Here is a 71,633-nt window from a genome sequence, read left to right as displayed (position 1 = left end):
CCTTCCCTAGTGCCTAGTGTGTTGTTAATTTCCTCCAATATTTTAAGCAGTTCATTGTAAATGGACAGGTTTGACACTCCATGAATAAATATTCTTGAACCTCACTGAGATAGTTAAGAACTTTTTTTTAATCCTTTCGCGCCTCTGGGCCTCACAGAGGAGGAGCAGCGCAATCTCTCAGAGCTGACTTTGTCTGATTTCTAAATCAACATCCTTCTGACTGCTCTACAGTCTGCACTGTCAGGAGGGTTTCCTCTCTGGCAAGGAGATGCTTCAACCATTTCCAGCTCTGTGGGACTCAGGATCTGTTTCCTCTGCCTTTTTGTTAAATTTGCGCAATTCTTTCCCCATCTGCCAGCATTTTCCCCCAAATGCATGCACAGACCAACCGTAAAGAGCTAGGCTGCAGAACTCTGCAGCTTCCTGGAGTAAGTGGTTTCTCTCCCTTCTGCCTCATTTCCATCCTGTCTCTCTCCCCCGTCCCTCCCATTTCCCTGCTCCTTTATTTTGTCTTATGCGAATTCTAGCTATCTTGGTTTTGCCAAGGAGCTCTAAGTACTACAGCTCAACCACTTGGCTCTGCCTGGGAATTCTGTCTGTGCGATAGACAGCGAATGCTCACAAGACGTATGTATCCCTTGTGGATTTCTTCTTTTCGGGGAACACTGCCCCATGTCCCCAGACTCCAAGATGTAAAAGACATTATAATTCTGCATTCCTTTTTTAAAAGTCTTTGCCTGTTTGTTTGTGGTAGAGCGGGAAGTCTTATTCCTGTTCCTGCCATCTTGGGCAGGGGTAAAGATCTAGATATTTCTACAGCGCCTCCTTCACTTTTAAAATTGGCGAGGGTGTGATTCATCTCATCCTTTCTTCACTGGTACATTTGTCTCACAAATCTTGCGTAATTCGAGTTCCGAACAGGAAGGAAACAAGCTGCACCTGCATGACTCTCTTCCCTGGGGAATGAAAGGAAACATACCTGACATTTCTAGAATCCCCTATCATTGAATTCTATCTGTGTGACTGATATTATTTCTTTCAAGGCGATACAGAGCTCCACATCTCCTTTTGCTTTTTGAATGCCTCTTGCAACTACTCCCAATATTATCTGATTGAAACGAAGACTTTACCTGGACGAATATTCCAGATCAGCAGCCAAGACACAGACATTCATATTAGTCAGAGTTGGAACTGAGTCTTGGCTCAACTGCTAAGTAAACATAATATTCCTGGAGCTCTTACTACCTGAGCAATGCATTGTGGGATTTTACCTGGGTGGTTTCATTTGATTCTCATAATTGTATTATTTAATGTGAAATTAGTGTCATTAAGGCTTTAATAGAGAAAGCTACTTCAGGAGCCTAGTTTTAACCATGACATTGCCTCTTTCTAGGTTTTTATTAATAGGACATTTTTCAATTTCTCTGAATCTTGAAATCCACTCCCCTCCCTCCTGGACTGGTAATGGTAATATCTTCCCTCTGGGCATGTGAGGACTGTAAAAGAAAAAAATTACACCAAGCACTCAGCATGAGTGTTGATACAGAGAAGGCCTTAATAAAAGCTAGCCAATGGGCCAGGGTGGTAGCCCAGGTCTTCAGGTGTCTGCACTGTGTGTGCGAAGCTCTGGGTTTGATTCTCAGTCCTGCATAAATCCTCATGGCACATATCCGCTATCCTAGCACTTGATGGGAGGCAGAGGTGGGAGAACCCAGTGTACAAGATCAGACCTGCTATAGAGTCATTCGAGGCAAGCCTGGGATGTAGGAGACCCTGTCTCAAAAGAAAAAAGAAGTGACTGCTCGATTTATTTATTTTTATTTCTGCAAAACGTTCAGAATGAAGAGGATATCCCAATAGAGACATTTTGGGATGTGTTAAAGGGGGTTTGAGGATGCACCCTGATCCCCATCCCCCATTAATGTAGCTCAGCAGTATAATTACAAATCTTAGGAATGGATGAGTAACTTTGCTTGAGGCCACGGCCCCGCATGGGCCGCTCCTGACCAGTGATGGAATGTAGGGGGCTCTCTAGCAACCTCGTTCATGGAGCCGTGGGCGTTCTCTTGGTTCTGTCTTAGGCTCGTGGATTTTCTGCTGGTGTTTGTGAAGCTTCATTAGACTGCCCAGTTCTCGTCTCCTGGACTGAAGTCAGACCTGGCACAAAAGTCCTACTTCATTTCATACAGACATTCTCTCTGACCGTCCTGGAATGGGCAATCTCATCTTGGTGTTTGCCTTTCGAAGAACCTGAGTTAGTCATACCACATGCTCCTGTTCAGTCCACCCTGGTGATTACCGATCACAAGTGCAAAAGACTAGGACTTTTCCTGGTCCTAATTGTAGAGAAATGATGATCACCTCTGCTCCCCTTGGATGCTGCTCTGAACTCCATAAGCTCGTTTGGGCTTTGTCCGATGTCCCCTTTTACTTTCCCGTCTTTGGGATTGTGAATGAATACCAACCAGGAAGTTGCCTCATGTACGTTTGCACTCTCTGGTGTGTTGATGACCATGCAAAAGCTCCTTCATGCTATTAGTATGTATAATGAAGTTTTTCCTTTCTTGATTTTTTTCTTACCATTTCATATTGAACACATCCTTCCCCGCATGTGGATAGTCATTCCAAGTGATCTTGGACAAATCGTCTCATGTCTCGGCCACTCAAACTTCTCATTATGAAGCAGGGCTAGACACACACATTGTTTTGATGATGGTGAAGTATTGCATGGAGACCGCCTACCTCTGTACTGAGTATTCAGCAAATGCTTATTTAGACAGCTCAAAATGTACGGCAATTCCTGACTAATGAGTTACTTAGATTGAAATGTTCACAGGTAGGATGCAGCCTCACACACGTTGGTGTTAATAAATGGTGAGGTAAGATTTGGACTCAGGTCTTCTGGCCCAAGAGTACACCTTCACATTATAAAGTGAGGCATTTTGGGGCCTTAATCTGCTCAGGCTGCTTTTTAAAAGTACCATAAACATAAGCAGGGTGGTTTATAAATATCAGAATTTCTGGAGGCTTGGACATCAAGGCTATGACAGATATGGGTCTGATCAAGACCTAGTTTTTAGTCACAGAATAACGGACTGGGTACATTTGTAAATAAATGAAATTGATTTGGCTCAATGTTGTAGAGGCTTGGAAGTCCAAGACCCAGGGGGCCTGGGTCTGCCTCAGGATCCGTACCACAGGACGATGAATCCCAGTCGAAAGCTCCAGCCACTCCTAACAGAACCTGGACCATCATGGCTTCCGTGTCATGATGGGTTATCTGCCCTAAATAAACCTTCCTCTCTTAAGTTATTTCTTATTAGGTTGGCCACAGCTATAAGAAAAGTAGCTAGTGCCCAGACCAAAGGGCAGGAGTCCCACGGGAGGCAGGCTTTCAATGGGAACTTGGAGACTATGTCTTGTGGTGTAGTCCCCAACCGTGGCCAAGGGAGCATGATGTTTACGTTCTGGCCTAAGTGCCTCCCAGGGAGAAATAACATCTTGGACATTTCTAATTTGGCATACGCAGGGAAGGGGAGGGCAGGCAACTTCCATAGATGATCAGTCTTTAAAAGGAATGCAGGAAATGCTGAAGCCATGCGTTTTACTCTCTATCCCGAAAGTCTCATTCAATAAGATCTCCCAGGGAGTTTTCCATTAGTGCTCACCACCCCACTACTTAATTCTTCATGCTTTGATTCTATCTCAGAGCCAGAAAAGTGGGGTCTGGTCTCTGATAATACCTTTACTTGTAATTTGTCAAAAGTAAAATCCTCTTTTCCACTATTATAAAGCTAACACTTGGTGCTGTTCCGAATGCTCTCTGATCTATCTCCTTCAGTATTTGTGGTGACTCTGTTGTAATAAGAACCAGGTTGGCTCTTATTAGTGGCCAACAAAACAAGCCCAAGTGGCAGGAAGTGGAGCCAGCACTCAAACTGCTGGGTTCTAAAGTCCATGCGTGCTGTGACTATCTTGAGATGGCTCTCTGTAGGGACAAAAGTCCCTCTAAAAGCAGCCTGCAGTGAGCTGTGTGCCCTTCCCATCATTGGACTACTAAGTACCCAAGGCTACTGAACACTTGCTCTCTGAACTTGCTGACTTAGGAGTAGGAAGTCCAACTTCACACCCTCCTGTTTCCCCTTCTGTGACATCCCTGGATTGCTCGAGGTGACTCCCAGCTGGACTCCACCTGGATCAGGGGATGTCACTGTTGACATTGCGGTATTAGAATGCCCTCTTTGTTAAGGAATTGGTCCAGCTTTAGAAGGGAACACAGGGCACACACAGTAATAGCCATGAGTGTCAATCAGTGTGACAGGACAACGAACAAACGTTGAAACCGGAATGAAACTGGTGGCATCGAGTTCAGTTATCCATATTTATTTACAGGATCCTTATACAGGGTGCCCAGGGCAGGAGCAGGCTACTGGCCAATGAGTTTGAAGAACGGCACAGCACCTGCCGTGATCCTTTTGATTGACAAGTCCACCTTTCCATTTGGGATGATTCCTTTTAAATCTGCTTTAGAAGGTGGTGTAGCAATGGACACAAAACCTATGAAAATGGTTTGTTAATTAGTAAGTGGGGAAGCGATGTATTCAGAGGGTTGAATAGGATAAAGCTCCTTCTGACTGTTTGCACTTTTCAACAACATCTCCCTGTACCCTTACTAATGACAATGAATTATATATTCTTATTCTCAGCAGCATACTTAAAAATAGAAATTTAATAAGAATTTTACCCGTGAGTGACATTTCTTCTAAAAGCTATGCTAGTTCAGCAACAACTATGAATTTTTTTTTTCTGTCATCTCTCTTCTACTTACCAATGCTGGCCCATAATTCATCCCTAAGGTCTTAGCCAATAGGACATTTTCTGAAGTTCTAATAATAAATTTAACTCGATGCTTTTAGAATTAATTTAAAGATATTCCTTTGACTTATGTAAAATTTTCAGATTTTTTTTTTGGTATATAAAGATATCTCCTTTAACTAAATGGGATTTAATGTCTCATCTTTCTGTTGGCTCGTTTTATCTACAAGGATTTAACATGTATCTCATTTTAAAATGTTACCCACAGAGCAGTTGGCGTGACCTGTCAATTATGATGTGGGTCTTCATTAGTTATTCTGTCCTCCGATTCGTCAAAAAGGGATGAGAGTTTGAAGTGTCAGGATAAAACAAGCCATACGATTTCTCACGCTCTCCCAGGGTTTGCATGGAGCTAGAATCCATGAGTTTGTTTTGAAGGACTGCAACTTCCCCTTTCCCCTCTCTGGCAGCTGTCCCATATCTCAAAAGAGTCACTTCCTGAAACTTAGTCAGAGTATTTTTACTGACATCTCTACATTCCTCTCCGTGATCTACTTATCCTGAAGAGGAAGTAGCAACCTGGAAGTCAATAATAACAGTCTCCATAGCTCCACAGTCAGGTCCATGTATCCGGCCCTCTCTTTCTGTCATTACCATTACACGGTTGTTCCCTGCTGCTCGCTGATTGACTTCTACTTCACAATCGCAGGCTGAGTGTCTCCAGCATTTGCACCGCAACACACGATGCCACACTGCCACACACTGCAGTGACTTAAACGTTTGTCCCTCCCAGTCACAGAGGATGGAATTCTAAGGGAAGGGTTAAGCACGGCTGGTTCTAGTGGGAGCTCTTCCTTCTCTGACTTCCTGCAGTAGGGTGAGGGAGTTCCCCAGGGATGTGTTACAAAGGCATTGACCCTAGTCACAAGGGTTATCCTTATTGCCTACTAACCTCCTGAAGATTCCTCGTGCCTCTGTGGTCATCAGATGGGGGTTAGAAATCAAAAAAATTATCTTGCTGTGCTAAAAACTCCATCCGGTCCATTATTTTCCTAATAGTCCTTGCGCTCCTGTTCATCCCGGAATGTATCAGAAAAATATGGGAGGCTTGAGATTAAGCCGTGAGTTTATAGGACCTATAGGTCAACACACTAGCCTATTGTAACAGAAAGTCCCTTGTAGAAGTTCAGAAGAATGGGGATTTCTTTCCTTGACTAGAGAGGAAACTCTGAAATCACAATGGGACATCTGTTCATGGCAGCCTCTGAGGACCTGAGCTGCATCTATCTGTCCTGTCCTGCTGACCTAAGGCTCTGTGATTTTTAAACTTTTGACTGAAAGGACTCCTCCTTCTGTCTGTCTTTCAGGGGAAGGAAAGTCAGTGGTAAAATTGCATGCCAGCTGCTTTGGTCTTTTGGTTTTAGCAAAGTAAGAAGTTTTCCTGGAAATCCCATGAGGTTCCTGATGAACGGAGCATGGTACGTGATGAAGGCGTCTGGGAAGGTGATAGGTGGGTATATGGCACGCTTAGCTAGAATGCTGTCAGAGAGAATGCTGGAGAAACTGATGCTGAACAGGTGCCTAGCGGGAAGGAAGTTAGAGAAAAGTACCGTGACTGGAGAATAAAGATGAGTCACGAACCCACCAGAGAGAATGCGAAAGGTGGTTCTGTGCAGTAGGGACTCCACTGAGCAGGCCTGGCCAGGGTTTCCCTCAGCCCTCTCACAGCGACTCTGAACTTGCTGCCTCTGAAGCCCGACATAGAGACATCAGTGGTGATTCAGCTTTCAGAGGCACCTACATACAAAGTTGCAGAAGCATTGAGAACACTGGGAGATGGATAATTTACAACAAGACCATTGCCAACAAGCCTCATTGTATCAATAACCCTGTAGTGTATCAAACAGCACTGTCTACCCACCAAGACCATGGCAACTCTTATAAAGAAAAAAACAACATTTAACTAGGCCTGGTGCACACTTTCAGAGGTTTAGTCCATTATCACCATGCCCGGACACATGGCAGTGTGCAGGCAGACACACTGGATGTGTTGGAGAAGGAGGGAGAGCTCTAGATCCTGGCATTGTACTGAGTATTTGAAACCTCAAATAAACCCCCATGACACATTTTCTCCAATGAGTCTATACCAACAAGGTTACAACTCCTAATGCCACTTCTTAAGTATTCAAGAATATGAGCCTACTGGGTTCATTCTTATTTAAACCAATGACTAAGGTCTAGATGCTGCAAACCGTGGCAATCCGTATTCCTGTCATCCTAGGTAGGAGTGCCAGGATCAAATATTATGTCTATGGCTACACATCTTCAACATTAGGCAGTGCACAGGATTGTTGCTTCTACCTTTGGCTTTTATTTCTTGTCTTCACGTGTTAACTTCTCTTCCCCACAGCTACCTTTCTTGTTTAGGTATGTTAACATATCCACTGCACTTTCTTTTCTTTTTTTTTTTAAAGATTTATTTATTATATATGAGTACACTGTAGATGTCTTCAGACACACCAGAAAAGGGCATCAGATCTCATTACAGATGGTTGTGAGCCACCATGTAGTTGCTGGGATTTGAACTCAGGACCTCTGGAAGAGCAGTCGGAGCTCTTAACCACTGAGCCATCTCTCCAGCCCTCCACTGCACTTTCATTCGACTGTTGGCCATCAGTCGGTCAGGGAACTAGGAAGAACCAGATGAGACCACTCCCAGAGATGAGGACAGAGCACACTGAGGAAGGGGTGTGCATCCTAATGTGAGAGATATGCAAAACAGGACATTTTGTATCAGCACCCCTAAAATGATGTTGCTTTGACTACAACTTTAGGTGAAGGTGACCTGGAAGGAATTGAGGGTTTTAAGAAAGGAATGTAGCCATACCCATGGCACGGTGGGGAAGCAGCTCAGCTGATAATGTCACATGCTATGGTACACAGACAACTGATGGGGAGCCCATGCATCCTTAGGTGTGCCACTGGGAACACAGGGCAGGACGGAGGTCGGAGGAACAGAAGTGGAGTGGCCAGCAGTGCAAACTAGCCACTTGCAATTAATCCAACTCTCTGTGTCTCTGTGACAAACACATCTCTCCTCTGTCATCACAGATCTTACCTATAGATTTTTAAATCTCCGAGGGTAATCGTTTCTTTACTGAAAGTATTTCTTACCTGTCGAATTCCATTCCAGGAAACAGGCTGTTGTGATGGGGTCTGTGCTCACGACTCTTTTCTTCTCTAGGATTCCAGCACGTCTCACTCACTGTCGCCTTTCCAAAGTACAAGTACTCTTTGACCTGGAACACAGGCTGTCAAGGATGTATATTTTCAGTTTCCTTCCAGGTTGGGTGCTAATGATAGATCAGTGAAATGATCCTACCCACCTATCTTGGGGGTTATGTACTAGAGAATGGGAAACCCCAGATCAGCTGTACAGCCGAAAAGCATGACTGCTTCTCTACAGCTGCACAGACGGAGTCCTAGCCTTCGGTGAACGTTCTACGCTTCAGCATCTCTCAAGACTACAGACGACTAGGGCAGAATCACAGACGGCTGGCAGACAGGTGCAAAAAGTGAGTCGTTGACATCTCAGAGGAGGAACTAACGAAGCCCTGGCCTTTCTTCTCTGAGAGAACATCATTAGGTCTTATCACGAGGGTCGCTGATGGGTAATCACAGCTGTTCTGATAAAGACAAGCACTGTCCCGTTATGTCCACGCTGAGGAGGTACCCCACATAGCAGGGGCTCATGCAAGAGACCAGGATTTGATGCTAGAGACTTTGCTGGGTTAGAATGGAGAGGCATGTCCTGTGCTGACCTTCTAATAGCAAGGTGGCTTGGTTTTCCGCATGACCTTCTAAAGGAGGTCATTTCAGGAGAAGAAATAGTGGCCACTCCACTGTTAGATTAGATCCAGTCATGTTTTCCTCAGGGCAGGACCAGGTTTGAGACAATGGGGAGAATGACAAATTCTGCCGACGTCTCTATCCCACTACAGCCTTCTGCTGGATTTTGGAAGTGCAGATGTTTCCTGTCTTTGAGCCACTTTGGATGTAGTTAAATCTCAGTATCACCAGGTTCACACCTTCAGTCCTTGTCACACGGAGTTTTTTCCTGCTCTAATACCCCGCCCCCCCTTCCCTTTGTCTGCTATCTATGCTTCTGGGGGAAAATGAGCAAGGGTATTACTTTGTAGCCCAGACTGAATTCAAATTCATGACTCTCTATGCTCTGTGCTTACAGGGGTGTGCTACCAGTCCTGGCCTCTGCCTTCTCTCTTCACTGGAGGCTACCTTATCCTCACCTTCTTTCTCTTTTCTGTTCTCCAGTAAACACTGCTCCTTAGGAAATAAAATCTGCATTTCACACACACACACACACACACACACACACACACACACACACACACACACACACACGTAGTTTCAAATGAAGAGTAGGGGCCATGGTTTCAGTTCTTCATCACTTTTGAGAGGTGTATTACATGGCAACGTTCCTGGAGGTAGGAGTCTGTTTTATCTCAGCATCCCCTACTTGTAGTTCAAAGCCTAGATTTGACATCCGTCCAGAGTTTTTGCTGCTGGAATTAGTGGACGGTTTTTTACAGAAGCACAGCAGCAGAGCATGACAGAGGATGCCCTGGGCCAGCGTTAGAGGGACTGTAATGTGTCCTAGGAAGTAAGACACGGAGCTGAGCGTGAGAGAAGTAACTGTGACTCTGTAGCTCTCCCCAGAAGGAAGAAGAAGAAAACGGAGGACCCACCTATCATCTGACGAATGCTATGTTTTGTCCAGATATGGTGCCACGTTGTCACTCACAGTCACCACGTGCTGCTTCCTGGAAGGATTTGGGTTTTTCATCTTGACAGCCATGCCAGGTACTCTGTCCCCAGAAGAGAGAACGATGGCGAATATTTCTAGATTTCTTCGAAAAATCTCTTCTCGGCAGCGGCTCGGAGTTATTTAAAATGCGTTTCAGCGTAAACGACACAATCTCGTTTTTGCGATAAAGCCGCTATAATGTCTCAAAAGAGAATGGAGACGAGAAACGCTTGAAAACAAGAGTATTGTTTTTTGGAATAATGCGCATGCGCAGCGCTGCGCAAGCTTGGTGATGCATGGACCCGAGGTGTGCGCATAAAAAGTTTTGCCACCGCTTTGCTTAAGTCAAGAAGCGTAAGTGATCAACAGGCTGGGATGTCCCTGCTTCATGGGTACATCTTCCTGGGGACTGCAAACCACAGCTATGAGACAAAGATGCACCAAGTGTAAGTCACTGTGGGACAGTAGCATAGAATCTTTATGTTCTGCACCAGGCTGATTTTCTCAATTGATTGTCAACATCAGTTGATAATAATCACATTTCCTTCCTACAGTCTCAGTCTCTCTCTCTCTCTCTCTCTCTCTCTCTCTCTCTCTCTCTCTCTCTGTGTGTGTGTGTGTGTGTGTGTGTGTGTGTGTGTGTGGCAAGACGCGGCCATCATGCGCGTTTGTAGGGGATTGTCTTAGGGTTTTACTGCTATGAACAGACACCATGATCAAGGCAACCCATATAAGGACAACGTTTAATTGGGGACGGCTTACAGTTTCAAAGGTTCACTCCATTATCATCAAGGCAGGCACATGCCAGTGCCCAGGCAGGCATGGTGCAGGCAGAGCCGAGACTTTTACATCTTCATCTGAAGGGTGCTAGTGGAAAACTAACTTCCAGGTAGCTAGGAAGATGGTTTTAAAGCCCATACTCACAGTGACACACTTACTTCAACAAGGTCACACCTCCTAATAGTGCTACTCCCTAGGCCAAGCATGTAGAAACCATCACAGGGATGTATGTGTGTGAATGTATTCACGTGTCTATGCACATGTACCCCATGCATGTGCATGTGGGGGCCCAGGTCAACCCTGGTGTCTTATATAATTCTCAACCTTATTTTGTTTTTGAGACAGGGTTTCATTGAACCTAAAGTTTACTGGTTTGGCTCAGCTGGCTAGCTATAGAGATCCCCCCTCCCCACACCTCTGAGCTCCAGGGATAACCCCCCACCCCCGTCCCCCATCTCTGTTTTTCCAGTGCTGGGATTACAGGGTGTGGACTGGCTTTGAAATCAAGTCTTCACACCTGCATTTTCCCAGTAGCCTCCCCATCATCTTGAAGATTCTTTTCCCTTTAAAAATCTCGTGAGGGAAAAAAAAAAACAATTTGAGCAATCTTTTTTTATTAATATTTTAAGGAACAAATAATTCGAAAGGTCCCAAGGAGATCCTTAAAAGCCGACAGATGAAACCCCCTCAGAAGAGCATAGGAAACTGCACACTTCAATTTGTAAACATGTTCAGTGCGGGGGGCGGGGAGAAAAACTGGAGTACAGTGAATAATCGGCAACTGGGGGCAATGCCCATGTTTTCTTGACTTAGTAGCTAATATGCTATGCTAATTCAGGACGTCCAGAAGGCGGAGTCAGTCCACATAGCCCTTTGTGAATATGCCGATGGTCAGACTGTAGAGAAAGATGCCCTCCTCCTCCTCCTCCTCCTCTCCTCCTCCTCCTCCTCCTTCTCCCCTTCTCCTCCTCCTCCTCCTCCTCCTCCTCCTCCTCCTCCTCCTCCTCCTCCTTCTTCAAGTGGTTTTGGTTCAAAGCAAGGAACACTGAAAATTATTATCTTTTCCCTTCATCCAGCCGACACACATTCTCTTTCTATCCTCTCAACTTTAGAGTAATTTAAACAATACACATCTGAACGATCTCTCATCAGCCAAGGGAAGAAATCCAGCTCCAGGTACAGCGCGTTATCCTTCCCATTGGCTTGGTTTTGTTTTATTATTAATCATGTTTTTTTCCCCCTGCTAGGTGGCAAACTTCAAGTTCGAACTTAAGAGTTTCTCAACCGTGACCCGAAGGCCACCCACATCAATGTTAAAAGTGCTGATCCCTGTGCCGCACTCAGTCCTGTGGAATTAGAATCTCAGTCCAGAGTCTGCATTTTCAAGTTCTGTAGATGATCTCAGTCGCTGTCATTTGAGTTGCTCCTCACAGTCCTGGCAATCTCAAATCTCGGGATGCCTTGGTAGGAAAGTTCTGTCTGACTGATCAGAATAGAGGCCATTGTGATCCTGTGAGAAAACGTTGAAATCTTGGTCTGGAGGGGAGAAGAATGCTCCAGAGAAAGACTGCATAGGTGTTGTTCTGAGTGAGCCAGAGAATCGTCTACGGTAGCCGCCATTTTAGTTTTGAATGAGTGAATCTGATCAGCCTACAGAAACCAAAGTAAAATAATAAATAGAAAGGGGTAGATCATAAAATTGACTACTTAGCACATCCAGTAGAAATAGGCTGGGAAGGATCTTTAAGACAGATCTCTGGAATTCCCCGTCAAGGGTCCCAGGCAGAGTGTACCCTCAAGTGAGGCTCCCAGGTAAAAGGACAAGCAACGTTTCAGATGTGGCATAATCAAATATGGCTCTGATCACATCAAGTAGAACCTGACTAAGGAATTTGGAGCAGTCAGCAGGAGTTCCCAGTTGAGCCTTCTCCCCATGACTGTGACTCCCATGGCTGAACTCGTGACTTCTCTTTTCCACTGTAGATCTTTGAATAGTGTGGGATAAGCAGTAGTAATCTCTATTGGAAACGGCTCACTTTCTATCCTCTCATGGATACAATGTTTGTACTCTTTGGTCTGTGTACTGGCTGGTTTTGTGTGTCAACTTGACACATGCTAGAGTTATCACAGAGAAAGGAGCCTCCCTTGAGGAAATGCCTCCTTGAGATCCAGCTGTAAGGCACATTTTCTCAATTAGTGATCAAGTGGGGAGGGCCCAGCCCATTGTGTGCCCTGGGCTGGTGGTCCTGGGTTCTATAAGAAAGCAGGCTGAACAAGCCAGGGGAAGCAATCCAGTAAGCAGCATCCCTCCATGGCTTCTGCATCAGTTCCTGCGTCCAAGTTCCTACCCTGTGTGAGTTCCTGTCCTGACTTCCTTTGCTGATGAACAGCAAGGTGGAAGTGTAAGCTGAATAAACCCTTTCCTCCCCAACTTGCTTCTTATTATTTTTATTGTGGCAATAGAAGCCAGGACTAAGACAGTCTGATTTGCTGTTTTTCTTCCCATTTTGTCAAAGAGTTGGGGTGGGCAGCCCGTGCTAAAATATGTGTTCTTAGAGGACAAGTCAAGATAAACATGCTTAAGTAAAGTAATTATATAAAGAGGTGTGGAAAGCAGGCAGATTATACTTTGTCTCGGAATGGAAGTAGAGTGGATGACGCCTCAGAACTCTCGAATGTCTGTCAGAGCCCTCATCAGCCCACACCCCTCATTTCTCACTGATTACCTACGTAATGATTTCAGGATCCAGAGCAAGCCACCTGCCTCCATGTCTGGATCCCCTCATGGCCTGTTGGATCACACTCCTCTCAGCCAAGCCCTGGTTTTAGCTCTGCTTCCTCAGGATGCCTTCGGGTTGTCACTTACACGGCCACCCAGGACACTTAGGCCCGATTCTCACCTGTTTTGGAGGTAACTGAGTGTTGTTAAGTCACAACAGTTTATGCACTGAACAGATGAAGTCATGTCAATGATATTACTACTGGGTAGCAACCCCTTGCCTGAAGCCCCTGGCCTGTCATGTGTGTTTAAGGAGTACATGCATTTTGGGGCTACCCATTTTTCTGCATCTTTCCACTAGAACTCAAAGCCAGCAACATGATTTCTTTCCAGAAATCCGACCAGGGCTACACGTGTCAGGGGCTACAGGCCTCTGGGGTGGTAATTCCTTCCTCATTTCTAATCAGGTCGGTCAGCCCAGCAACACCCCTTCTCCAGACTGATAAGCCTTGTGGAGAGTGCATGCAGCCTTGCAGAAAGACACTGCCTTGAACAACCGTGAACATAATAAAAAATAAAAGTGAACAATTGGACAAGCATCCAAATAAGTAGCTGAGGATAAAAGCAGGGGCAGGACTTGAGGAACGATGGCTGACATCAACAGGACATTGAACTGGCGTTTATGGTTCCTGGTGGTACAGCATAGAAGGACAGAAGTCGGCTGCCAGATGCTTAGTACAATATTCCAGATGTGAAGGCTAGTACAATGTGTTTGCTCGTTGGTGAATACAGCTAGTAAATAAGAGTGCAGATTATTCAGGCAACTGTGAAGGGCACAGGAATTACTCTCAAAGCAGTGTCGGGCTGAGTACAAGCAGCAAAAGGATTTGATCAGGGAAGCATGCATATTAACGGGTTATAATGAGCAAAGCACAGTCCAGGTTACATACATGCCTTGTGGTTTTCAAGGAAGGGCCTCATCGGACACAAACAACTTGAAGGGAGTTAGTGACCATTTAGAAGGGCAATAGCCTTCTCTCAGAATCTGCTCCTAAAAGTCCTGCCTAGCTTCAGACAGATGTTGACACACCCTTTTCGGCAAGTTCAAACACTTGGTTCTCACGCTCCTACAGGGAAGCAGCACAGGAGCTTAGCTGAACCGAACTTCCGAGGTTTCTGGAGGTTGTGGGGCAGAAGACCCTAACTTAATCTGTTGTGTGTGTGGGGTGAGAACAACAACTCTGGGGTCGTGGAGGCGTCAGGTTTTTTTTTTTTTTTACCTTCAGCAGGTTAGAGGAGGTGGTCTCCCGGGCCGTGTAACCTTGCCACCAAAGGCCGAGGAGGTAGGGCACGCGGTTGGAGGCCCGGGCACACAGTACTTTGCTCCACAACGTTACACCGAGTTCGCCCAAGGCGACATAGAGATCCTACCAGCGGAGGGCGTGGCCTGGAGCGGGGCGTGGCTCAGACACGGGCGTGGCCTGGAGCTCGGCGGGGCTTCAGCCACGAGGCGGGGCCTGGGGCGGGGCGGGGCTTTAGCGCCGGGAGGCGCTGGCGGCGGTGGCGGAGTGGAGCGGAGCGCAGGGGAGGAGACGGGCGGCCGTCCGCGCGGAGGGAGTGAGTCACCTGACCGCCGCTTGCCGCCTGCAGTCGGGCCGCGCCGCGCCTCGGCTCCGGTGAGTGGCTCGGACGGTGCGGGCTGCCGTCCTTCCCGGGGGTCACCGGGGCTGGTGGCGGGCGGCCGCGCGGGCCTAGAAGGGGCGGCGGACTGCGCGCTGTTTACGCGGTGCGCGGACACTCCGGGTCGGCCGTGCCGGCGCCGCCCTGCACCGCGCTCCGCGGGCCGCGTCCCGCTCCGCCTGCTGCGGGGGCAAGGCCGAGCCGGCCGGGGTTCCGGGACCAGCCGGCGGTCCGCGCTCCCCTTTGTTGTAGCTCGCCGCACGTTTGTAATTTAGACTCGCACAGCATAGGCAGAGTGGGGTCTCGATGATAGACACCAGCTTTGTGTTGGTGTCTGGTAGCGCCAGGGCCAACGCGTTCTCGATCTTCTCCGGTACTTTGGTGTCATTTAGTGGAATTGCGCCGCTGGCTTTTATGTAGTGAGCTCTCTACGCTCAGCGTGCGCTGAGTCAAGGCAGACGTAGTAATTCTGAAAGAACGTGTGTGGGAAAATCCAGCTCCTGCGACAGGCTTGGAAGAACAAAGACTGTTTTTGCAGGATGCTGTTCTTTTTTTGGAGAACTGTAGTGTTGTGACTGCTTGCCTCGGAGGATGCCCCTGCTGGGTCTTTGTTTAGGTATTCGAGCACTCCTTTCGGACTACTGTGTTTGCAGGGAAGGCAGTTCAGAAAGATTAAAGGATGACCACCGTAGATTTGTTAACCGGTCGAGCCTTTGAGCGCTACAAACAGAGAAATGGGAAGAGGTATGGGTTGGCCTATTCTTCCTGCTCTTGTGGTAGTGGTGCAAGCTCTGGGCTGGGCTTGAAGGCGCTTGCCACTTCTGGCTTTGGACCTCATAAGGGAGTCTAGGGGAAAAAAGGCTCCTGGTGAGTCATCTTGGAGTTGAGTAGCTTTGGAGGAGTGATCGACTCTTGTTGTTTAACCGTCGGATCTGTCAAGTGGCTTCCCTTTGTTCACTACGTTGGTTGGCTAACAAGGTAGGGTGACTCTTTAAAAGAGTTTGTGTTGCTGAGTCATTCACCCCAGTCTGAGAGGTAATTAGGAACAGCTGGTGCAGATACGCGCATCACATGCCTCCACTATAAAAGGGTGAGCTGCACACACGAGGGCTTGCTTCGGGAGGCCGGAGGGGGCCCAGCTGCGGGCTGTGTGTTTTGATACAGGTAATCAGTAGGTGACGTGGGAGAGCATGCTTAGGACGTGGCCAAGTAGCATCGAGGTGGTGTTTAAACAGCAGCCGCGTGGCCTACTGCGGGAGAATCAATTTGTGCTGGAGGAAGCGGTGTCTGAGGGATTTCAGATAGAGGTAAGGCATTCAGCAGTATTGTAACAAAACAGTATTGTAACATTTCCTTCTCTTGCTGGCCTTGCTTTGCGGTTAGCATTGATGCGGAGTGGTGAATACATGCTTAGTTATTCTTTATAAAAGTTATTTTTTTTTTATGAGGCCACAAAGGGGATTTCCTTTTAGGGCTTTTAGGTTTTCCCGCATAGCTAATTTCTGGGGAGAGAGGTGGGAAAGGATAGAGTCAGCAGGTCTTCTTGGGTCAAGCTCAAGAAGAGGGGTCTATGTATGTCTCTTGACTTTATGGATCTTGTGGGATTTCTTTTTTGCCTGAAAAAAAAAAATGAACACACACTCACACCAGTCCTCCGTGTAAAGTTTGAAAAGGAAACGTGTCTGAAGGGGAGGAGAGCTGGCTTCTTATGAATTTTTTTTAACATTTATTTATTTATTATTTATTTGTTTGACACTTGCATTTGTGGGTCTCTCCATTTATCCTGTGGGTTCTGGGGCATGGACCTCAGGTCATCAAGCTTGGTGGTGAGTGCCTTTAACCACTCAACCTTTGCATGGTCCCCAAGGATGATACTGAATTTTCTATTATTGATGGTTTTCCTTTCAAACATCTGTAGCAGGGAAGTAGTTGGTGTGCTGCTTTAGATTTAGGGGTTATCAACCATGTCTCTTTAAGGTGTTAGGAGATTTCAGGGAGTATACAGGGTGATTGATCTAACATGAAAATACCCACAGCAAGAAGTTAAAGAAGCAGAGTGACATCAATGTCTGCATATTAGATAATGTGGTTATACGCACATCATCCCTTTTGTCTGTTGAGGAATAAAGTTTGCTTTCCACTGATATTACCGCTATTCCAAGTCTGCAACAGACACAGTGTGTGTGTGTGTGTGTGTGTGTGTGTGTGTGTATTTTCTGATCTCTTCCTGAGAGCTGTAGTTATTTCAAAATATTCTTAGTACTTACTTTTCACTTCATGTATAGTTTTTGTATGGTAAAGACCAGAAGATGTAAATTTCTTACTACATTCTTAAAGTTAGTGATAGAGATGTAAAAAAGTTACATTTTGATAACATTTTTTTGGATTTGTAGGCAACCCCCTAGGGCCGTTGGTGAATGTGTGTGATCTGAACAGTAGTGGTTAGAATTTGGGGTGTGATATTTATAACAAAATCTTTACATTTTAGGGTAAAAATTCTCTTACACTTTGGAAGCCTGTGGATTCCCCCTCTTTTTATATTCTTTTGATTATTCTTAAAACTGTGCATTTAGGTAATCCTTGGGAAGTGGAATTCCTTAGACTGCCAACCTCTTGGGGTAGTCACTAATTTTTTATTTACATATTTGTCTTAATTCTCTGTCTCTGTTTCTCTGTCTCTCTCTCTGTCTCTCTCTCTGTCTCTCTCTCTCTCTCTCTCTCTCTCTCTCTGTCTCTCTCTCTGTCTCTCTCTCTGTGTGTGTGTAGGTTCGAGGACATCCTGTGGGAATGGGTTCTCTTTCTCTACCACACGTGGGTCTGGGCACTGAACTGTGCTGAGGCCTGGCAGCTGACACCCTCACCCACCGACCTGTCTCTCTCGCCCAGGAGGCATGGCTACTATTTACCATTGGGTTCCTCCTCAGGGCCTGTGGAGGTGACTCTCCTCAGAGCAGCCACAAGGCTTGTTGAAATGACCAAGTGTCAGGAGACTCTCCACAGCGCAGCAGCTTGCCCTGTCCCTGGCTGAGGGTTTTAACTGTCACCTCCCTTCACGGTTTCTACCTTTCCTTTGGTGGGGCGATTGAACCCTGAACCCTGAGTCTCTCAAGCCTGCAAAATGAAGGGATTATCTCAGGGGGTGGGATGGACGGTTTATGAGATTCTTTTGAGTAAAAAAAATAAAATAAAATAAAAACGCCAAGTACCGGACTCAAGTGATGCCCGACACATGGGGAATGTGAACGCTGTTTGCTAAGGCCTGACCTTTTGCAGAGAGAAACATTTCAGAACTGCAGGTAAAATTCCAGTTTACATCTCTGTCAACCCCTGGCTCCTGGCTTAGCAGTGCATGGCATTGACATCTAAAGTTGGGGTCCCTGTACAGTCTCTAGAGAAGCCATATGTTCTGGATGGGAAATACAGAATTAAATTGCTAAAGATCCGTCAGCGTCGTCGTCTTACTTGGGGTCAGCTGTCCTGTGCCTTGCTGTTTCTGAAAAATGGGAATGATGGTGGTGGTGGTGGTGGTAATGATGATGGTGATCATGGTCTCTATCATAGATTTCTGTGAGGATGAAGTGTGATACCATGAATCAAGTGGTCAGGACATAATTTGTTAGGTGCTATTTTCTGGTGTCCAGAGAGAGGCAGGTTGAATGCTTTCTTGCTTGGTTTTGTTAGGTCCTTCTGGGAGCTGAGCTAGCGGCCACCATCGCTGGAGGCTTGCCATAGGGCAGGTATTGGGACTAGAAAGTTTCAGGTTGGTGCTCATGGGTTCTCAGGCTTGGCAGCACTGTGGAGCACTCCATTCTGCCCTGCTAGTAAAATGTTATTGCTTTTTGAAGAAGTAAAGAACACTCTGAATTTTCTGTCTGGATCCTGCTCAAATCCTATTGAGGATGCCCTCACCATTGCATTTAGCAGCCACTAAATCTGGCCACTCCCCTCCTGGCTTATTAGTGCTAGAATGGGACTGGCCTCTCCATTCTACTTTCTGGACTCCGTCCAGTTTATGGGGAGCATGGATAGCACACATTTACCTTCCAGATGCAGCCCGTTCACCCTGGGTTTCCTTTCCATGACAACCCTGTCGAGAAGCTACCTGGGATAGGGACCCAAAGACAGGGGTGTGTCTATTTGCAGTTGCAGCCGTGATGGTTCCAAATGCACATCAAACACTTGGATCCTCTCTGTTCAATCCTGCATGAGTGAGTTCCTGCTGGCGAAGATGTGTCTGCCCTCCCCCCCCCCCATAGCTCAGTGTGCCCTGGCTGTGTTTGCTTACTAACCTGCCTACTGATTGCACAGCGATCCAGTGTGGGCTAGTTCTGGTCCTCTGGGCTCTGAAATTCTGCTGCTTTGAGCAGTTTAGTGGAGGTGGTGCTGTGTGTCCTTCTTGACTATATACTGAGTTGACACACTTAGAGGTTTTGAGTTTCTGTTTTCATACTCTGTGATTATTGAGGAAGTGGCTGGAATTAACTCATTTTTAAACCTTCTCTTGAGATTGAGAAGAAACTGATCTCAAGATTTATTTATTTATTTATTTGTTTGTTTGTTTGTTTATTTTACCTGTGATTGATGTAGAGGGGATTGAACAAATATAATTTGGGTTGTGGAGCTGTTCCCTGTCTTGTATACCTAACATTTTCTTTCTTATCATTAGGCTCAGAGTAGACCTTTCTTATTTCTACTTAGGACCTCAGAGTTTATTAAAAACTGTCCCGAGGCAAACCTGGGGAACAATGAACCAGGGTCTGCCGGAGTCCTGCCTGGGTGGTAACTGCTGTTAGGGCACCTGGACGGCTCTGAAGCTGGCCAGCTGCAGGCTCCCTTCTCAGCATTGGGAGAGTTTGGGAGTGTTTACAGCGCACTGAAGTTGTGTGCAAATTATATTCTGTTAAAAGGAAGTTTAAATGCATTTTCTCCAAGCCTGGGGTATTCTTTGTTCAGAGGAATACTTTTGTAATAAAATGATAATTACTGGTTTCTGTCTGTCCTAGTCAGTGTTCTGTTGCCGTGAAGAGACCCCATGGCCACAGCTACTCTTACAAAGAAAGGCATTTATCTGAGGCGTGCTGCTTAGACTTGCATAGGTTTATATCATTCTCATCACGGCAGGGAGCATGGGGGCACACATGGGGCTGGAGAAATAGACGAGAGTTCTTTATTGGTATCTACAGTCAGCAGGAAGAGAGAGACCCTGGGCCTGGCTTCGGCTTTTGAAACTCCAAAGCCTACCTCAGTGACACACTCCCTCCAACAAGGCCACACCTCCTAATGCCTGTCAAGCAGTGCCATTCCTTCCTGACCAAACATTCAAATCTGAGCCCGTGGGAGCCACTCTTACTCAACCTACCGTACTACCTGACAAAGTTATTTTACGCTTTAAAGGGCTCTGGCTTTTAGATGGGGTCAGCGACACTGGACAGTTGCTCTCTGCTCTCTCGTTCCTTCTTAGCCTGAATTCCGCGCAGAAGTCCCTCATAGCAGAGCTTTCTCGGCCGCTGTTCTGTGTCTTGGACATTAGCAATGGGCCACATTTCTAAGCTGTAGATTAAAAGGTAGAGAGAGGTTTCTGCCCTCCTTCCCCCCTCCCCAACTGTCCTGTCTTGTTTTATTGCCAGAAGGTGCTTCTGACTGAGAAGGCGAAGTCTTAGGAAGAAGTAGTGAGAGCCACCTACCCGCCTCCCTGCTTACTGGTGCTTTCCTTTGCTGAATGTCCTCTCTCCCCTAAGGATGCCTGGGTCCTTTAGATGTTGGCCCCATCAGTTCAGAGAGTTGATTACAAAATATAAAGCTATAAACATTAACATTTCAATACCTTTATTAGGCTGTGATTCCAGAGTAAGTGGTTCCTGGCCTGAGCAGTACTTTTATGTGTACATTTTATATTTAACATCTAGTTTTGAAGAGAAAACTGATTACTGTGTTGGCTCAGGTGTCTTTTCCAAGGAACTGACGTTCATTTACTGTACTTTCCTGACGTGTCTTCTTGGCACAGCGCACAGCTTAAGCCCGCGTAGGAGACATCTTTTAAATGGGAAGAACCAGCAAATGAATTTATGGCTCTTTACACACACACACACACACACACACACACACACACACACACACACACACACACTTTTTCATTTTAGTGTAAGACTTTGTTATTGGGCAGGGTTTTGCTGGCCTTCATCTCCACGACTCCCCTGCCTCCACCTCGGGAATGTTAGAGTCGTAGCTGTGCCTGGCTTGGCTGGTGAAGGGCCTGCTGCCCCCTGAGTGGGCGTCTTCTGCTGACAGGAGCCTTCAGCTGTTGCTGCCATTGAGAGAAGTCAAAGGAGCCTGCAGCTGACACTGAGTCGGTGGCCACTGTCAGCTTCCGATACCTGGTTCTCTCTCTAGTTAAAGACGCCACACGTACTGATCAAGCTCGACTTCTTTTGGGTTTCTGTGAGCTGTGTTTTGCCTTCATCCCTGGTCCTCAAGTATCTGGGGCACCTTGGAGTGGTCACTAGAGTCGGCCGAGTAAGGAGCTGTTCTTGGTGGGAGAGCTCCTCCTAGAGCACTGCGTCCCTCCACCCCCTCCCTTAACTGCACAGCTCCCTGGGGTTCAGGGTGGGTCAGGGGTGCTTGGGTTTGAGGTGCTCTGTTCTTGCCTCCTGGTGCGTGCTGTTGCGCTTCCCAAGCTCACACACAGATCCCCACGAGTGTGCGTAGTAGGGTAGGTTGCTAAATGTATCTGAACATGCGTGACATCGAAGCTTGTTAGATGCTCGGTTTGCACGTGTGATGCAGGAAACAAATACCTACAGCTTGATATGCCAGGAACTTCTCTAGATATTGGCAGAACTTTACAGAAGTTACAGGGTTTTTTTTTGTTTTTTGTTTGTTTGTTTTTTTGGAAATAATGTGGTACTTCATGTATTTGTTATAAATTTGGTCACACTCTCCCTAGAGGGAATCCAAGGAGGAAAAGCAGTCATGTGGCCCTGGAAACATAGCAAGGTAGCCAACTCAGGGTCACAGGTATGGCTGGTCCCTCGACAGCTCCCACCTCTTATGGGAGGAGCAGGTGTCACTGCCCTCTTAGTGGCTGCCACAGCAGAACTCTAAGCTGTCTTGCTGGCCACCAGGGCCTTTTGTGAGGACATGATGATTGAGGGAGGCACAACTTCCTGGCGGCCATCACGAGTACAGTAGTAATTGTTGGACAGCTTGGGACTGGGGCCCACAGGGAGCTCCGGCGGTGGCTGGGTCCGATCTCCTGGTAGTGCAGCTGCAGCTTTGCCTTCAGGTCTTGCCCAGACGCCCAGTTCCCCAGCTTTTGGATGGCACAACTAGCAGGCGCCATATTCCTTCTGCTCTGAAGGACGCCGGTGACCCTGAAGTTACAGTTTAACAGGCCAACAGACTTCTGTTACAGCTTGGCCAGTTATAGTAAAATGCGCTAGGGAATCAGACTACAAGAAGCCGACATTTGGGGAAGTCAGGAGAGCCTTAGTGCTAAGATGACTACATGGCTCAGGCTAGGATACTGCTGGCCTACATTAGCAAGTCCGAGACATTCTCCAGACGCTTAGCTGTGGATAAAGGTTGGAGATAACGGCCAGCATCCGTCCTCCCAGGGTTGCAAGATAGCTGGCTCTAGTTGATTTATCTCAGCGACTAAGTTTTCTGGGAGGAGAGATAGCCCCACCCCTGCCGTGGATGCCTCTTTATCAGTGTGTAATACTGTCCTTAAAAGTCTGATAGATGTTGTTCCTATCTCTTGCTTGTGTCAGCATCCCCCAAGCTAGGGCTCACATATGTCAGTGTCGAGGGGAATGTGAGGAACCTCTGACTGGCTTTAATGGCCGACGCCTGTGTGCGTGTGTGCATGTGCGTGTGCGTGTGGTGGCTAGATGTCTTCCTCTGTCACTCCCATGGCTTTTGTTTTGTTTTCTTTTTTGGTACACACCTCTCATTGAGTCTGGAGCGCCTTCGTCGGCTTGGCTGGCTGCTCAGGCAACCCAGAGATGTGTTTGCCCACACCTCCCTGTGTTCCCTGCACTCAGTGCTGGGCTCACAAGTGGGAACTGCCAGTGTGGGTGCTAGGGACCCAAACTCTGATGCTCACGCTTGCAGAGCAAGACTTTACCCTAGGCCATCTCCCTGGCCCCAAGCCACTTTTCAAAGTAAAACTTAATGTGTATTTGGTAGTCACCGTGAGCCACCGTGGCGGGATCCTATGTTTTAAAGTCACTGGTAGACTTTCCACAGTGCTGAGCTAACCATTTTTTTCTGAGTACAGGAAACCCCATTGCGAAGATGGAAATGTCACTTGTGCTTTAGTTTACTTGACTTTTAAATAAACATGAGCTACATTTTAACTAAGGCATGCTTTTTATGCTTAGAGCTATTCTTTTGATTTGTAAGGTAGTGTGTTTATAGCTGATAATTTGAATTCAGAAACAGAAGGAAGAACAAGATAAAAATTCCCTGGCTATTTTGCTGACTATCCTGGGAGTGTAGTGACGGATGACCCCGATATCACTGCGATGTCACTGCACGTGTGGATCTGAGACACCTGTTGGCAAACATCTAATAACTTGAGTGCATGTGTGGGTATGTGAGTCTGGAGTCACGATTAGATCACAAGCAAACAGGAGTGTCTGGTGACCTTGAGTCTATGTTCTTCCTGTGGCTTTCGATAAGCCTGTGAAGGTGGTTTGTGGGAGGCCAAGATGAGGTGAGATGTGAGGGCAGCCTCGTTCTCTAAAGTCGGAGGCTTTCAGGCAGAGGAGGGTTATCTCCACTTCTTACCCGATTGCTATGATAAAATACCCTGACAAAAGCAGCTTAGGGGAGAAAGAGTTTATCCTGGACCACAGGTCACGTGTCTAGTCCATCCTGGGCGGGACATCGAGGTGGAAGGAGCCGGCTGCGGGTCACATCACTTCCACAGTGAGGAGTGCAGTGCATGGAGTGCCGGCTCCGCTCTCGCTCCTCTGCCCTGCTCTCAGTAATGGCGGGTCTCCCCACACGGGTCGGGACTCTTACAGCTGTGTCCAGAGGCTGACGCCCCACCAGGTGACTCTGGATTCTGTCAGCTTGGTAATTAACACTACTCTTCATAGAGATAACCAAAGAAAATAGCCTGCCGGAGAGGAAGTCTGGGAAGTGCTGGGATCCTAGGAGCCCAGCAATTGCAGGGAAGAGATGAAAAGGGAGTTGAATGTTGCTGAGGAAACTGTGAGGAAACTGACCATTTGGCTTTGGTGGACTCACGAGGAACTGCAGAGAGGAAGTGGAGACAGTGTGGAAGAAAGGTAGAGAATTCTAAGTGTAAGTGTGTATTAGCCAGGGTTCTCTGTATAACACTGAGAGAACTGCTGCATATTAAAAAGAGTTAATTAGATTGGCTTACGAGATGTTTCCTGAAAGGACCAGCGATGACTTTCTGCGCTCTAAATGGGGGGAGGTGGAGCAGAGCACCAGAGCTCCACAGGCCACTGGGCTGGATGGCTCAGCAGCCCCAATGTGGCATCAGAGGCCTGGGATTCCTCAAGAGCCACACATTGGACGGCCGAAGACTCTGGGTTGATGGCTGCAGTGTAGACAGTGATAGTGGTCAGAGCAGCTGGGAAATGAACTTAACTCATCAGCAAGACACAAAAGCAAGCAGGCAAAGATCGAAAACTGTTCTCCCTGGGCTTCCTTAGTTCAGGCTGCTGCTAGACCAGCAGTTCCCACCCTGTGGGTCCCGACCCCCACAGAGTCACATATCAGATACGCATATCAGATTTCCATTGCTATTCCTAACAGCAAAGTTAGTTAGGAAGTAGTTACAAAGCAGCTTTATGGTCTGGGGTCACCACAACACGAGGGGTGCTATTAAAGGTTTGCAGGGATGGTATTTAAGGTTCGCAGCATTAGTAAGATGAAGTACTGAGGTAGGCCGTGCTGCCCACGGGTAGGATAGGCCCTCAAGTGTGCCCAGAGACTTGTCTCAGGACTGCTTGCAAGGTCGACCATGGGGACCATCTCAAAGGGGATGGCAGGGTCAAGAATTTCAGAGGCCCTTTGTATTATGGTTTGGAGTCCTGTGTAGTCACGCCTCCCCTCTAATACTGTATTTTCCCACCTTCTCTTAGCTCCTCATTTGGTCAAAAATCTAAGATTTTAGTTTAAAATTGATTTTTCTCTTTTGACTGCCTTTCCTATTTGAAAAATCTTTAAAGGTTTACTCACAGCTACTTTACCAGCAATTTATATTTAACTGAATCTGACTGGTTTTTGTCACTATTTCTGTGAATGCCTTTCAGGTTTGCTTTTAGTGAAATCAATACGAGGTTGCTTAGAATGTATAAAGGTGGGGAGAGCCTGCTTCACTGCATCCCATCTGCAGAGACGCGGTGTCTACTCAGATCTGGTGTTGAACTTTGTGGTGACCACCTACCTCTGTGTCTGTGACTTCCTGTCTCTCTCTCCCCTCCCCGTTACGTTCCAGTTGATTTTGTTTCTCCTGTAAAGAGCTCGCTTCACTCCATTCTAAATAGTTTTTATTGTTTGCTTGGTCTCATTAAGGTAGGACAGGATCATTTGAACCCTGCATTGTAACCTAAAGCTATTCTCGATTGGAGATGAGTGAGGTAAGACCCCTACTGTCACATGACCAGTCAGGTCCCCCTCTCTGTCACATGACTAGTCAGGTCTCCCTCACTGTCACATGACTAGTCAGGTTCTCCCACTGTCACATGACAAGTCAGGTCCTCTACTGTTACATGACCAGTCACTGCACTGAGGGCAGAAATGGAGGGTAAGGAAGGAAAGACGTAAAACATCTGTTTTTAGAAGATGTGGCTGTGCACGGAAAACAGAAGAATTTACAAGGAAGCTGCCACAATCAATGAGTTAGTTAAAGTTGTAAGGTTCTGATTCATGTCTCAGAAATGCATTGCAATTATATAGTAAGATCGACAATAAAGCTCAAGAACTCAAATGTATTTACAGTGCTACAGACACCACAGGATGTATAGGAGTAAATTCAGTAGAAGATGCACAGAGCTGCTCTGCTCTAGACATCATCATAACATTAAGAGATATTAAAGAAGCCCTTAAACATGGAGAGGCAAGCCATACTTGTGAGCCGGAGAACTCGATTTGTTAGCTATTTCCTCTAAATTAATGGGCACTTTTACTGCAACTATAATCACAGTTCTACTAGCTCTTCCAACTCAAAGATAATAAAAATCAGCCTAGGAAGAATTAAATATATTTCGCACAAGGAGATTATAAAAGCTGGCCGACAAGCACACGCCAGGACAGTCAGTATTATTAGCCCTGAGGGAGGCACACAAACACCCCAGTGAACCACTGTGCACACACCATGATAGCTAAGACTAGGACAGCGCCACTGGAACTGCCATGCCGGTAGCAAAGTGAAGGGACTTATCCTCTGCGAAGCCGTTACAGGGGTGCTAAAGAGCGAACACACCTCCCATACTACTCAGCCCTGTGTGTCGGGCAGGGTCTAATAAAACTTTATTAGCATCCCAAGCTGGGGCCAGGTCTCTTATGGATTTTTATCGATGGATGTGGATGAATTGTTGCATATTTGTATAATGAAATATTTGCGAACAAACAACACCAACAAAACCATCAGATGTTCTTAGTATCGGTGTGTATTAAAATCATTCAGATGAGTGAAAGAAACTTGACACAACCCATTTCCATATCCAAAGGAAGATTCATGCTGATGTCCAGCGATGGTGACAGACAGCGAGTCATTAGCTTCCTGTAGCCAGGGACATGGAGGAGACCACTCCGAGTCCTGCGGAGTAACAGAACCCGTGTGCCTTGATGCTGGTTTCATGTGCGCATGCTAACTTTTTCCAGGCGCCCCAACACTTCAACTTTTGCTTTTAAGCCTAACTTTGTTTTAAAATTTCAGATATGACATTTAGTCCTGAAAATATATAAGGCAGTCCAAGAACGGTGTCACTCATGTTAGATCCCAGCAACTGCGATGCAGAGACAGGTGGTTCAAGGCCAGCCTGGTCTACAGAGTGAGTTCCAGGACACCTAGAGCTATATATAACCTTGTCTCAAAAAAACAAAAACCAAATCAAAACAAAAGCCAAGGAAACAAACTGAACAGACAGGGCATCACTGAAGTACCTAACTGTTCAGACTGGGGAGAGGGGGAAGCCCGGCCGACTCAGGCAGCCCCTCAGTGCTGTCAGGTTCTTGGTGTCTTTCTCTCCTTTTAGGAAGTCCCTGCACCACCAAAGCACAAGGGGCTGTGCCTGGAGGGAGACACTACATAGGGGAGGCGTCGGAAGTAGGGAGAAGAGGGGTGGTCCGTGGGGAGCGGGGAGCACAGTGGGCAGGACAACTAGAACACAGCATTTGAGAGAGCTGCCTGAAGCTCAGTGCTTTGTGTGCTGACTGAAAAATGTAGCTTTAGAAAGTGATCCTCCTTAGGTGTGGAGCAGTTTAAGCCGGCTCCTAGGGTCTCCTGACCTGGTAGCCTTCTCTGTTGGCTGGTGCTGTTAGCGCCTTGCTTTGCTGCTGGTGTCCATCTGGGCTTTAGAAAAATACTTTGAGCAGCGTTTCTTGTCACGTCCTACTTCAGGCTTCTGCCAACCAACGCTAAGAGAACTGACCCAAGAGATGTGGTATCAGGGCGGGTGGCTGAGCCTGTGAACTTAAGCCTCCAAGACACTAATGGACGTAGCCGCTCTCTGTTACTGGGTTATTCTTCCTTCTGGACCTTTTCAAGCCGCTGAGTCTTACGGTTTTGGGAAGATGCTGCTGGTTTAAATTTCCTCCAAGTTTTGATGTTAAGTTTTTTTGATGTTAAGTTTTTTTTGAAAACTCAAGGAAAATTAAAAAAAAAAATAGCATTGAGGATTCTTTTCTGTGGGCAGCCTCACCTTAATTTTTAACATTTTAAAGAAAAATAAGTGTGTACGTACCACAGCGTGCTGACTGACTGTCCTCTACTTGAAAGAGTGGTGTAAGGCCAACTACCAGAGTTCAGAGCACTCACATCTGGGTGCTTGGTGGGTCACAGGGGAACTGACCTGGGGAGTTAGAAGCTTATCAAGGATCAAGAAAGGTGTTGGGTCAGGAGGTCGCCATCAAAAGCCGTGTATTCCAGTTAGGTGGACATGAAGTCACAGCAGCTGATGAGGACAGCAGGAGGCAGAAGCATCGAGGAGGAGAACCTTCTAGAAAGGAGAGGAAGTCAGGTTCAGAAGGCTGGATCAGCTGCAGATCCAGGCATATGAACACAGAGAAGCCATGAGTGTCCTATGTATCATCTCTGATGCCCATTGGTCAGTGTTTGTCTAGACACATGCATATTTGTGCGCACATGTGTAATGCACACACGCATGCACACGGTTGAGAAAGTTCTTTTGACTATTTTTTCTCACTAACTAAATAGTATGGTTAAATGAAAAATATGTGTCAGGTATCTTGTGTGACTGCTGACAGCTGCTGCCCTGTCTGTTTACCCCTGATTCTCCCTCTCATTTGAGCATCCAGGTCGTGTTCTTGAGTAGGCCTGTTTTTCATTTGTGTTCTCCTGCACGTCACGCGTAGAGTGGTATACATTAGCCGTCGTAAGAAAGAACTTGTGTCGTTGTACAGTGTAGACAGGAGGTTTGGCCGGCAGTCTTGTTTACAGGGACACAACACATCACTGTCTTGGAATTTGTGTGGCAAATAGTGCTTCAAGCACTTGTGGCTTTCTCGTCACACACACACACACACACCTATCCCTGCTGTCTTAGGTCACCTTACGTTGAGTTTTTTCCTTATCTGAAGAGTTACTACATGGTGATGAGTCAGAGCCCTGTGCCTTAATTTCCAGTGGCCTTCTGAAAGTGAAAACATCAACCACACAATAGCTGTATTAAAATGTAACTTGCCCACTATGAGTAGAGAACAGCTATTTCCAAACTGAAGTTCAGGAAGCTCTGAAGTGCACGTTCATCCTTCGTCAGCATCAGGGTGTGAGTCAGCAGTTCCGCCAGCACACCCTTGCTTGAGCGGGGCGGGCGGTGGTGTTTCCGAGAATACAGAACTACTCCAGTGTAGTGAGTCCAGGTTTGGGTTTAATAAGTCAACATTGGTGGCCCTAACTCCTAAGTATCTATCTAGGGTTGTCTCTCCAAGGGTCTGAGCTGGGATCCTGACTGCCTTTTGTGGTTCTGGAAAAGCCACCAAAGCACTTCATTCAGTGAGCCCTCATTAGTGTACTTCCATTCACCAATGTTGTATTACATGATCTGGGAGTGTATTAAAATGTCAAGTCGTTCATTCAGCAGCAGATGCCTATATCTGGGCAAGTGCTGTGTACTTGGATTGTGACAGAACACAGTCTAGACAAACACGTGACATCTAACTTAAAGGTCTTGAATAGTCAGCTGGTTGGAGTCATCCGAGGGACAGGCAGATGGAGACGGCAGGCCAGAAGAGGGCAGTGTATCTGAGGCCAGTTACAGGCAGTTGTGAGCTGCCCAGAGTGGGTGCTGGGATCCAGACCCCCATCTTCTTCTCTCACCCTAACCCCTAACCCCTGAGCCATATCTCTTGTTCCTGGGATTATTTATTTTTTTAGTTTGGTTTTTTTTTTTTCCTTTTTCTCTTTTTCCAGAGCTGGGGACCGAACCCAGGGCCTTGCGCTTGCTAGGCAAGCGCTCTACCACTGAGCTAAATCCCCAACCCCTATTTATTTTTTTAAAGTAGAAAAATGTCAGAGTACTTTGTATGGGGTAAGAACTAAGTGCTGACCTGTGAAATTTTTTCACTTTTTAATTCTGTGTAACTACACTGGTACCTGTGTAAGACTGGGAGCCGTGCAGGAGAAAACGTATTTGTACAAACAGGACTGGACGAGGGCCTGGGTTAGAGCTGAGGAGCAGCAGGGTAAGAGGCAGGGGCACCAGGACTCGGCACAGAGTTGTAGAATTGTTTGTGCATCTGCCTAAGAAAATGAGTGCGTCTCAGAGAACCATGGAACGGTGAGATCCCGAGTGGGGCCAGCACTCGGTCCGCCTGTAGAGAGCCTGGCCTCTTACTGGGTCCTCATGCTGTTCGTGTCGGTTCGTGATGCTAGCCTCTCACAGTTCCCCTGCAGTCACCCTGGGATCCAAACAACCTTTAGGTTACCATGCGCCATGCCCAGTTCTGTCTTTCTGAGGAGAAGAGAAATGTGGCAAGCTGTTGTGGGGTGAGACAAGGGCATGCATGGCATGTTGGTGGAGAGGGCGGAGCCTCCGACATCGCTAATGGCGACATCCATCTCCGGGCCTCTCTGCTTTCCTGAGGCAGCTCAGTGTCACCAGGCTGACAGTGATAGATGGAGCAGTGACGTGCTTTTAAAGGGTTTACGTCAGGAGGCAGGAAGGGGTAGGAGCCATCATGGGGCAGATAGTAGCTGTGGAGTTTACCTTGCCTGGCAGCAGGCCAGGGTGACAGCTCTTGGAGGGGGACGCTCCTGGTGCTGGAATGCCCATCCTTAGACGGGATAGCGGGATATGGGAAAGACAGTTGCTGTCACGTCTAGCAGTTCCTAGCCACTCCTTTGGTTGGTAACAGGAAGACCATTTAAAGAATCATCTGTTCCTTCTGCTAAGGCACAGCCCCAAGTTCATGGTCAACGTTACAGGCAGCAGTGCTGTTGTGTGTCTTCTGGGTTGCTAAAGGCAGGCTGGATCCTCAGCCTGATGCAGAGTTTAACCACATGCCGGAAGACGGTGCTCTCGTGTACACGTGTAGGGAGTAAGGTATAAAAGCAAACGCCAAGTAGAAGGGAAGGTTTGCACTGATCGTGTGTGTGTTTGCAGCTAAAACACCAGGACTGAGAGGTGGAACCCGCCTGTGCTCGGTGAGAGCTTGACTAGTTCTGAATTCTCCTTTCTTCCCTATGCTGTGTGAAACCTAAGCATGTGACGGTGTCTCCGTCACTGACCCCCTGGAGGCCAGCAGTGAGTCAGTTGTCAGGAGAAATGCATGACGGGGGTGCTGGGGAGGCTTCTGCGCGTGGTCTGCTTCACAGTGGAATTCATACTCCTGGGAGTGCTCAGTCCAGACCATGGCGAGGGGAGGGGGCTGCAGGAAATGCCGTCTCAGACTCTTAGTTCCAGTCTGTGTGTCTCAGACGTGTGTATCAGGACAGTCATGTTAGGATATGTATCTGGGTTACCTTCTCTCTCTGAGTGCCAGTGTTGTGCACCTGATCACAGATGTTTGGAAGCCACTTTATGGCTAAATAGATTGTGATGACTTTCTCTTACGCTGTAACATTTTGAGGAAACAGAGGCTTTCTGTGCATGACAGACCATGTTCTTGGTGATACTGTGTCTGTACCTGACTCTGGCCTCCTCCAGTGCAGTGTATGAACCCAGCTCCTAAGCTGTGTCCTGACACACGGGGGTCGCTGCTTCTCTGGGCTTGTGAGCCAGCTTCCCCTTGTGCTGATCGGGGACTCAGGATGGAAGGCACAGTCTTTTCCTGATCTCTCCTTGTGGGTGAATGGAACATGGAGGGGGGTGCCACCCACACGTGTGACCTTCCCATCCTGTCCACACCGGTAAACTCTTGAAGTAGTGGGTGGAATTCCTGATGAAGGTTCAGGCAGCCCATTGCCAGCATCCATACTGTCCTCCCATGCACTGACCTTCCTTTGAGACGTCTAGGCCGTCCCGGCCTCAGGAAGTGCTTGCATTTTCTATCTAAGATTCCTGCCTTAAAAGTAGAACTGCTGTGGTCGGTCTGCTTTACTTGAGGTTTGTCAAATGAATTTAGATTGTTCTTTGGAGAGTTTTGTTTCCACTTTTTGTGTCAGAGACAAGTACATACTTTAATGTATACTCACAGTTTGTCATTTAAGACCCAGTCCCCACAGGATTTGTTACGTGACATCTTCCGTGTGTGTTTGCAGGTCGATGACAGTGAGAAGCATGCTTTCCACTGCTCTCCCTGATCCCGTTTGCCACCCAGGATGTCTGTGAGTGAGAGTGCAGTGTTTGCCTACGAGTCCTCTGTGCACAGCACCAACGTCTTGCTCAGCCTCAATGACCAGCGGAAGAAGGATGTGCTGTGCGATGTCACTGTCCTGGTGGAGGGCCAGCGGTTCCGAGCCCACCGCTCGGTGCTGGCTGCATGCAGCAGCTACTTCCACTCGAGAATCGTAGGCCAAACTGATGCCGAGCTCACCATCACACTGCCGGAAGAGGTGAGGGGCCACAGTGGTGGCGATTATAGCCTGTCATTACTACGCAGCTACCTTCTGGTTGTAAACTGAGACAAACCCTAGTCTCCCGAGGAGATGAGCATCCCAAGGAGCATTACCGTAGTAACCGTTCCCTGGCATTTGTTGTAGGGATATTCACACACAACAGGAGTAGTTACATGTAAGGCTATCACTTTGGATGTTAACCCTCGTTGAACAGTGGGCTGTTTTGATGCAGTACCTGATAGAGTATAGGCTTTTGGACAGGTTCTGGTACTTGGCTGGGTGACCGAGGGCCAGCACTCCGTTTCAGGATGTGTATACTCTCTCTCCTGAGACATCGCCCATGAAAAACAGGCACTCAGTAGGTGGACATCTCCTTCCTTCCTTTCCGTTTCCTACACTGTGGGATGAGAGAAGCGGTGTGCTGTCTCAGCCTGTGAGAGGACGGCTTAGCAGGGAAAGGCACTTGCTACCAAGCTGCTGATCTGGGTTCAATTTCCCGGACTTGCATGGTGGAAGGAGAGAAACAAATCCTGCGCATTTTCCTCTGACCTCCATGCACATGCTGGCCTAACCCTTCCACATCCCCTCCCAATAAATGTCGAATGCCTTTGTTGTCTTACTGGAGAACCCTGCTTTACACACACATTTCCATCCTGTCTGTACAACTCAAGCCTATAAATATTATTGTCCCTGCCATTGTCCTAGCTTCAGTGGACTAGTCTGAGGTGGGGGCGGGGAGCTGTCTGTACTATTCTTCCTGGCTCTGTTTACTGCAGTGTGTGCTTGCCGCTAGCATATTTGACATTGGACACAGTTGTAGGGGAGGAGTAGGAAGTGTGTAGAAAGTATTGTGTGTGAGGTATCACGAGGATGTTCCCCGTTGGGTATAATTGAATGATCTCCCAGCTGACCCACAGGGGAGCTTGTCCCGGGTGCTGCATCTGTGCAGCTGTGGCTGTAGTATCGAGGCGTGAGCCAAGGGTACCTTACCATTGCTTTTACAAAGGGACATGAGTCACAGTCATGGTGCGCTTTCTACAGTTCATATTTCTGGCTCTTTAAGGAGGTTCTACAGAAGTTTGGTTAATGGATTTTTGAGAGAAGGTGTATATATTTATACCCATGGGTACGTACAATGTGTATGTTTGGATTTTTCACGTTCATTCTGAACGTGTAAGTCACACATTGTCGAATGCTTCAGCTGTTTCATCACAGAGCATTTTAATATTTAATAGTTTTAGCATATTCTAGAACGTTCTCACCGAAATTACCATTAACATTGTAAATCCAGTACAGTTGTACAGAGTAATGCAGAGTTTCCTTTTCAGCCTTTGCTCAGTGCTCTGTGGCTAACAGTTTGGAAAATTAATAACGTCCCCGCAGGAATGTTGCTGCAGACACAATGCACGCCTGGTAGTCAGAGGGCTGTTCTGTTACATGCAGTCATTAGGTTGTCGCTATATTCACGGCCATTAGGATCTGGATCTCCTTACACTAATTCCTCCCCACACTTGGCCCCAGACTCCTTTCCCTCTCCCGGCTCTAGATGCTGGCAACCACTTCTCTGTCCTCCTTTTGGGGCGTCTGTTCCTTTGCAAACAGGTGTGTAAGTGGGACCATGTAGAGCTCTGCGCACCTCTCGGGCTGCCCTTTTCCCACTTGGGATCCTTCAGGTTTCATGTGTCAACAGTTTGTCCTGTGTGGACACTGTGATAGTGATGTCTTAGTTTTTCTTTTCAGAATCTTTTACCCTTTGAAGGAACTGAGACTAGTTTCAGTTTTTATCGCTACAGATAGAAGTTGGTATAGGATGTTTTTGCCAAGTTCTCATTTATTAGGGATATAAAACCAGAAGTGAGTTTCTGGTCATAAGGTGGTTGCACGTTTAGATTTCTAAAATATGACCAAGCGACTTTTTGAAATGGGTGTCCATGGACATTCCTACCAGCGTTGGGAGTGATCCAGTTCTGTTCTGCTAACAGAATTTTATTTTAGCTGTTTCAAGTCACATGCTGTAAGGTTAGCATGTTTTGGGCAAGTCTTAGGATTTTTGGTCAGTTTGACAGTAACTTGGAAGTTGTAATTTACATGTGTAGCTGCGCGGGGTGAATGTCCTCTGCACGTTGTCAGCTTGGCACATGCAGACTCAGTTATAGATGCATAGTGTCCGTCAGACGTTCTGCTGCCCAGCGCCCTCACAGAGCTTTAGAACCTCTGTAACCTGGATCATTAAAAATGTTACCACTACATGTATTTGGCACAAGACAGTCATTTTGTTTTTATTAGATTCATTTTATTAATATTATTTTTTGGTTATATGTTTGTGTGCTTATGTGTATGTGTATGATATGAGTGCAGGTGCCAGTGCACACATCCAGTCTCCCAGAGCTGGGGTAATAGCATTAGTAAACCTTTCATGTGGGTGCTGGGCTCGAACTCCGACTCCCCGCAGGAGGTGCAGTTCTGTGATCTCTGAGCTGCCTCTTAAAAATTCCCCTGTGTAGTTTATTGCTGCTCACAGGTTTTGGTCTCTGGGAGCTGTGCTAGCCTCAGACACCTGGCGGAGTCATTGTCTTCCTTCTAGCAGGGTTATGGGTGGATTTGTCCTCTTCATTCATAGGTGAATTGTTTCTACATGGAGGAGTCATGGCAATGTCTTAGGGAGTAACACGTATTGATGTGATATTGCAGAATTGTAGTTTAGTCCTGTTGAGTAGGGGTTCTACTCTGCTTAGCCTGGTCCCCCTTGGTCTTGTATTTCCTAGAGCAGTGAGCAGTTCTCCGCCTTCCTAATGCTGTGACCTTTCTCACAGTTCCTCATGCTGGGTGACCCCAACCATGAAATTAGTTTTGTTGCTACTTCATAACTGTAATTTTGCTACTTTTATGAATTGTAAGTATCTGATAGGCAGGATATCTGATGTGAGACCTCTGTGTAAAGGTTGTTCGATGTCCTAGAGGGTTATCTCTTCTTACGGAATTAATGTACCTATTGTTCAGTGAGCCCAGATAAGTTTGCCCTCTCCTTGTTGCTCTTCTGCTTCTGTTGTCTTGACCAGACAGCTATTAAACCACATGTTTACTTTTATCTTGTGTATTAACAGGTAACAGTTAAAGGATTTGAACCTTTAATTCAGTTTGCCTACACTGCCAAACTCATTTTAAGTAAAGACAATGTTGACGAAGTCTGCAAGTGTGTGGAGTTTTTAAGCGTACACAATATCGAGGAATCCTGCTTTCAGTTTCTCAAGTTTAAGTTTTTGGACTCCACCTCAGAGCAGCAGGGATGTGCAAGAAAACAATGCTTCTCCTCACACTGTCAGAAAGCAGATTTTAAATTTTCATTTTCAGAACAGAAAGATCTAGAAATCGATGAAGCAGATGAATTCTTTGAAAAGAAAAGTGCTCAGACTTCTCATTGTGACTCCCAAAGATGTCAGGGCACTGTAAAAGCATCGCCCCATCTCCAAGACAGTGTCGGTCAGATGTGCCAGTCCATGTGTGTGGACAAGGACGGAGCCCTGGCACTGCCGTCTTTATGCCCCAAATATAGAAAGTTCCAGAAAGCATTTGGAACCGACAAGATCCGAACTCTTGAATCCGGCGTCAGAGATGCCCATGCTGCCTCTGTCCATCCAAATGAGACATCTGAACTTGAGTGTTTAGGGGGAGCGCAGGGCTGTGCAGATTTACAAGTGATCTTAAAATGTGAAGGAATGAAGCCAGCCATGGAGAGGGAAGACACAAAGTGCAAAGACCCCGCCCCTCAGTGTCCTGCAGAGCAGGCCGAAGTGACTGCTTTGTCCCAGGATTCTGCTGGACCTCACGGGCTCTATTCCCTGTCGGTCCTACACACATACGAGCAGTCAGGCAACGTGGGCTTTCCTGGGCTGCAGAGCAAAACAGTGAAAACAGAAAAGCCTCTGTTGGGTCCAGATGCCCAGGACGAGAAGCCATTGGAAAATCAGGAATTATACCTGAAGTCTAACACGGGACCCAAAGAAGACAGCAGCAGCCTTGCGTCCGAGGATCGGAGTAGTGTGGAGCGAGAGGTGGCAGAGCACCTGGCCAAAGGCTTCTGGAGTGACATTTGCAGCACGGACTCGCCTTGCCAAGTGCAGTTGTCATCCGCTGTGGCCAAAGATGGCTCAGAACAGGGCTACTCTCAAAGGCGATCTGAGTGTCCCTGGTTGGGTATCAGGATCAGTGAGAGCCCGGAGCCAGGCCAGCGGACTTTCACAACTCTCAGTTCCGTCAACTGCCCTTTTATTAGTACTCTGAGTTCTGAAGGCTGCTCAAGCAACTTGGAAATTGGAAACTATGATTACGTCGCAGAGCCTCAGCAGGAGCCTTGCCCGTATGCTTGTGTGATCAGCTTGGGAGATGACTCGGAGACCGACACGGAAGGCGACAGCGAGTCCTGTTCTGCCAGGGAGCAGGACTGTGAGGTGAGTGGGAGAGACGGACGGACCGTGTGACAAGTTCCAGAGCGGTGAGACGGGCTGTGTGCATGCATCGCACATTGCTGTGCGTATTAGTCATGGAGACCTCAACACAGGCTTGAGTAACTTGTAATCACATGGCCCAGTAGGGAGAAGGGGCAGCAGGTCTTTCCTCAATGGTAACTATTAAACAAGAACATCCCTTAGTCTGTGGTACCTGTAGCCCCTGGGTTAACAAACCTGAGACCAGTCTGGGATGTGGGCCATGGTTGGCTGTGAATAGCTGCAGGATTGTGGCCTGTAGGGAAAGCTTTCTCAGAATTGATTTTCATAGCTATTGAGCTTATGTATTATTTTGTTTTGTTTTTCTTTAGCCATGTTAAGTATTTGTTTAATACTTTAGCATGAGTTACATGTAGCTACTGACATATTAACCGTGTCAAGCTTGGTCTGCGCGTTCAGTGTATAGAAGTTTGTATGTACTGCTTGCTTTCTGTGAGAATGATTCAGTGATAGAAAGAAGAGGTCCGTGCACTAGAAATAAGGATTCTTTTGTTTTTAAAAGTCAGTTTTCTCTTTACACTGGAAGTTTTCACTTTGTTTTTATAACTACTTTTCAGCCATACTCTTTTATCTTTTTATGTGTGTTTTAATTGCATTTTAAGCCTGTGATAACACGAGGCCCGTCTATGCTAGTGTCCAGCATGGCACTTTTAGCTCTGCTCATTGTACCTGCGTGGTGTATCTCCATAACTTGTTTTTGTCATTGAGACTCACTGGACACCAATGCCTTCCCCTGCCCCCATCTCCCCGAGCCTGACCCACCACTCTTCTGTGGCTGTTGGCTTTCCTGTTTAGTTATCGCCTGTAGTAGGTAAAGCAATGGAGGGCTCGTTCTGTGGAGTTCGGTTGATTTTGCTTGCTGAAATGCTCTTCAGAGCGCAGCTCTCCTTTCCATAAGGCTGACCACATTTCCTCTGTCCACTCCCCTGTGTGTGGGGCTCAGGCGGTCTCTCTGCCTGGGCTGCTGTCAATGTGAGCACAGCAGTGCGTGTAGAAAGGCAGACGCCACTTTGAGGTCTGACTTCAGTTCATTTGGACAGGTACCTGGGGGTAGGAGTACTAACTACTCGGCAGGCACTTCAGTCTTCCTAGAACTTGATGCTGGTTTTCATGGCATCGGCACTGCTTCCTGCCACCCGTGTATCAGGACCCATTCCCCCATGTTCTGTTCTTCATCACCGTCTTTTCCTTCGCAGCGATTGGATGGATTAGTCAGAGGAGGCTGCCTTTCCTGGGAGGAGATGGATTTAAGGCCCTGGGTTCAGTCACTGGACCACCAAAACACACAGACCAAAAACTATTCTAGGAAAAAATGTTCCTAATTTGTTCTAATACTTTCTCCATTGGCAAGTGAGATATAGCTTTTTAAATAAGTCATATGAAACTAAATTTTTGACAGAAAAGAAATTTCTTAAAGTGCTGTAGACATGATTAGCATACTTCACACCAGTATATGTAGTGTCTTTGCTATGTGGTAATACTCAAAGATAAGATGGAATTCATTTGGGGAAATGAAGAACACATATTAAAAATACTTTAGGCAGAAACTTAAAGAAGTTGTTAACATACTAACTACTAAAATATTAACATACAGTAGTAAACTTGTAGATGTATTACTGTTTGGCTGGTGTGTCTGGTTTGCCGCAGTGTTTGACTTTTGAATGCTCTCCCGGGCCAGGAGTGTCAGGTGGGCTGTTATTGTTAGTTCTTATCGGGGTAGATTATGTAGGAACGGAAGAACAGTCTTTTAGGGATTTATTTGACTTAGGTGTGTGGGTGTGTCCCTGTGTGCTTGTATGTGTGGTGGTGTCCACAGAGAGCAGAGGTGTTGGGTCCCTGGAGCTGGGGTCACAGTCATTTGTGAAATGCCTAACATGTGTGTTAGACATAGACCTCAACTCTTCTGCAGGGGCAGTAGCGCCCCACACCCCTGAACCGTTCCTCTGACCCAAGGTCTGTGTGATTTGTAATGTGCTAACGTCTCTGAAAATGTAACGTGTGTCTCCCCGTGCACACGTTAGCTCATGTGCAGGGCCTGTCTTCACTGCGGTAGTCCCTAATGTTTATTTCACATTCCAGGTGAAACTGCCATTCAATGCTCAGCGAATAATTTCGCTCTCACGAAATGATTTCCAGTCCTTGTTGAAAATGCACAAACTGACCCCAGAGCAGCTGGACTGTATCCATGACATCCGCAGGAGGAGCAAGAACAGGATCGCTGCACAGCGCTGTCGCAAGAGGAAGCTCGACTGCATCCAGAACCTTGAGTCGGAAATCGAGAAGCTGGTGAGTGGGTGGGTGGGTGGCCAGGTTGTTAAATCCCAGACATTTCTGTTTGTAGAATAAAATAGTTACTTAGGTTCCAAGGTAAGAGTCAGAGTTCAAATACCTCTTAAGAGGAATCAGGGCATGTTCAGGAAGATTAGAAGATTAGAAGTACGGTCTCTGTGGATTCTTTTGATTGTATGTGCATTCTACATTTTTAGCATGCTATACTAAAATGTGTAGGTGGAGAAGTATTTCTTTCTTTCTTTCTTTCTTTTTTTTTTTTAATGATTTTTCAATTTAATGGCTGTTCTATCTGATCCTTGGTGGCTGAGTAAAGATTAAAACAGTTATACAGTGCTTTGTGATGTTTGATCTCTGTAAAGCTGCTTTCCAGTTCAGTAGAACTGCAGACCCGAATTACCTGTTCTGGCACCAAATCCAAGCAGATGAACCAGGCTCTCTCTGCCAAGGGAAGGTCTGATGTGATGTTGTGGTTAGAGTAGAAGCCCCTAGCGTGGCAAGATTCTCAGTGCATGGGGTGCTTGCCCATTGGACCTATCTCTCTTCTGGCCTCAGAGCATAAGCTAATTGCGAGATGATTAGTCTGCCCCCACTGTGAGAGGACAATGACGGTGTAGGCCAGCTGAGGGCCACCTGTGGGCCAGGTGGCAGGGCAGCAGCAGCGGGAAACGGTAACAAGAGTCCTCAGATACTCAGGTCTGTGTCTTGGCTCGTCAAGGGTGGAAGTTGAAAGTTGTATTTATAACCGGTCTTCAAGCACTCCAAGTGTGAACATTGTTAGTTCTGAGCGGGACTAGAAACAGTAAAATGTAAAAGATGTTTCTCTGGTTTTAAGAGTAGCTGAAACATAAACTTTTTATTACGTATATACCATGTACATCCTTAGGGGAGAGACAGGTACAAGAATAGCTGTGTAAAAAGATGGAGGAGGACTCAGGTGAGCCCTCAGGCTGGCTGGAGTTCCTCGGACCACAGAGCAGGCTCACAGGCAGCTTGGCCCGCACGCACCATCCCACGCTGCGTCTTTAGTGTCATCCCATTCCTGCACTCCGCTGCCTCTGGATGGATGGGTTTGTAGTCTGCTTGGCAGTTACTGCACGGGTGCTGTCTACACTGTGGGGTCACGTGGTCTTAGTGAGCACCTCTGCTTCCTGCGTCTCTCTCCCCTCACCTGGTCACTTACAGCCATCTGCAGCATTTCCCAGTCTTCTCACTCCGAAAATAAACACGTCTGCTGAAGACTCGCTGTATTTTATGCACAGGGAATGGCTGTGTGTTTGAAGAGTAGCTGTGCAGTTTGCCATTGCTGCCTCAGAGGTCCCGTATTTGGAACTGAAGGCAGATACTAGGTTGCCAGATAACTTTATTTTTTCAAACAAAATTCATATACCTAGGGTGACAAGGACGGTGGGAGACATAGCCTAAGTGTGTGTGTGTGTGTGTGTGTGTGTGTGTGTGTGTGTGTGTGTGTGTGTGTGTGTGTGTGTGTGTATGTGTGTGTGTGTGTGTGTGTGTGTGTGTGTGTGTGTGTGTGTGTGTGTGTGTGTATGTGTGTGTGTGTGTGTATATGTGTGTGTATGTGTGTGTGTGTGTGTGTGTGTGTGTGTGTGTGTGTGTGTATGTGTGTGTGTATGTGTGTGTGTGTGTGTGTGTGTGTGTGTGTGTATGTGTGTGTGTGTGTGTGTGTGTGTGTGTGTGTATGTGTGTGTGTGTGTGTGTGTGTGTGTGTGTGTGTGTGTGTGTGTGTGTGTGTGTGTGATGTTACTAACACTTTGAAGTTAATTGTTCATTTGTGAAGAGTAAATGGTTTATTGTGTCAGAACTCCTAAGGATCACTTACAGAGTTAGCACCCAATAAATCCCAGTGATTTCTTGTTACAGCCACATCATTGTTTACTTACAGCCAGTTCTCTCAGCTCTGTTGGCTTCCTTCCTGACATCTCCTCCTAATGATTGTGTTAGTTCACTTTCTGCTGCTGCGCTGAACACCAGGACCACAAGCTACTTGAGGAGGAGAGTTTTACTTCATTTCCATCATCTGGAGAAGTCAGGGCATGAACGCAGGACGGGAGCCTGGGAGCGGGAACTGAAGCAGAGACCACACAGGAGTGCTACCTATTAGCTTACTCTTCATGGCTCTGCTCACTACCCAGGACCGGCTGCCCAGGGGCAGGACTGCCCACAGTGGGTAGACTTCTTCCACATCAGGAATTAATCACGAAAATGGCCCACAGGCTTGCCTATGAGCCATCTGTCCCAAGTATTTTCTCAGCTTAAGTCCCTTCTGGGTGACCCTAGCTTGTGAGACTGACCGGCTCACTGTGAACTCTGATTGGCCTCCTCTGCTCTCCTCTCAGCCCTGAAGGGTCTCTTTCATCAACAGAAAGATCACTGCTCTCCAGTTCTGCGGCCCTTATTGTGAGTACAGAAATCAGAAGAGCTAGTCTTATTTACCTGCTGTATTGATATGGACTCCAGCTACAAAACCCAGGAGCCGTCCGAAGAGTGCATAGAATATGCTCTAAGGTGTAGTTCCTGGGATAGAGCCAGGTCTTGTGAATAGCGTGTAACTGGGAAGCCATGAGGAAGCCACTCCCAGCTCCTAAGGCATTCATGAAGACAGGTAACACCTACAGTTGTCGCTGAAGGCCCAGGAGGAAGGAGGAGGACTGGCCTTATGAGGCTTATGTCCTGTGTATGACTGGAGAGCCAAGAATTGAGTCTTTCGGAGCAGCCCAAGCATGTAGCTGATGGGGGCCGTCTGTTCTCACAGCTCAGTTCTGTCACGAAACCCTACCTGGAGAGCCTGCTGCCTTATGTGTGGTTGAGCTGGGCTATGGGTGTCCATCCCTGAACCCTACTCAGTCTTTACCACTCTCACCCTAGTCCTCTACAAACCCTAGGTGCAGAGGCAAGGGGTGCACTACACATAAATGTTGGTCCTGCCTTCCTGCCTTGCATGTCTTTCTCCAAAAGGAAGGGGTGGTGGCAAAGAGTGTGTTTATTAGCAATTAAGAGCGAGGAAGGTGCCAAAAGTATAGAATGTGATGCTTCAGCTACAGATGCATGGCCCACGGTGACATTGTGGCACTCTGTGACATGGCCCACGGTGGCATCATGGCACATGGTGACTTCAGGGCTCAGTGCTCTGCTAAATCAGTGTCCTCATCATGGGGAAGCTCTTGGGTTGCTGTCACCATGCAGAGGGTGAGGTGAGGGAAAGCAAGCTGAGAGAGAAAGTATGGAGAAAGTGGTAACTTTGTAGACCACAGCAGATTCCTTTAGAAGTCTGATTCTTAGACTAGGCAGCATCTCAGTGCCAAGCCCAAAAGCATGAGTTTAACCCGTGGGACCCACACGGTGGAGTGAGAGAATTCTTCACATATGTGCCATGGGACATGACCCTCATCCACGTAAACTACTGTAATAGTAGTAAAACAGGTCCCTGAACAGCTTCCCTGACAGACAGGAGTGTCTGTTACCTGCTTATTTGCAGGGATGGTGGAGAACACAGCCAGACCCAGCGCACTGCCTTGTGCCTGTCTCTGCAGGGTGAGCCCTTCTCAGCAGAGCCTCAGGCAGGTCCCCAGGAGGGAGCTGGCGGAACCAGAGCCATCGTGAGGGGTTCCATGCGTGTCACACCCCTGAAGACCCTCCAGAGGGGCGAGGTGTCGGAGGTTTCATCAGGGACAGCGATACTGCTGATCCCTGTGCAAACTGGGCTAGCATGGGTGCCTTTTTTTTTTTTTTTTTTTTTTAAATATGTTTTTAAAGTCCTTTAAGAAGGGGAAAGAATACAGACAGGCTAAGGACACAGAAGTACTTTGCTGTAGCCGCACAGTGTTTGCACTTCCTTTAGGTACAAACTTGGAACTCTACCATCACCGTCTCACTTTGTTTTCTTTTTATATGGTAAGCTGTGTTATTTCAAATGTTAAAAAGTAACTCTAAAGTATAAAGTAAATAATTAATAATAAACCAGGTTCACTACTGGAGAAAAAAGTGCAGTGCGCTGAGGCAGTTCACATGGCCTGGTCGTATGGTTGCCAGGGCGCTAGAGTACACAGCGCGGCCAGGCCTTTGCTCCTCACTTGCCCTCCCAGCCGCAGCAGGGTCCGGTCCTGGGAGCCCCACTGCGCCGGCACCCGTGCAGGTGCATGTTCTCCTGAACATGTCTCACGGAGCCCTTTCATGTTTGCATAGGTGTGGATATGCAAACACTCACAGCTCAGGAAGGAACACGCTGTCCAGGTGTGTAGCCCAGGAGCTAACGGGCGAGATCTCAGCCCAGGTGTGTTACACGGGGCACCATTCCCATGTTTGGACAGCGGCCCAGCTGCCTCAGAAGACGTTTCTTAGAGCGCGTTCCTGTTAAGGAGCACAGGATTATAATCTTCAGGAGTTAACTTGTGTTTGAAGTTGGGGGTGCTTAAGATACCATTCTCCCCCACCCCCAGTGCTGAGCCTAGCGCCTCACACATGTGCTGAACTGTTACCACCCCCATTTTGAAAACGTCTTCAGGTGGTGTCTCAGTTAAGTTGCCTATGCTCGCTTTGAGCTCCTGCTCCCCCTCTGTCTGGGAGGTGCTGATACTGCTGTGAAGCGATTATGTTGGGTTGGGTTGGTCTCATTTACTACTCAGCAGCTGTTCTGACCCAGGTAAATGAAAACACCAGTGAACTGCCTCAGACGTGGTTGTGTGAAGAACAGGTGGAAGATTCTAGAGCCCATGGTGTACCTGAGCACAAGTCCTCTTCTGTGGGACATTCCTATTTTTAAAAGTGTGTGTGTGTGTGTGTGTGTGTGTGTTTGGGGTATGTATGTGTGTGTTCATGAGGGGCCAGAGGCTGTCTGGGTCCTCTCTCCGTTGTCCTCTGCCCTTTGAGCACACTTGCAGTTTGCCCGTTTGTTTTTTTGTTTTTGTTGTTGTTGGTTTTGGCTAGGCTGGTGTCTCAGGGTTTTACTGCTGTGAACAGACACCATGACTAAGGCAATTCTTACAAGGACAATATTTAATTGTGGCTGGCTTACAGGTTCAGTCCAGTATCATCAAGGTGGGACCATGGCAGCATCCAGGCAGGCATGGTGCAGGCAGAGCTGAGAGGCCTGCATCTTCCTCTGCTGGCCTCTAAGAGAAGACTTGACTTCCAGGCAGCTAGGAAGTGGGCCTTAAAGCCCACGTCCATAATGACTCATCTACTCTAAGGCCACACCTCCTAACAGTGCCACTGCTGTAGCCCCAGTGTATGGCCACTTTTTACTTGGGTTTTGGGGATTCGAACTCAGATCCTTATGTTTGTGACCCACTGAGCCATCCGCCAACTCTTTAATGAATGCCGTCATCTCTTATTTAGTGCTGCAGTGTGAATGCGAGTGTGAATGCGGAGGGACCATATAGATAGATAAATAGTTACATGAAGATACAGAAATTACATAATTATTCGTGGTCTTTATAGCATCTCTGAGCACTGTGATTTGTAGGAGGAAGCAAGCCCAAACGGTCACTGTTAGAGCTAACCTCTCCTAACTTAAGCTTCGTCTCGGCTGTGGCAGAGGAACCCAGACATCAGTATCGCTGTCACTGAGTAAAGGGGGAGTTTACGCTCTCCCAGGTCTTGTCTATTCCCACTAGAATGAGCTGCGGAGGGGTGCAAAGCAAAGACGCCTCACATGATATTAGTTGTGGTTCTTTTCGGGAATAGACGGCGGGGCTGCTCTTCTCCGCTTGACACCTGCGGATTGATCGTATCTGGTGTGTAACTGAAGAGTCTGTGTAAGAGGAAATGGCTGGGGGTTGGGGCCCTGGGTTCGGTCCCCAGCTCCAAAAAAAAGAAAAAAAAAAAAGGAAATGGCTGAAGGAAGACCCAGCTTACACACAAGCGAGCACACGCTCACTCATGACCTGCTCTGCTCCTATTTTTGCTTTAAAAGAAGCATACAAATCTGAACAAATTGGAGAATTGCTTTTCATCATAGAAATTTAATTGTGCTTATAACAAAAATTCCTATGATTGCATATTTAAAAATATATAATCTTAATATTTAACAAACACCACTAATAACTGAATTCTCACATAACACGGTTGAAATATTTTTGTGAATATGAAACCGTAGGAGTACTGCTGTATCTAGCAGAGCTCTTATGCCTTTCAAGTGTTGCTGTGCTAGTGGGACCAAAATTTGACAGTTAGAAACGACTGCTGTGAAGTACCCCGTCTCAGAGGTCTGCGGCAGCCTTGACCCTGCAGAACCTGTCAGTGAGTAGAAAGCAGGCAACGGTGCCCAGACACCAGTCGTGTCATTTTCATGGTGAAACCTTTGACCCTCGATCAGCATTTGTTAACTCCCCCTTTACAAGTAGCCTGATTACTAGGTTGCCTAGCTCATAAGAGGTTAGACGTGAATGGTAGGAGGTGATGGTGAGGGGAGGAGGTAGGATGAGGTAGGAGGCGGGATGATGGTGGGAAGGGGAATGCTGTTGGCCATGACGCCTTCACTCATTACACTCTAGGAACTCACCTCCCAGTCGTCTTGTACGGATATGCCGAAGTCTTACTCTAGTTTACTAGGTCACTGTGAATTCTATAGCTAAGGTTGCATATTTACAACACTGACCAAAATCCTGGGTTCACAGTCACATGTCAGGAGAGTAGGCATTAGAGTCTTACAGTGAGGTAAGTTCAGGGGCTAACTAGGAACCGTGTTGGTCTCCACACAGTGTCAGGTCTATATTTATCCACACTTCAAACCCAAGCTCTCCAGACAGTGAGTTTGCCTTGGAATCCTGGCCTGAACCCAGCCCATTTTGATAAGCAGCTATAAGATCTTTCCCCCACGTTTTGCCTTACTTGATATTTCAGTGTTTCATTTAAGAGTATAAGGAGGTTTGATAGTGGGTGCTAAGTTCACACACACCAGAGCACTTGGTGTGCACACCTGTATTCAATTCCAACGTAGGGACTGACTCTAGGAGTTTTGGATGAAGGAGAATGAGCCTTTGGTATTGTGTGTGTGTGTGTGTGTGTGTGTGTGTGTGTGTGTGTGTGTGTGTGTGTATACACTTGTATGGTACAAGGCGCGCTGTCTGTGTCTGTTCAATTCTCAGTTTACATATTCCTTGTACATGGAGTACTCTGTGTGTGGAGTGTATAATACTGCATTACATGAGGACACATGAGTACTCTGTGCGTGGAGTGTATAATACTACATTACATGAGGACACATGAGTACTCTGCGTGGAGTGTATAATACTACATTACATGAGGACACATGAGTGTATAATACTACATTACATGAGGACACATGAGTACTCTGTGCGTGGAGTGTATAATACTACATTACATGAGGACACATGAGTACTCTGTGCGTGGAGTGTATAATACTACATTACATGAGGACACATGAGTACTCTGTGCGTGGAGTAGTGTATAATACTACATTACATGAGGACACATGAGTACTCTGTGCGTGGAGTAGTGTATAATACTACATTACGTGGGGACACATGAGTACTCTGTGCGTGGAGTAGTGTATAATACTGTGTTACATGAGGACACTGTCATACAAACACATTTGTACACTGAGAAGTCTGCATCCCCTTTCTTACCTTCCACTCCCTTTAGTCTTCTCTGTTCCTCTAGACTTGTTTCTGCTTTCATACCATATGTGGTTTGTATGATTATAAAAATCTAGGACCCACATACAAGAGAAAACATTGGTGTTTCAAATCCTGCCTTAATTCAAGTATTGTAAGCTTCAGTCGTGTCTGTTTTCCTGCAAACATAACCGCATTTTCTTCAATGGTGGAAAAGATTCCATTGCGTACTGATGCAGGTCACTCCTTCCTCTGTAGTTGGGTGCCTGGGTCGGTCCCCGACACAGATCGTGAGTAGTGCTGCAGCAAACATTGCAAGTGTGCTTGTTGAGTTGACACGGGTGTGTGTTTGAGTTGATTGAAAGGCGGCATTCAGCATGATCTTACTGAAGAAGACATTGTAGACTGAGTGCTTGATTGCCTTAGAGATGTCGGTGGACACAATAAACACCATTGTGCTCTCTCCTCTCTGCACAGCAAAGTGAAAAGGAGAGCTTGCTGAAGGAGCGAGATCACATTTTGTCGACGCTGGGGGAGACAAAGCAGAACCTTACTGGACTTTGTCAACAAGTGTGCAAGGAAGCCGCACTGAGTCCAGAGCAGATTCAGATCCTCGCCAAGTACTCAGCTTCAGACTGTCCGCTTTCTTTTTTAATTTCTGAGAAAGGAAAAAGTACTCCTGATGGCGAGCTTCCTTTTACTTCAGTTTTCAGTGTGTCTGACATGCCTCCAACTGCACCACCTCCCTGTGGGCGAGGGAGCACCGCGGCCCGCCAGGAGCTTGTGCAGGAGTCTCAGCCAACCACCACAGCCGCCCCGGAGCAGGCCACGCTGTTGGAACCCTGTCGGCAGAGTGCTGGGATCTCAGACTTCTGTCAGCAGATGTCTGACAAGTGTACTACTGATGAGTAAGCCGCAGGAGCGTCCTTCAGCTCACGGATTCCCCTCTGATGTTCTGGCATTGTTTGAGAGCCTAGTGTGGCCGTGTCTTAGCAGCCCTGCTTCCTTCTGGTAGCTTTCTGTTGAGGGAATTTCTCTTTAAGGTGACCCTGAGTTCTCCTTGGTTTTCATAGGAGACATGACATGCTTTATCTCTTGAATGATGGGAAATTGTGTGTGACCAGGTAATAATTTCCTAGTGTTCAAAGTAACTACAGCAATAGAAGCCACAGTGTCCATCTCAACAGCTCAAAGCATCTGCACGCAGTCCCCCTAAGCCATACAGCGGGGATCTCCCCAGCAGTGCAGAGCTGTAATGTGGAAAAGAAATCACCTTTGAACTCCAACACTCTGCTCCTCAGCTCCTACCAAAGTCCAGCATGGGCTGGACCTGGTGACTCAGGCTGCCCTGGCCGGACCTAGTCAAAGGCCGCAGCTGGCCTGAGCCGGAGACCTCTGCTGTCCTCAGTATTGACTAGGAGTTTTGGTTGCACAAACTAGAAAGTGTAACGTTCCCTGCTCTCGCTTCTGTTCCTCTCTTTAGTCTCCACCTTGTCTAGGCTGTTAGAAACTTTCTGTTCCCTGACTTTTCTCGTCCCCTGGAGGAAGAAGTTTGGATTTAGGCTGAAGCAGCCCTAGTGTGCACGATCTGGCCAGAACCGTTGCTGCCTCTCCCTGGAGAGAGCTGCATGAGGCTGTTGGTCATCTCATTGCAGGTCACCGATGACCACGAGGCACTGGGGTCAAGGAGAGGGAAATGTCCTCATTGACCGGAAGAGCGGCTTATTGGCATCCTGTGAAGACTGTGGTCTGTAAAAAAGCCGAGTTTGGAGGCAGACATGGCCCTGAGGCTCTGCTGGCGTTTGAAACGTTAAAATTCCGTCTTGGTCCATTGTGGGTTTGCACTTGAGAACCAGATTTAATCCTTTTATTGTTTTTCCTATTCCCACACTTCGTATGGTGTAAAGGCACATACACCAGTTTGACTTGGGCATTGAAAGATCAATCTTGTGTTTATTTAATGTTGGTAGAAAATGAATTGATAATAATCTGAACAGATAATAATCTGTTACCCCCTGTAATATTTTACAGTGATTCTTAGCCATTCTGGAACCTCACTCTGTAGACCTCAGCAGTGGAAACAAAACCTTGTTTATACAGGTTCAATATCCCTCTTCAAGGAATGTGAGATGCCTTAAAACTGGAGACATTCTCAACACCGAGCGTGGGATAACTAGTCCTGAACTCACGAGGGAGTTTGCAGTCAAAACAGATCATTGAACGAGACTTTATATGCCTAGGGCACATAGGATCTCATTAGGACTTGGGGGAGGGTCTGTCCTCAGAGCAGGGGAGAGCCTAAGGCCTGAATCTGCTTTGCATCAGACGTCTCTGACAAAGGAGTCCTGGTCGCTCCTGGGAGCGCTTGTAGAGTCCTTTGTCAGGGGAACAGTCCATAGGATGGCATCTCTCTGGGTCACATACCAGAGAGAGACACTTCACTGCATGCTGCATCTACTGAAGGGCGGGGGGATGGAGGAAGGGAGGGTCGGGGGCAGAGGGAGAGTGCACACTACCCTGAGTGGTATCCAGTCAGTGGCAAGCTGATGTTTGCCATGAGAAGATACGGGGACCAGCAGCAATATTTCATGATTTCATAGTTATCAGATATTGCCCTTTTTCCCTTGGGGTGCAGCAAGGGAGGGAGGGTAGTATGTGTTTCATTTTGGAAGAGAAAATTAAATTGGAACTATTTTCTAGAAACTTCGAAAAGTCCACTCAGTTTGCCTGGGAGAGAGTGCTCACTGTGTGATAATGTATCCCATGTTACAAAAGAATTTGTGTGTGTGTGTGTATGTGTGTGTGTGTGTGTATACACACACATATATACACACATGTATATATGTATACATATACACACAGGCATATATACATATACACATGTATGCATACATATATACATAAACATGTATATATATGTATGCAAACATATATGTATACACATATGTATGTATATGTCCCCATGCAGCTATTTGATACTTGTAAGTTTAGAGTTCAACTTTACATAAAATAATATGAAAACTTCTCTGGTTTACAAAGTGTAAAATCTTATACAAGCCAATGGATTTCCTACCTCACTGTACACTCGGCTGTCTGTCATCAGTTCTTGTGTGTTTGCTTTAAATGTAAATACTTGCTTTGGAAAGTTACCATTTTATGATAAAACCCAGTTCTCTCCTCAGTTTAAAGGTATTTTTTTAGACACTTGGTTTAAATTTCTCTCTATTCATGAACAGTTTAGCATTAAGGGTTAATTTTAATGGTGTCTGGTGATTGGCCAAGTGTTATATTTTTTAAAACTCAGCATTACTTTTAACAGCCAGCATGTAATACAAGTGACTACACTACCTCATCCGTACCTTCGTGATTTTCAAGTTGTCGTAGGTGGACAGGACAGGCTTTACTTTGTCTTTTGGCCATAAGGTAGGTGATAATAGAAATATATCGCATAGCATTATAAACACATGCCTATTTTAACATGAACTTCTAAAATGTTCTCTTTGCTAAGGAAATTTGTTTTAAGGAACTATTTCGGGGGGGATGGGTTGCCGAAGACAAATGCAGGATCATGTGTGTGTACAACATATGCCTTTTCCTTCATGCAGCGCTTGGACGGGGGTTTGGTTGGCGTTTTGCATTATCACACAATTGGAGCTCCTTACTGTGTGAGCCAGCCTTCTCGACGCCCGGTGATTTTTTTTTTTAAAAGATGTCATGTCTGACTCAATACAATAATGTCATCTTAAATTTTGGCCCCTTATTTGAATACTATAGCTACAATCAAAATAATTTGTTAAATTGCTTATATTAAGAGTAAACATGGATATGACATTGGTTGTCCACCTGCAAACTTTAGAACAATTTACTGTAGCTTGATGCTTAGCCAGTTTTAAGTGAGGAATTCAACATCCAGGACACGGATAGCGGAGATGGCATAAGGGCCCTCAGCCACGCTAACAACTTGGAAAGAAAAGAGAGAAGCCAACGGCACCGTTACAGTGAACTCTCAGGTGAACTTTTCAGTTATGAAAACATCTATTTTGAATCTGTAAATATTTTAACTGTTTTATTAAGGCATGGACTAAACTATTCCTTGACACCTGTTGGGTAGAATGAAAATTTCAAGCCATAGTGGTAAAAGATGGCATACTGATTGTAAAATAAACAAATAATAATAATGACTTTTTTGTATCTTTCATAATATAATTTTCTAACTGCAATAAAACCACTGAACTTATATATTCATGTCCTATTAAGCCCATATTTCATTAGTAGTATACCTTATAATATTTAATTTACATTTTCTTTCTGATGTGCTTGTCTGGATGTGTCAGTTTAAGTCTGAGATGGTGATGCTAGACTGACAGTTAAATAAAGTTCCTCTCACAGCTTTCAGTTGACTAGAGTTGTACATTCCTGTCCCATGGCTCAGGGCACCTCACCACCTTAGTCTTTTGATCAGTCACTACAAGCCTGATTATGTGTTGCTAGGGGAGAATTTTTATTAATTGAATATCTTATGCCTGGGTTGGGGGAACCTCCCAGAAGACGGGCAGAGTTTAGTCTTGCGTTTGGGTTACATAGTTTCAGTGTGTGGAGTGGGTGCATGTAAAGGGTGCTTATCAGTCAGGGTGTGAGGAAGAATGTTAGTTGGTAAGGGGCTCACCGTGGAACTGAGTTCAATTCTCGAAACGCACTCATTGGAAGAATCCAGGCATTGCCAGTTGTCCTTGAGCCTGTGTGCCTAACAGTGACAACACCAGGAGAGGCTGGCGCATCTCTACGCTCTCCGACCCACCAGCCTAGCCTACTTGGTAAGTTCCAGGCCGGTGAGGATGCTGTCTCAACAGATAGAGGTGGTATCTTGAGGAACGGCATTCTAGGTTATCTGTGACACACACGTACACACAAATGCATGTGTGAACACGTGTGTGCACACAACACAGTCACACAGAAGTATTCTCAGATCTGCTTCCCCATCGAAGACTTGAGAGCTGGGCTCTGGGTGTCTACTTCACTTTGAGGCCATCCAAGGCCACAGTCTGTTCTCTTAACACTGATTTCCAACTGTGCTGGTGTAGGATACATACTGCTGAGCATGTGACAGCACACAGACAACCCTGGACAGTCCGTGTCCTGAGGTGTCTGGTCACACTGACGGAAAGCCCTGGGGACACTGATAAGGCAGTGAGATGACATCTGAGAAATGTTCAGGTGACGAGCAGTGTGAGGATTTCAGGGGGCTGAAGCTGGCCTGCCACTGTAGAGATAGGGTCGATCTGGACCTGGGGCATTCCCACCTCTAAGTCAGTCAGTCTGCAGACACACCGCTGGCATCTGCGGATGTGCATTGCCACTCGAGAAGGAAGCCACTTCCCTCCCCCACCAGGTTCCAGCTCAAGGCTGTCACATTCAGGGCTGTGGTTGGTCGGTACATAGTTGGTCCCTCGGAAGGCTGAAACGCGGATCCAGCAACACACTAGTAACTAAATGAAGTTTCTTGTGTACTGCAAACTGTGAAGTCTCACCTCTCCCATTTATAATCCTTTCTCCCTCCTTGCCTCGTACCTGGTCAGCATATCAGAGATTCTGCAGTGGGAGTAAACGAACACCGACACCGGAAGATGCCCATTAGAAAGAGGCACACGAAGGAAGGACTCCAGCTGTGGTGCTCTGCAGATGAACAAAAGTCTGTTCAGCTTTGAGTCGGGACAAATTCAGAGCCAGTCCCTCGGGAGGTTACAATTCAAAGCTTAAAACTGAAGTCTAGAAGAATTAATTTGCCTCACTCGAATTCGGAAAGTTTTAGGAACACTAGAATCCCGTACAGCTTAGCAATGCCTGGGATGGGGTGGAGCTTCGTCATCCCATGGAAGCTCCTGCAGGAACCCGGAGAGGCTTAAGGCTGAGGCTCAGAGTCTGACATCACCATTTAAAGTGGTGGTGCTCAGCCTTCCTAAAGCTGTTCCTCATGCCGTGCTGACCCCCAACCATGAAATTATTTTGTTGCTGCTTCATAACTGATTTTGCTACTGTTGTGAGTCATAATGCAAATTTCTGCATTTTCTGATGGTCTCAGGTGACCATCAGGGGGTCATTTGTCCCCCTACAAAGGGGTTTGTGAACCACAGGTGGAGAGCCAGTGGTTTTAGCACACAGTAGCAGATGGGTAAAGTCCTCTCAGCTGTGGCCCCACAGCCATACATCTTTGAAGTCAGCTAATACCAAGATGTAAATCACTTGTCCCGGACAAAGCTATAGCCTGTGAACTCAGTACATGCTCCAGCATGGTAATAGAACTCAGTGGGATGTGTGCGCATGGGGACACTGGCTTCTGCTTCTGAGAGATGTGTTTGTTCTGGAGCTCACAACCTGTGCTCAGACTCTCCGTTGGGACTGCCTAGAAATGGTTTGGTTTTGACCGTGAGCATGCTGGGAGACGGACCAAGCATTGCATGATCCCCTAATTTACACTTCCTTTCCAACAGGATATTTTGGCATGGGGTGAAGGGACCTGATTCAGCTCCCTCAGGCCTTGTGATTAGGCCAGGGTCACTGGAATGTGGCCTAAAAAAGTGGCTGCCTAGGGACTGGCTGTTCTGTGGGCTTAAACAGCAAGTACTGAGGAGGGGCCTCTTGCATTCAAGGCTGGGATCTCTGCTCTTCACTCTGGGACCAATAGTGTGGAATTTGGTGCGTCCCGCTGGCTTTGCCGAAATATCTCTCCAAAGCTAGAACCTCAAGGGTGCTCGACATTTCACTGGAACCCAGTTGCCTTGGAAACTGAATCATCAGTACATATTCTTCCTATTTGTACTTGAAAGTCTTATACATTCTTCTTTGACTGAAGACCTCAGCTGCAGAATCTGAGGTCCTTATCGCACCCCTCCAGCCCCAAGCACACACAAAGCTTGCCGCTACGGCATCGCTCTACAGTTGCTGGAGCTGGAGAGGACTCCCACAAGCCTGCCACTCACTATTTAACCAGGCACATTGCACACGCTGAAAGGCCTCCTGCAGTCTATGGGGTCGGAGCCCGAGGGAGCATTTCTGCCGTTTAAAGACCGTAGAGAGTAGGTTCTCCGCAGAAGAAAACGATGCGCAGAAATCAAGGCACGGCTGAGACAGTGCTATTCTCTGTTGACACAGCGGGCGTCATCCACAAAGTACTGAGCATACCAGGTGCTCCATTATAGAAACACCACCTTTCCTCCTACTGGTACCTGCACGTTTGTGCGCTTTCTACACAGGTGACAATCATCTCATGTGTGTCCCTTCGGAGTCTTGGCAGTGGGGCAATATGATGGCGTGCCTGAAGGGACTCGGTCCAGTGAACGGTGACGTTTCTGCTGAGGTTTCAGTGACTTTGGCTTAAATGTGTCTAAACTGCATTCTCTAAGACGCAAGGAAGGAGGAAGGAACCTCCACAGGAAATCACATTTGCTGGATAAAGCAGTACACTGTGGCAACCTTCCAAATTAAAAATGCTCACCTCGAGCAGCTTCACCAACAAATGCCTTCCTTGAGCTTGCGCAGTACGCTGTACTCTGAGCCTGCGCAGAGCTGTGGCTCAGGGGTCCTAAACACACAAGCACTTTTCACATTCTATTTCTCACGCTTTCTCTCCACCCTGCCTCTCAGATATCTTTCGTGCTCCTTCCCCACAGTGAAAACTAGAGAAGGGGAATGATAGTAGATGCAAAACCAAATTAAATCCCAATTGCTGATGACAAGTTGCTCTGCGCAAGCGCCGAGTGGCAGACTCCAAAACTAGGCCGATGGACTTCCAATACCAGTTAGTTCTTGTTGGAGGGAAATGATTTCCCTACACTCATTTTCTTGGAGAGCAGGTTTCCTCTCAGCAGCACATGACCTCTACTATAAAATGAATTATATATTCTGGCTAGTCTGTAAAAAAGACACATAGTCCTGGTATTTTATGTTCAAGCTGTAAGCCTAGATTGGGTAGGTTTTGAGCTATTCGGACTTATGTCCCAGGCACATGTTCCTTGTTATCTGCTTCTCCTGGCCACGTGTTTATGGTTCATCTCCTCTCACAACAGTTGCATCCTCCCTTTGTCTCCTTACTTCTCTCCTAGTCTCTCTTGAGATACACACACACACACACACACACACACACACACACACACACACACACTGTCATTAAGCCCCACCTTTCTCTACGGTTCAATCACAGGGTCAAGCCTTTTATTGACCAACTAACCTGGGGAGCAAGGCTTACATAGCATCACTTGGTGTAAGTGAGGATGAGGATGTCATGGGGCAACCAGATCTTGGGGGCCAGTAGTTAGTATTGGAATACAAAGCAGCACCAGACCAGCCCCCAACAGTATACTGCTTCTGGTGGGAGGGACATTATTCCGAGGAGAAAAGTGACCAAGGAGAGATGAGAGCTACCAGGTTTCTTCCCTAATATCAGTCACCCACTCAAAGTCAGTCCCCAAGGGCTGGAGTGAACAATAAGGTTAAGGGGAAACACTTTGTCTAAACACTGGGAGAAATGTGGAGAAGAATTACATAGAGGCAGGAATCTGGAAGCTTCAAGAAGTTCGAGAGAAAACAGCAGGGTGGCCTCAAGAGAGGCAGACCCCAGTGAAAGTCCTGAACTTGCCTTCCCAGCCTTACAGGACTTCTAAAATGGACACGGGTCCAGCTTTAAAGTCAAAGTGCTCACTTCCCTCCCCTCTGTTCCACACGCTGCTCTTCAGGTCTAAAGGAAGAGATCAGAGTGGGTTTCAGGACCAAGCAGACCGCATTTCTTCCTCATTTAAACACAGCCATCTTTTCTGCACCTGATGCTTTCGACTCTAAGTTTAGTTTGAATTATTCATAGACAGTCAGTTGTCTCCTGAAGAGTTAACTTCCTTCTGAATACCAGGACCCAAATAATTTTCTAATCGCTATAGGATATGATAGCAGTTTTCAGATATGCTATTCAACGTGTGTAAGGAAGTGCTGCTCGAATCTTGCTTTGTGATGCGATCATGTGGACAGTTTCATTTGATTTAGACAGCTTTACATGTTGGGTGGAGGATTGCCCACTGGTGCCTTTAACGGAAAGTTTCCCAGGAAGATCATTTTAAAATCATTTTGGCCTTGGTTGAGCTCTCAGTATTTGAAGGGTGACTGACTCTTAGGGAACGGTGGAAAGCCTAATCTGCCAAGACATCTTCCTTGGCATTCCCAGAACTCAGGATGTCTCTCCTTCAGCTACCCAGAGGAGTAACATTTGGGAATGGATCTCAACATGCAACCCAGCATGGAGTTTAAAACGTTATAGGAATGAGGAGTGGGTGGGACACATAGCTGCTCTGGTAAGGTGGGAGAAGTTGGCCAGCTGAAGAACTTAATAGATTATGTTCGCCAGAGTCTGGGAGGGCAGACAGCTGTGGCATGCTTGAAATAGTCAGTGTGAGGTATGGGCTTAAGAACTAAAGGAATGACACAGATTTGGGCAGTGGCTCAGGCGTAAATCTAAGCCCTCTTCAAGGGACTGGGAGGAATGTGAGTGCATGGACCCGGTCTTAAGAGACATCTGGTTCTGGAGCCCGGGCTTGAAGTTTGACAGCTGTACAGCTAAAAGCAAACTAATTCCTCTTGGCCGTGACTTCCTTACATGTTTCTCTTCTGTCGGTGGTATGTGTGGGTGTTATTACTATGCTTTTAGAGTCTCATGGCCACCTTGTCTGGATGCCTGCTGCAGCAAACCCAGTCAGCTTTTCAGTTGTCTTATTATTCTGTGGTTAACATGGCTGGGTGCACTTCCCTCCAACACTTGCTTGAGCTCCATCAGACTAGCTAAGCCAATTGTTCTGTGGTCAGATTACACTTGACTGAAAATCTAGGAGATACAATGTCTACATCTCAGCAACACCATAGCTTGAGACTGAACGCTGCACCAGGGAGCTTTCATGCTCGCCCAGCGAATGCTACAGTCACTGTGGCTCTGTACACTGGCCCCTCCTCATTTCTCTACTCATGGCTTGGTTCTCTCTGCAAGCCACAGAGCAGTCCAGCTTCCCTTGGACTCTGCCTCGGAGGTTCACTTCTGATCTTCACTCAGAAACCCACTGAGGTTTTAGAGGATATTGCATTCCTTCCGTGGAGTGTCTGCCTAACCTAAAAGAGAATTTACTCATCACACAGAAAAACCTCATCGTGTATCAGAAAACAAAACAAAACAAAACAAAACAAAAAACCCAACAAAACCCAAAGATCCCTTAGAGCAGAGGTTCTCAACCCATGGGTCACTTCCCCCTTGGAGGTCCCATTTCAGATATCTTGCATAGCTGACATTTACATTACAATTCACAACACTAACGAAATTACAGCTATAAAGTAGCAACAAAATAATTTTGTGGTCCAGTTTACCACAACACCAGGAGCTATATTAAAGGGTGGCAGCATTGGGACAGTTGAGATCCACTACACTAAAGAAGGAGACATAGGCTCTACCTTTGCTCACCTTACGTTATAACATAGAGGAAAAATTAACAGAAGCATAAAACATGCACATATTAGATGGTAAATGTGACAGAAGAATAAGCTAGTGGGGTGGAGAATAAAATCTGGAGCGTAAAAATAATAAACAAATAAATAAAATAAGCATGTGGCTGTTTTTCATTGATGAACATTGGTAACGACATAATCTTTCATTCTCACCGGCTACGTTTCAAGGACTCACTAGGATCAGCACAAACTTTGATTCCGTAGACTGTCCTTGTGGTAAGTTCCATTGGCAGTGCTCACTAGAATGTGTCACACTGAGAAGTCAAGGGAAATGCTTCTGTATACAGAAGAGGGGTGTGCTGGACACCTTGGGATGTCAGTACAAGCCTCAAAACTTAAGACACGGGAGACCAGTGTCCACCACACACTGGAGACGTCAGCTGACACACTTGACACACGGAGACAGGAGAGTTGCCACAGGTTCCAGGGCAGCCTGGAATACCAAGACAGCTTTGGTTACAGAGTGAGACCTTATCTCAGAGCAAAACAGAGAAAGGGAAGGAGAGGTCAGAGAGTGAGATGACAGACAGACAGACAGACAGACAGACAGACAGAAACACAGTGGGGGCAGGGGGACAAAGATCAACAATGACACATGCAGGACTTAGAGTACTAATCATTTGGCCAGTTTTTTTTTCTGCTCCCTAAGCATATTTAGGAGAACCCACAATGAATCAAGAGTCCAAATTCTTTAAGTGAGTTCCTGGGAGTAGAGAGGACTGTAGAGTAGTATCAAGAAGAGACTCCTCCCAGGAGCCCCTCATAGAGATGGGTTTGTCTAGTGGCAGGAGACTCTGAGATCTTACTCCTTGCTAGATTCATGTGAACTTCATGACCTTGGGCGAGCCTTTTGTTCTGTGAATGGTTCTTGAGTGAAGTTGATATGTGATGAGTGCATTCAAAACTGCATGTTTGCAAAGCATGGTGGATATGTGTATTTCAAAGTATGCTGTGTGTATATTATGCATGTGCATGATAACCTGTGTGTGTGTGTCTATGTTGTATATATATGTGTGTATGTACACATACCCATGCATGCATAAATGGAGATCAGAGGAGGATATAGAGTATCTTCCTTATTGTGATGTGACCAGGGGACAATGTAACATCTCTTCCTCTATCGCTCTCCACTGGAAACTCAGTGTTTCAGATTAGCTGTCTAGCAAAAGAGCTCGTAGGATCTGGATCTGCCTGTCTCTACCCTTCCTCCTTCTACAGGCATGCAGTTAGCCTAGATGTTGCTGTTGCTTTTAATGTGACTGCTGGGGATTTGAACTCAGGTCCTTGTGATTGCAAGCGCTCTTACCTGTGAAGCCGTCTTCCTCATTCCTCTGATAGGTGGTTTGAGGAGTAGGCCTCTACCAATTCAGAAATCCTCTTTCTCCTTGGAGAAATGTAATGGCAGAGAGGCTGGCAGAGCTCCCCGTGAACACGTGCAGAGGAGAGAGACAGAGAGGCAGCCTGCTCTGCCATTCATAGCCTCTCTGGAGGGGCCCACGTAGGGGTGCACTATAAGTGTGCCCCAAGGGTCAGGCAGTCTAAAGCCATATAAAGCACCTGCCTTCATGGCTGGGGACAAAGTCTGTGTTTGTACAGGGAAGAACCCGGGTGGAGCGGCCATGGCCAGATGTCAGTTACAAGATGCCTCTCCGTGCCTCAGCAGAGCGTGTCAGTGCCTTCTTAGTTGGTGGCTTGCCACAACTAGAGGCCTCAACAGCAGAAAAAACTAGTAGGCCCATGAAGAAGGACTGAATCACATGCCATTCCTGAGGCTGGTCCCAGGATCCCGAGACCAAGCAGAAGTGAGTGAAACTCACGGAGTGAGAGACAAGCAGAGGCGTGGGCTGCCTCACTGGGCTCCAGTTACCTGCTGTAGAACGAGATTTTCAAACGCAGCTGGAATCCTGTTTCTGTGTCAAACAATCCACTTTCTACAGCTAGCATACATTTTAAACATTCCGTTTTGAGTTTTTAACTCCTCGAAAATAAAACCATCCTTACACCCTTCTCAAAAATCTGCTGGTGGAAGGTTGAGACTTGCCCCAGCTCTACCCACCAAAGGGTAGGAAGGCACTGTCTATACAAAACACGACTGCATTGCATCGTGTGCGTTTATTTGGTTGACCTTACCCACTAGGAATGGAGTCTAAGCACAAGGTTTTGTTCTCAGGGTCCATGTGCACTGTTAGCCTGAGGCCATTCCCACTTAAGCTGCATTTCAGCTCCCTCCTCCTGACCTTTCTCACATGAAGGTGCTCCCCTCTTCCCCCCCTTGCCTCCCTTCTTTCAACTGTCCCCCCTATTCCCATTACTTGCAGTACTGGATAGAACTCTGGGTTTTGCTTGCTAAGCAAACACTCTCTTGAACTTTATCCCCCATCATCTTTCTAGTTTTTGTTTTGAGATAGTGTCTCACTAAGTGAACTAGATTGGCCTTGAACTCACTCTATAGCTCAGGCAGGCTTTGAATTTGTGATTCTCTTGCTCAGTCTCTTAAGAGGCTGGGGCCTCCAGGATGGGCATGAAACAGGTCTCTTAAACTCAGAATCACTTCCCCATTTTCTTTATCACCTGCATGAATAACTTAGATTCTTTAAAAACAAGGAGGAGTAGGAGGAGGAGGAGGAGGAGGAGGAGGAGGAAGAGGAGGAGGAAGAGGAGGAGGAGGAAGAAGAGGAGGAGGAGGAGAAGAGGAGGAAGGAGAGGAGAAGGAGAGGAGAGGAGGAGGAGGAGGGGGAGGAGGAGGAGAACAAACAACAAAACAAACAAACAACAACAACAACAACAACATCTCATGTAGCCCAGGCTGGCCTTCAACTCCTGATCTCACAAGTCCCTGGCTTGATGTTTTAGATTTAGAGGCGATGCTGCCATTTCTTCCTGCCTAGCCTGGGCATCCATCGCTCTACTGCTCAGTGGCATGATCGCCAGGGTGCAGTTCTATGGCAGTGATGACACAGAAGATGATGCTTCTTTGCTCAGCTCCAGAATAGCTGTTCTTGGAACTTTGAGTTATAATGAGCATGCAGGGACACTCTCATGTCCTCATGCTGTGGGAAAGCCATGTGGAAAGGTCATGTGTATGCACCCTACCCACTGACAATACTAGCTGAGCCTAGCTTCAAACATGGGGCTTCCTACATGAGTGACGCCTCTAGGTAATTTTAACCCCAGTCACCCTACTGTGTTAGCCTTTCCAGCTGAGGCTCCGAGTTTGCAGGACAGAGACCAGTCCCCATGCCTCAGAGTCCATGAGTGTTAACAAGCTGACCTTCTTGCCTAGGACCATGCTTTAGGAGCGCTTCGATGTGTAGCAGCGGTCTGAGGTGTTGTCTCAGCTACACTTTGGACTCCAGTTGTTCTTTCAGTTTTTCCTCTTAGATGTGTCATAATCACCTTACTCAGGATGACCAAGACATTCTTTGAATGACTTCCTGAGGTAAGCCCAGCATGTCTTCCAGTCATTTCCATCTCAGCAAATTGCACCACCATTTGCTCGTTCCTTTGCTGACTCAAACCCTTGGAGTCATCACATGCATTACTTTCTCTCCAATCCTCTGTGCACCAGCGGTGCCGGTTGGTTCTGCTACAAAACCATATGTAGTAGAACAATATGTAGAGCATCTAAGGGCACCTCATATGGTGCCAAGATTCCCCTCTGAGCTATTTCCATCTTTCCACCGAGCCCAGAGAACTTCCTAATTGGTCTCCTTGCTCCCTCTACATTCTGTTCCACACAGGGGTCTTCTGAGGAACAGGATATCGGAGAAAGAAGAAAGGTGAGATTGACCTTCAAAGTTAGGACTGAGAGGGCTGCAAGACAGGGGAAACAAAAAAGGTGAGGAGAAAGTAGGGACCTAGGCAAAGGCATATGCAGATGCTGAGAGGAGCTAGATGGTCTCATGAAGCCTGGAGGTGAAAGATGTTGGCTGTGGTTGTAGGCTGTGTATGTAGCTACAGTCCCACCAGAGCTGTGGTAGCACAAAGATGACTAGTTTCATGGAATGTAGGAAGTGAGAGATCTGAGGTATGGAGAAAAGCTGGGTTACAAACTAGAAGAGTAGCATATTTGTTTTGTGACAGTGTTCAGGATGTCGCTAGTGAGGGAGATAACGCGATGGTGACTCAAAAGGTCAAAGTTCAAGGAACTTTATTAGAATCCAGTGATGAGCCTACAGCTATTGAGTTGTGGTTTTGGGGGGTTGATGGGATGGACACGAACTGTGTCATCCCCTGAGAAAGCAAGTGAAATATGGACCAGATGATCTATGTATGAGGTCATTGGCTGAAATTCCAACCAAGTCCATTCTATAGGGCTGATTAGATATCTGGGTCCAACTTTCAGCAAAATGATTACTGCAAACAAACTGTGGTGTGTATGAGTGTGGTATGTGTGTGTGTGTGTGTGTGTGTGTGTGTGTGATGTGTATGAGTGTGTAAGTGTGAGTGTGTAAGAGTGTGTGGTGTGTGTGTATGTGTGAGTATGCGTATGAGTGTGTGGTGTGTGTGTATGTGTGAGTATGTGTATGAGTGTGTGGTATGTGTGTGTGTGTGTTTCAGTGCATGGTGAGTATATGAGTGTGGTGTGTGTGTGTGTGTGTGTATGTGTATGTGTGTGTGTATGTGTGTGTGGTGTGTATGAGTGTGTGTCTACCATTCCAGCCACCCTTTGATGATTTAGAGTTGACCTCTTTGCTTGGGACTCCAAGATCTTAACACACTGCAGTTCTTTTGTTCAAAGGGTCAACATGTTTAAGTCATAGCTATTAAAGAACACAGTGGCCCTTTTGTGAGCTTTCTGTGCCCCCTTTATGTGACTGCATGAGGCAAGCCGTTTGGCAGTAGGAGGAAAGACTTTAGAAGCATGAAGAGTGAATGACTGTGGCCACTGCTCTCAGGGACTGCTAGTGGACCATGGGTCCTCTTTGTCCTTTGGTTTGGAAGTACAAATATTTGAGGGTTATGCCTAGCTATGGAATTTCAAAGAATAATGTGTTTGAAATTGTTTATGTTTTTACTTTTATTTCCAAAATCCTCCTTATTAATTTATTTTTAATTTTTATCTACTGGGGATTGAACCCATGGCCTTGTACATAGTAGGAAAGTATTCTACCACTGAGCTATTTCCCTCCTTTCCTTTTTTCCTTTCCTTTGTCTCTCTCCTGTTCTCTCTCTCTCTCTCTCTCTCTCTCTCTCTCTCTCTCTCTCTCTCTCTCTCTCTCTAGGTTATTTGCTCAGGCTGGCTTTGAACTCACCCTGTAGCCCTGCAGGGCAGTAAACTACAACCCTCCTGCCTCAGCCTCCTGGCTGTTAGAATTATGGACCTGTTAGAGCAGACTTAGCTTCCTTTCTCCTTTTCTTTTTCAAGTCAGCATTCAAAGTATGCATGTACAAATGTGTTTCCTCGTGACATTTTGATACAAATTTCAATCCTATATTTCCTGTAAACAACTCCATTCTCCAATATGCTCACTCTCCGGTCTCCTTTCTCCCCACAAATAGTCAGTTTCGGTCACATCTATTCAATTACCCTCTGACCACCTCCTCAAGATCTCTTCCTCTCCACACATAGCTCTCTTTATACTTTTATTACACACGTGCGCGCACGCGCACACACACACACACACACACAAACACACACAATTTAAATCTAGATTCTGCATATGAGAAAAAAACATGTGGGCTTGTCTTTCTGTGCAGGTAACATGATGATTCTACCCCTTCCCCTCCCGCCAATGTCATGACTTCATTTTTTTCCTTGCTGTTGAATTCCATTGAGTAGATGTCCACCTTTTCTTTATCCACTCCTCTGTGGATGGGCATGGGAGCTGGTTGCGTTTCCTAGCTATTGTGACAGGACAGCAGTAATCATGGATGTGCAAGCATCTTCGAGATACAGTGACCTAGAGTCCTTCGGGTCAGTACCTAGGAGTGGCGTAGCTGGTCAGTACTTCTACCTGGAGGTTTTTCCGAGGGGCCGTCACACTGACTGCCTCAGTGCAGTCTACACTCCCACCAGTGGTAAGGAAGAGCTCTTTCTCCACGTAATAAATGGAGTTTGTTGTCATTTGTCTTATTGGCTTGCTCTGCTTGCTCTCTTATAGAACCGTGACTCAAGGTGGCACCTCACCAATCAACCACTAATCAAGAAAATGCCCTACAGGTGGCTTTTATGGAGGCATTTTCTCAATAGAGGTTCCTTCCTCTTTGTTGACTGCTGCTTATGTCAAGTAGATGTAATACCAGCCAGCCCAATGTTGCTGATTCCAGATTAGGAAAAACACGGAAGGAAGGGGAAAATTCCTGGCAGGAATTCTGTGAAAACCCAGTCAGCATTTACTCGGAAAGTAACTCTAGCAGATCTTGTGCCAACAGCATTTTCATGCTTTCCGTTTGCACCTGCCCCAGCCATGAGTCACTTTGCACTTGCGACACTCTTTTGCTTGGTTTATCTGTTTCATTTTACTCAGAACCAGTGTCTTGCACTGATTTTAACATGGTGAAAGGGACACAGTTGTGAACCTGGGACTGTATTTTTCTATCTTCATCATCAACTTCATCACCTCCACCACCACCACCATCACCACCACCATCATCACCACCCTGTACTGTATATTCTTGTCCATTCTTGTCCGTAGCTGTGGCTCTCAGAATGTGCTGCACAGCATCTTTCTCTTTACGGCCATAGATGGCAGTACATCACCATCTACATCGGCTCCGAGGTTGGGTTTGCTGAAGGCAGAGCTGTTGGTCAGGGGAAAGCAGCTAATGAGCAATCAGTCCAAGCTGAGTGGCAAATTGATGTCTTCATTAAGTGAGCAAACTGGCTTCCTTTATAAACAAGGTCAGGATATTTATAACCTGATGGATTTATTAAATTAAAGCCCAGTCACACTTGTGGAGATTCACTGTGGAATCTCGAGATTTATCTGCATGAAGCACATGCAGACTTGTCCTCTTCGGGACCGGCACACTTACATAGTCATTAGTAAAAGTTGCTCTTCATGCGTTGCGTTCGTTTTCCCACGCAAGGTAAATGGGAAACTGATTATTGTAAAAAGAAGCCACTCTTTCAAGATGGCATTAGTGCCCTGTTCTAAGCTGAAGTAAGATCTTTGTCTGTTAAACATGACTGACACTCAGACAGATGAAACTTTGCTTAGCAGAGGTTGTCATTCAGGTGAGGGATCTGGAATTTACTAGGCTCACAATGCCAGATTTTAAGCAACCTGTGTAGTTAATTTCACAGCTGTTGGGGAGCAGTCCAGAAAGGCCAGAAACCATTTTCATAAAATGAGCAGGAGGCAAAGGTTCAGGGAACTTAGGGTTCTCAATGACCTCTGTCCAACAGAAATGTCAAGCGAGCTCCCCAACCCCACGTGAGTTGCACGTTGTTATGGTTTGAATTTTAAATGTGCCCAAAGGCCACTGAGGCTTGGTTGTAGCCTCAGCAAGTGGCTGGGAGTGGAACCTTTAATGTGTGTGTGTGTGTGTGTGTGTGTGTGTGTGTGTGTGTGTGTGTCTTAGAGGTCAGAGGACAGCATCCGGCCTCAGTCCTCACCTCCATCTCACTTGAGAGAGGCTCATATTTGCTCATTGAGTAGTCCAGGTTAGCTGGAGGGCAAGGTCCTGGGGATTCTCCTGTGTCCACTCCCCTTCTTACAGTGGGTACGCTGGGGTTAAAGGCGCATGCACTGCTCTGTTCAACTTTTACGTGGGTTCAGAGGATTCAGACTGAGGTGCTTCTGTGTACAGCAAGTTCTTTACCTACTGACCTGTCTCCTCTGCACAAAGATCTTTCTTTCTCTTAAAAAACAAAACTACGTTTATCATTTTACGTGTGGGTGTGTTCTGCCTGCACATCTGTCTAGTGCCATGTGTAGAGCGATGGCCGGTGAGGCCAGAAGAGGGCATGGCATCCCCTGAGACTGGCATTACAGATGCTTGCGAGCCTCCTGGATGCTGGGAGTTGAACTGGAATCCTTTAGGGGGATTGGTTGGTGCTCTTAACCACTGACCAATCTCTCCAGCCCCCAGTTCCAAGCTTGTTCTTTTAACAAACTGATTATCTCAGGTATTTGTGTCAGTAATGAAAAACTTATAAGCCTGATAAACCTTCACTTCCCAAATATTTTTTTCTAATTCATGGAATAAAATTGCGTGCTATTTGTAAGTTAAAGTCTTCCATACACACACACAGAACATATACGCACACAGAACTTGCCCATTGCTCTTACTAATTCAAAGAACGTGGACTCACTTTGTAGTTGCCCTAAGAGCTTTTTAAACAGACAAGCAAGGGAAGATTTTTGGCCCTTGACCCCATTTCCTACCACAGATATCAAACATCAGATCAACAGTTGCTCACGGTTATAAAGATTTAACATCTTTTAAAATGTACACTGTAGCTGTCTTCAGACACACCAGAAGGGGGCATCAGATCCCATTACAGATGGTTGTGAGCCACCCTGTGGTTGCTGGGAATTGAACTCAGGACCTGTGGAAGAACAGTCAGTGCTCTTAACCACTGAGCCATCTCTCCAGCCCAAGATGTTATTATTTTTTAGGAGCTAAATCCTCAAAGGTTTTCAGTCATGGCCCTGTGATAACTCTGACCCAGTTGTCTGTGCTGAGTTCTCCTTTATCTGCAGGTTGATTTAAATTCCTTTTGAACCCAAGAATAGGTTATAGGAACCATGTATCAATAAAATACCCCTTGCTAAGTAGTGAAATGTAGCGATTATTTTTGTTTGCTTCCCAACCGAAAGTCGTGTTCTTTTCAGGGTACCAGGCTAGTTACTTGCCAAGGTTCTTTCTCCAAGTCCTCTGGGTCCTCAGGTTTTATTGACATGTCCTCTCCCAAGGCAGGAGCTGCCATCTTGCTCTCTCCTGGGACTTTCACTGCCACAGATGCTATTGCTGTCATATTGCATTGACCTTTTTGTCAGTTTCGTATCTGCAGGTCTGGTGGCAGGGCTAAGCTGCCCTCAGCAATACCACTTACACACCCGTAAGATGTAGGTTGGCTTGGTTGTATTGTAGGAGCCTGGCTGTCTGTGTCTGCAGTCCACACTGGTGATTTATGTGTTTGTTGCATATGCCTCTTACAGCACAGCAGATTGGTTAGGGTGTGTTCCAGGAGAATGTGTAAAAACTTGCAATGTCTACCATGTCATAGTATGACTTCTACACATGTGTCACTGATGTGAGTCATATAGACGGACTCAATGCCAAGGCAGAAAAATCAGCACCTACATAAAGGATACGGCCTGGGTGTAGCCCTGCAGAAGGGTAGAAGCATCGTCTTCCTCAGTCCTGGAGCTGTGAAAGATGAGCTCTGTGGTGTGCAGACAGAGAACCTGAAGCTTAAAGACTTGAAGGAAACAGATGAAGGGGAGGCTGTAAGAGGATCCTGACTATACTCCAGTTGTCAGGGCACGGTTGGCGAGCCCAGGCAGCTTCCGTGCTAATGTCGACTTGCTCAGGTACTTATAAGGTTTAACTGATCAGTTTTCCTTGCTTTGGGATGGGTGTCCTCGTTTGGTTTCTATTGATTGTGTTAAACAACACAACCGAGAAAACCCTAAGAAGGCAAGGCTTATTTCATTTTACAGATTACAGCCCACCATGGAAGAAAGCCAAGGCAGGAACCAAAGGCAGGAACCAGGAACATAAAACATGGAGTAACAGTTTTATCGACTTGCTCCGTATGAGATGCTCAGGTAGCTCACCTGTCTGGCTAGGGATAACACCACCCACAGTAAGTCGGGCTCGCCTTCATCAATTAGAAATTAGGAAAACACGTCATAGACATCCTCCCAGGCCAGTCTGGTTGAGGAAACTCTTTACGTGAGGTTCCCTCTTCTAGATGACTCTAGGCTTTGTTCAAGCTAGCAGCTGAAGCTAACAACGAAAGGGGCCATTTCTTTCTTAAGCTGGCGTTTCTTAAATGTGGACAAAGGGTTATGACCCCATACACACAGTGTCTAGATTGTAGCACTTTGATATTAAAAGGTAGTTTTCTCATCTTAATACAAAGCTCTTGTTTATTTGGGGGAAATGATAATTGTTTTCATGTTAGAAGAAAACATTATCACCCTCATTTCACAGATTAGTTATCAAATTAGACTGAGCTAACATAATATAAAAATTTTACATATTGTATAGTTATTCTATACTTACATATGATGATTATAAATTGGGCTAGAGATGTGAGTACAAGGTAAATTGACCAGGAGTTTTATCCTGAGCAATTTGCTTCTATAAAATAATCTAGGGGGCTGGAGAGATGGCTCAGTGGTTAAGAGTTCCGACTGCTCTTCCAGAGGTCCTAAGTTCAATTCCCAGCAACCACATGGTGGCTCACAACCATCTGTAATGGTATCCGAAACCTTCTTTTGTGTGTCTGAAGAAAGCTACAGTGTACTCACTCTATAGTGTACTCACTTACGTAAAAGAAATAAAAATCTTTAAAAAAAGTCTAATAAAAGCAGGGTTCCTATGCATGAAGTAATATGATAACCTCATTCATTACACTAAAGAGAAACATCCAATTGAAGAGAATGCTGTAACAAATTATGTCAGCGTGCTAAGATGTCATATTCAACTACATTAAGAAATTACATAAAATACTGAAATTTCCAAATAGCATAGTGTAAATCAGCACTTAGCTGAATATCCGAATTTCATATATATTCTTTCGTGAGAGTAGAAAAGATATTATTTTGAATCATCTTGTAATTTGTTCTTTTTGAGATAGAAGGCACTCACTATCCCTCAGTAAAATTACTCTTTAGTGACTCCTTCATTCACATAATGGCAAACTCCCCACCTAGAATCAAGAAGCTCATCCACACAGGCTACGAATAAAGCCACCTAGGGTGGAGAGGGTTGTGTGAAGAATTACATTTCTGTATTACTATGGGGGCATTGCCTCTGAGTGAGAAAGCCGTGGATTATTAGAAGGACCGGCAAGGGTACTGTGGGTGCCTGTGGCACATGGCCATGACTGGGCTAGAGGAAACCATGGTACTAAGGGCAGCACAGAGGCATGGCTGACAGACACAATTCCAGGAGCAGTCACGTCTATATCCAGTGCTGTATTTTTTCTTGTTCTCCACTATAATCCCCTCTGTTACAATCAAGTCCTCTGTTAACTGTGTTTATGTGGCTATCCGTGTACTTTCTGTACTTTTGAGAATAAAGGGAGAGGCCTGTTATTCTTAGGTAAGACCAGAACCCAGATTGTATAGGTAAGAATGGCGTGGGGTGACACGAGAGGCAGTCACTGGAGCAGTGGCTCCGAATGAGAATAACTAATGGTGTGGTAGACCAGTATTTGTATTTACCAAGCTTCTCGTTGACCTCTGCTAAACCCAGGAAAGAGGCAAACATTTCACTGGGGCTGATTTAGTTACAGCTTCAGAGGTTTGGTCCGTGATCATCATGGCGGGAAGCATGGCAGCGTGGTGCTAGAGGAGCTGAGAATTCTACATCTTGATCTCTAGGCAGCAGGAGGGAACTGGAATTCCTCACTGGGCGGAGCTTGAGCCTGTGTATGACCTCAAAGGCTTGACTCCACAGTGACGCACTTCCTCGAATAAGGCCACACCTCTTCCAATATGGCCGCACTTCCTGATAGTGTCACTCTCCGTGGGGGAAGCATTCGAACACAGGAATCTTTGGGGGTCAAACCTATTATGTCATCACAGGCCATTTGAGGAGAAGCGGGTGGGTAATGAAATACAGGCAGGAAAAGCGGTGGGCAAATGCACCAAGAAGCGCTACACCGCCCTCTCTGTCCGCCCTTTCTCTCCAGAAAAGCCAGAGCTACTTTTGCTTGGCATGTGGTGTGGACGTGATGGCTTGCTTTATGCTTCATGTGGATTGGCTCAGGCACTGGCTCTGTTTGTGTCTGTGCCTGTGAGGACACTTACGGGTAACCTTAGCACTGGAATAGCGACTCAGTAAACTAGGCTGCTTTCTCCCGTTAAGTGGGTGTCATTCTGTCAGTCCACTGAGGTTCTGAAAAGAACAGGGAGCAGAGGAAAATACACCTCCTCCTGCTTGGGCACTGTTTGTCTTTGTGCCCAGACAAGCCACGGGTTCCACGGGTTCTCCGGCCTTTGGTCTGGATGCACCGAGTTTTCCTGAGTCTTCAACTTGCATGTGGAAGATCACAGGACTCCTCAGTTACCACAGTCCAGTGAGCTATTTTCTCAGGTTCTCCGTGCTGATGACCGATAAAGCTTCCACCTCTTTCTCTAGAACACCTCAAGAAATTAATAAACCTGTGTGGTCGTGAACAATTGAGAGTTGGGGTCATTCGTTATTGGGGTATAATTTGACATGTCTGAACTATACAGTGGGACTTCCCGAGATACAAAGAGGCAGAACTCAGAAGGCTGCACCCTTTATTGAGTGACACCCAGCGGGGGATTTCTGCAGATCTGCGGATCCTTTGGGTGGGCAGGCTTCAACTTGCCCTTGGGGGTTGCATGCTGATGCCAAATGGTGTGTTCATACTCCCCTGAAATGCCATTTCTGCCATGTAAACGTTTGTTAACTCACTCAACAGCCCTATACTCACCTTTTACCTCTTAAGTTTTCAAACCATCACGTCCAGAGACTTTAATGACAGCTGTCCATGGGCATAGAAACACCAGTATATATATATAGAGAGTGTGTGTATATCTGATGAGCTCCGGCTTGATTTATACGTGGTTGTCAAAAACTATCTTCAAGAGTAGAATTGTAGGGTTGGGGATTTAGCTCAGTGGTAGAGCGCTTGCCTAGCAAGCGCAAGGCCCTGGGTTCGGTCCCCAGCTCCGGGGGGAAAAAAAAAAGAGTAGAATTGTACCCTTGGCAAATCCTGGAGACCCCTGTCTTAGCCACTCTCCTGTTTTTTTTTTTTTTTTACATTAGGAAGCTAATCTGCTTGTTATATTTTAAAAAGAAGATGTGACTCTTTAAGATGCATTAAAAACAACCCTCCTAATTCCAGGAGGGCAGCAACACAGATCAATTAGAAAGGCCCCATAACTTTACAGCAGTCCAGATGCTGATAGGCACGAGCCAAGGACAGATAACTAAGCCATTGCTTTAGGGAGTGGGGAGGTCAGGCCAAAGAAGCTGCACTTGAAAAGCAGCCTCCAAGGTGTGCAAGGTCCTGGGTTTGGTCTTCAGCTCCAGGGGATGGGGGTAGGGGGAAAGCAGCCTCCATGAATACTCTGTCTGTCCCTGTTCCGCCTCTCAGTAAAGGCAAGTAGAGGAACCAGAGCAGTTACCCAGATAATTAAAGACAAACAAAATTGGTGTTCGTGACAGGTAATGCGGAGAACTTCCTCTACGTTTACTTTGCCTCTTGGGTCAGCAAGAATCCGATCTGACTCACAGAAGCAACTTCAACAGGGCAAAGGCTCTCGGATGCTGTGTAATGCTTCATAGGAATTCCCCGACTCATCAATCTGGATGTCGAAATAGCTCTGTCAGATCTCACGGCCACATTGTTCCCACTGGCTCATGGCAAACCCCAGCACTGCTACTGCGGTGAAATTGTTAAGCTGTTTGTGAAACTTCAGAAGAGACTGGGTCTGGCAGCTCCTACTTATGACGCTGTGCTGTGCTCTTACAGGGTGGGCGAAGGAGACCAGCGGTGGCTGAGGACAGGGCAGGACGATACTGGGTGTCACCTCCCCGACTACCACTTTGCAGAGGAGAACAGGGAGATTCACTAATCACATAAGGCAATGCCAGGATCCTTAAACGTGGAGGGAAAGACATGGCAGTGTGGTGAGCTGTGAAGTGTGCTGGCAGGAGGGACAAACCTGAAGCTGTAAGGAAAGTTAGGCGAGATAAGACAGTCCCCAGGACAGTCCCACCCACCTCACCTCTAGTGGCAGATCAGGGAGATGGTTCAGCACTGGAGACAAAGCCCTTGTCACTCAATCAGCACTGCAGGCAAAGCCTTTGTCACTCCTTAAGATCTAGATGGCAGTGGCTGGTCATCTTCCTGGCTTGAGAGGTCAAGTTGTTAAAAACTGACCTAGCAGGGGTGAAAGGCGAAGAGGTTGAGAAGAGAGAACAGCCAGAACGCAGCGAGCCTCCTCATCTTAGCATGTGTGAGAGAAGGCCCAGCTGAAGGCGGCAGGGTGCAGGAGGCCCAGCACAGGTAGGGAATCACAAGGTTGGGCAAAGACCTCATTGACTGAGAAGAACCCTGGAGTCGCTCTGAGTCTGTGTTCATCGGAGGCTCAGTCTCGGGAAATATCAATCTGCCTTTCACCTCTATGGAGCCCGAGAGCTCACGTTCCAATGCTGGACTTGGATCCTCTAGCGCCATCCACCTTACCTTCATCCCTCCAGCAGGTGACGGACACTCAGCAAGTCTCGGAAATGAAAAGATAGATCTCCTCCTGGTACCAATCTTAGTTACGTTGCTGGTTTTCATATCCTCAGTCAGGGTGGAAGAGGCCTCCCTTCCCCAGCAAACCATTAGTTACCCTTAGAGAGTAGGATCTGGGGAGTCTGCCTAGCCCATAGGCTGCACAGGAAGTCCGGGCAGCAGAGGGACCTGGTGTATAAAACAGGGGAAAGAGTGAAGCTAGTTGTGGACGTCAACTGCTCCAGACTCAACACTAGCAAAGTGACCCTAGGAAACAAGACTCGAGTTTGT

The 71,633-nt window shown here is 46.6% G+C and overlaps 1 protein-coding gene and 1 pseudogene across 1 annotated transcript; one reads left to right on the top strand and one right to left on the bottom strand.

The window, feature by feature from the left end:
- Positions 1 to 14,674: 14,674 nt before the first annotated feature.
- On the top strand, positions 14,675 to 47,637 carry Bach1 (BTB domain and CNC homolog 1). The gene is made up of 5 exons (XM_032900478.1): positions 14,675 to 14,815; positions 31,744 to 32,037; positions 35,145 to 36,488; positions 38,625 to 38,831; positions 46,907 to 47,637. The coding sequence occupies exons 2-5, from the start codon at positions 31,804 to 31,806 to the stop codon at positions 47,339 to 47,341; spliced, it is 2,220 nt and encodes a 739-aa protein (XP_032756369.1). The 5' UTR covers positions 14,675 to 14,815; positions 31,744 to 31,803; the 3' UTR covers positions 47,342 to 47,637.
- Positions 21,707 to 22,158, bottom strand: LOC116899026 (annotated as a pseudogene).
- Positions 47,638 to 71,633: the final 23,996 nt, after the last annotated feature.

Source organism: Rattus rattus, chromosome 4, assembly GCF_011064425.1.
Source record: "Rattus rattus isolate New Zealand chromosome 4, Rrattus_CSIRO_v1, whole genome shotgun sequence".
NCBI classification, from domain to species: domain Eukaryota; kingdom Metazoa; phylum Chordata; class Mammalia; order Rodentia; family Muridae; genus Rattus; species Rattus rattus.
This window is presented reverse-complemented; position numbering and strand designations above follow the sequence as displayed.

Bases quoted from the DNA above. Each gene is read 5' to 3' on its own strand.
- Bach1 (XM_032900478.1), top strand. From the start codon at position 31,804: ATGTCTGTGAGTGAGAGTGCAGTGTTTGCCTACGAGTCCTCTGTGCAC. The intron at 32,038-35,144 runs GTGAGGGGCCAC...GTGTATTAACAG, and splicing joins CCATCACACTGCCGGAAGAG to GTAACAGTTAAAGGATTTGA. The intron at 38,832-46,906 runs GTGAGTGGGTGG...CTCTCTGCACAG, and splicing joins AGTCGGAAATCGAGAAGCTG to CAAAGTGAAAAGGAGAGCTT.